This window comes from Spea bombifrons, chromosome 9 (genome assembly GCF_027358695.1).
Source record: "Spea bombifrons isolate aSpeBom1 chromosome 9, aSpeBom1.2.pri, whole genome shotgun sequence".
In the NCBI taxonomy this organism is placed as follows: Eukaryota; Metazoa; Chordata; class Amphibia; order Anura; family Pelobatidae; genus Spea; species Spea bombifrons.
The window spans coordinates 492,049-564,137 of record NC_071095.1 but is presented as its reverse complement, the minus strand read 5'-3'; the positions used below and the strand labels follow the sequence as shown (position 1 = coordinate 564,137).

At 39.7% G+C, this 72,089-nt stretch overlaps 1 protein-coding gene across 5 annotated transcripts; it reads right to left on the bottom strand.

The window, feature by feature from the left end:
• Window positions 1–30,457: 30,457 nt before the first annotated feature.
• On the bottom strand, window positions 30,458–69,736 carry NIN (ninein). Of its 5 annotated transcripts, XM_053475718.1 has the most exons (29): window positions 69,554–69,736; window positions 64,817–64,898; window positions 60,537–60,706; window positions 55,794–55,833; window positions 53,782–53,972; window positions 52,832–52,978; window positions 52,216–52,383; window positions 51,600–51,736; window positions 50,620–50,760; window positions 49,937–50,111; window positions 49,407–49,517; window positions 48,853–48,942; window positions 48,623–48,761; window positions 47,761–47,882; window positions 46,533–47,056; window positions 43,602–45,599; window positions 42,390–42,515; window positions 41,856–41,925; window positions 40,714–40,929; window positions 40,503–40,601; window positions 40,063–40,185; window positions 39,203–39,316; window positions 38,536–38,682; window positions 38,093–38,272; window positions 37,855–38,004; window positions 37,366–37,461; window positions 35,172–35,348; window positions 31,189–31,302; window positions 30,458–30,733 (listed from the first exon to the last, which is right to left on the bottom strand). In XM_053475718.1, exons 1-29 carry the CDS (start codon window positions 69,725–69,727, stop codon window positions 30,515–30,517), a joined length of 6,240 nt encoding a protein of 2,079 aa, XP_053331693.1. In that variant the 5' UTR covers window positions 69,728–69,736; the 3' UTR covers window positions 30,458–30,514. The 5 variants fall into 5 exon arrangements, with proteins under 5 accessions (XP_053331693.1, XP_053331694.1, XP_053331697.1 ...); XM_053475719.1 differs by lacking the exon at window positions 40,063–40,185; XM_053475722.1 differs by lacking the exon at window positions 43,602–45,599.
• Window positions 69,737–72,089: the final 2,353 nt, after the last annotated feature.

Sequence of the window (72,089 nt, the reverse complement as noted above, 5' to 3'; positions counted from 1 at the left end):
GTTGTGTAAGGTCCCCACACTTGTGTGGGGACCCAATCAACACTGAATCCCCTTTCCTGAAGCTGCCTGTGGCAGCTGAAAACGCTATTGCAGGTTTCTCTGCAATCGCGGTTTCAACCTACAGGATCACTCCATGGGAGTGATCACAGGCTCGGGGGCGGGCTCGGAGTGGCTGTGCTGTCTGCCCAGACTCCTGGGCAGACAGCAACAGCAGCGCCCCCGCGTGGTGACACGGGGGCATTTTTTTGTGAATGTAAGAGGCTGACAAACTCCTAGGCGCCAGGACAAAATTCTGAGTCGCCATGGCGACCTGGCGCCTGGGATTTGTCGAGCCCTGATATATATATATATATATATATATATATATATATATATATATATGTTAGACCCTGTAGCCAATATATTTTATATTGAAAAAAATTGAACTCCAGGAAAGCATTTCTTTGGGCCCCGCTCCACAGCATGCAATCACTCCCTCTCCTACAACACACAAAAACGATATTTGCCACACTGACCAAAGATTAGGGGAAGGCTGTGAGTCAGTGCAGTCTAGGGCTGCAACTAACGATTATTTTCATAATCAATTAGCTGGCTAATTATTTTTTCAATTAATCGATTAATCAGATAAAAAATGAATGTAAATATTGAATTTATTTAAAATACCGTATTGGCTCGAATATAGGCCGCACTTTTTTCCCCCACTTTAAGTTTTTAAAGTGGGGGTGCGGCCTATATTCGGGCTCTAGCGCCCGACGCCCGGGACATGCAGTCCCGGGCGCCGGGCAGGCAGCGGGGTTAAGATACAGATCCCCCGCAGCGGTGCAGGGGACCTGCATCCTTATCCCCGATACGCTCAGACAGCCTCCCCTGCCAGCACTTCCCACGGGGGGGGGGTGCCGGCACGGGAGGTTATCTAAGCGTTTTACCTCTGCCCCCCCCTCCTCGACTTACCGGAGCAGACTCCCGGGTGTCTTGCGGGGCCGGCGGGAGACATTTACGCAATACGCTCATGCAACTTCCGGTACCGGAAGTTGCATACGCGTATTGCGTACATGTCCCTCGCCGGCCCCGCAAGACACCCGGGAGTCTGCTCCGGTAAGTCGAGGAGGGGGGGGCAGAGGAGGACAGCGGCAGCGGATCGCGGGGAGGGAGGACAGCGGCAGCGGATCGCGGGGAGGGAGGACAGCGGCAGCGGATCGCGGGGAGGGAGGACAGCGGCAGCGGATCGCGGGGAGGGAGGACAGCGGCAGCGGATCGCGGGGAGGGAGGACAGCGGCAGCGGATCTCGGGGAGGGAGGACAGCGGCAGCGGATCTCGGGGAGGGAGAACAGTGGCAGCGTATCTCGGGGAGGGAGGACAGAGTGGCAGCATGTTTTTTGGTGCTTTTTTAAAGAAAAAAAACTTTTTCTTTAAAAAAGCACCAAACTTTTAGGGTGCGGCCTATATACGGGGGCGGCCTATATCCGAGCCAATACGGTAATTTAAGAAACAAACAGGATGTTAAAAACAAACAGCAGAATATTTTTTTTTTTATAAAATGCATTTCTAGTTTTATTTCCCAACCTGCCCCCCCAGTTATACACATTTGAGCCCAGGCTTGCTACACTGCCTCCCAAATATGCCACATATCCCCAGATATGCCACACTGCCTCCCAGATATGCCACACTGCCTCCCAGTTATGCCACTCCACCCTCCCACATATGCCTTATACCCCCTGATATGCCACTCTGTCCTCCCCTGATATGCCACTGTGCCCCCTGACATGCCACACTGCCTCCCAGACATACCACACTACCCTCCCCACATACACCTTATACTCCCAGATATGCCACACACCCCCATATATGCCACTCCACACATATGCCTTATATCCCCTATATGTCTTATACCCCCTGATATGCCTTATACCCCAGTATTGCATTATACCCCCAGATATGTCACTCCGTCCTCCCAAGATAGTCACTCCTCCCCACATATGCCTTATATACCCTATATGCCGTATACCCCCTGATATGCCACTGAGCCCCCAGATATGCCTTATACCCCCAGATATGCCACTTGGGTCCTTCCCTAATATACCTTATACCCCCAGATATCCCATAGTCCCCTCATATCACACTGACACAATACTTTTATAAATACATACAGGATTAATCTTCACTGCCCCCAGGATTTAGATTCCCCTCAGTATGTCCCCCTTTACATCTAACTGCACCTTATGTTAACTTTAATAAATTAATTAAATTAACCCTAAAGACCCCATTAACCATAACTGTCCCTAAATTAACCCTAAAGACCCCACCACCCACAACTGCCCCTAAATTAACCCTAAGGATCCCATCAACCACAACTGCCTCTAAATTAACCCTAAACACCCCATTAACACCACAACTGCCCCTAAATTAACCCTAAACACCCCATCAACCACAACTGCCCCTAAATTAACCATAAAGACCCCATCAACCACAGCTGCTTCTAAATTAACCCTCAACACCCCATCAACCACAGCTGCCCCTTAATTAACCCTAAACACCCTATCAACCACAGCTGCCCTTAAATGAACCCTAAACACCCCATTAACCACAGCTGCCCTTAAATGAACCCTAAACACCCCATTAAACGTAGCTGCCCCTAAATTAACTCTAAACACCCCAATTAACCATAACTGCCCCTAAATTAACCCCCACCTCCCCTAACTTTCAGCAGCCCAAATATTAATTTTATACAGTTATGAGTGTCACAGGCATGTGGATGCTGTAAGAAAAGGGGTGCGGGGGGGGGACTGGAAGAAGGAAATGGGTGGGAAGTAGGAACTGCTGCTGTGAGTCACACTGAAACGGATTATAAAACGAGGGGTATTTTTCAGAGCGTTTGCTCTGAAAAAACCCTCATTTTATAATCGAGAAAAATTTATTCAGCTAATCAATTTTATCAATTAGTTGTTGCAGCCCTATTGCAGTCTACCCTCTTTCTAACCCTACTGTGACACTGAGAGGTCCTCTCCCCCATAATCATCCCCTTTGTCCCCTCATTCACATAGATAAAAAAAAAACACATGTAAACAGCACTTGCATGTGTAGTTCAACATAAAAACTCTGTATTTGCAGGTATACAAAAATAACATGGAAACATAGCATTGCAGGTATAGATCAACAGAATAAAAAAACCTAGCATTGTAGGTAAAGAGCAACTGGAAATCACATGTAAACTCAGCACTGAGAGTATAGATCAAATAAACAACACCTGGAAACAGCACTGCACGTATTGATCAACTGAATAAAATATACAAACCCTGTATTTGCAGGTATACATAAATAATGTATGAAAACATAGCATAGCAGATATGGACCAACAGAATAATACAAAAACACAGCTTTGCAGGTATAGATTAATTGGAATTCACATAAAATCTCAACATTAAAAGGTATAGATAAAACCCCCTAATTTACAGGCATAGATCACAGGTTGCACACCCCAAACTCCAGCCCTGGCATCCACATTGCCAACAAAGAACCTGACCAGCAACCAAATTACACACATAGGACTTGTCATCTTTGTCTCCAAACAGCCCACCATGAGTCAAGTTGCCCCCAAACAGCCCATTAACACCCTGCCAGTGCCATCTTGATACCCAAGGCTTAAACACCTTGCTTGTGCCATATTTGCCTTTGCGCATATCAGTTATGGATCTATGATACACACAAACACTTTGTCAGGCCCCCAGCCCCTCATCATACCCCTTAACGGGGTCTACGGCTGGACGCCGTGCTCCGTTGCGGGGCGGACTGCGTCCCCGTCCTCCTACCGTGTCTCCCGTGCCGCCAACCACGCGGCGGATCACTCGGCCATTACGGCCGCCACGCCGTTGCGGCCGCGCACGAGGACTGCAAGGCGCGCTCCCGCACTATCCCGTCCTCATGCGCCATCTGCTGTCTGCCTCACGGTAGTGCATGGCAGACAAAAGTAACCTTACTTAACCCCATGGTGGGAATTACTTATGCTCACAGGTGTAGGTGGTAACACCTGTGAGTCAGTGGGAGGAACCTGGCCTGTAGGATATAAAAACCCAGCTCCCCCTCCAGTCTGAGCTTAGTTATTGAGCTTCTAGTGCCTTGTGTTCTGCTCTGTGCGATTCCCCATTTATCCTGTCTTTTTGTGTTTGACCTCCTGGTATTCGACTTCGGCTTGTTTCTCGTTATTGCTCCTTCGCTGCCTGCCCTGACCCGGATTTATCACTCGGACTTTGTATTTGGCTTATTCCTTCCATCTGGTGCTACCCTGCTCTACACTCCCTACCTTTACAGCAAGCACCTCGACACACTTACAGTCACTCGCTTCCAATAATTCACACTTTCATTAACTCAATTCATTCACACAATCATTTATTCTCTCACTCTTTCACACAAAATATTTACACATTTTCATGAATACATTTTCACAGATTCATGAATTCTCTCACTCATTCACACAATTCATACACACATTAATGTATTCATTGTCTCACTCATTTTCATTATTTGAATATAGTTTAATTTAATATATATTAGTACCCTCAATTCTCACTATCTACCCCTCCCCCTTCTCACTATCAACCCCCTTCTCACTATCTTCCATCTCCCCCTTCTCACTATCTACCCTCTCCCCCCTTTGTAGTTCATTTACCTTACAGGAGTCCTGCGGTGGGAGCGCAAAGCTTCTGTCCTGCTGCTTTGCTACGGTGCGTGCTGCTTCACCGCTGAGCACTGGTATATGACCTCAAATGCCCGCACCTCGACCAAGACACTGAAGACAGAGGCCTCGCAGAGGAGTGAGGGGCATTGAGGGTTTGCTGAAAACCTATTTCTAAGCGACCGTTTGGCACCCCTCTCCTCTTTGTCAATCAGTGCTTTCTCAGGTGGCTGGACAAAAAAAAGCATGGCGTTTCAATTGGGGGCAGAAATAGAAGAAGGCTCCAGGCACGCAGGGGTTCCATCAGACAGATTTATTGTAGGAAACAGACAACAACGTTTCGACCTCACAATGAGGTCTTTATCAAGTTAACCACACAAGTAAAAAGTAAAGGTTTAAATAGCACATATCAATAAATGAATAGCCAATCAAAAGACCAATCTAATCTGGCACCATGTGTAGTATAATTAATAATCATGTATTAACATAAGTAAATATTCAAAAGTATACATCACATAATAAATGATACTTATAGATGTTAAAAGAGACCAGTGACAAATAAAGAAATATATTAAGATCCATATACATTAAATAACCAAAAAAGATATATTAAGAAAATACCCATAAAGTGTGTGCAATCAGTGTTAGTAATGGACACTTACAGAGATTTAACTAGTGCAGTTCCATGTAAACACAATCAGTGTTCATACTCCAAAAAAAATGTGAATTAAATCAAACCAAAACATCAAATCAACAAAAGCAAAAATGTTGATTAAAATAAGAAAAAAGGGCAAGCATTTGTCAGCACTAAAGCGTGGTAACGCTCTGCGCATGCGCAAGCTTACTCCATGCATGCGTTAGAGCATTCTCTTTGATAAAATAGTGCAGGTGTATTCATAAAGTGCAATAACATTACCAAGTGCATGTATCATCAGATCGCCATCTGTTCTCATAAAGACCAGACAAATGTTAAAAACGATCTATTGTGAAAAAATAGTTAGTTATGTGACACATATTGTGAATAAAACAATAAAAATATAAAAATCACTGGTTCTTATAATATAGATAAAAAAAAAAAAACTAAAGTTTCAAATTATTGATATGGTGCCAGAATCTATCAGAAGGGGAGATAGGGTGAAAAAATTATTATATAGGGAGGCGTTTTGGATTAAAGAATTGGATACCATCTTTCCTAGGGGTCTTAATTATGAATTTGACTTGATGCCTCTTATTTGATTTTATTTAAAATTTATGTTTTTTCTTTAGTCTTCATTTTTTATGATCAATTTCTATTTTCTTTTTCTTTTTTAGATTCAACTTCTCTACTCTCTGCTCTACATGTGCTGATGTCGTTTTATATTAGTTTCAGACCCTCATAATTCACATGATCTCATTGATAATTTAATAGCACTGTGTCACTTTAAAGGATTCTGTGTAAAATAAAAATGTTCTCCTTTTTTAAAATACATCACTGAATGTGCTACACTTTGTTGCTGACCTCTATTAATAATGCACTTTATTAACTTTTTTAGAATTGGTTACATTTATATCTACTTTGCACTTTATTTGATCGTGTCACATTATAATATACCATTGTATATTAATCTAATTTATGGTGATTTGGCCATTTCTTGGTTTTTGTAAATATTCAAGTTTTTTTTTTTTTATCTATATTATAAGAACCAGTGATTTTTATATTTTTATTGTTTTATTCACAATATGTGTCACATAACTAACTATTTTTTCACAATAGATCGTTTTTAACATTTGTCTGGTCTTTATGAGAACAGATGGCGATCTGATGATACATGCACTTGGTAATGTTATTGCACTTTATGAATACACCTGCACTATTTTATCAAAGAGAATGCTCTAACGCATGCATGGAGTAAGCTTGCGCATGCGCAGAGCGTTACCACGCTTTAGTGCTGACAAATGCTTGCCCTTTTTTCTTATTTTAATCAACATTTTTGCTTTTGTTGATTTGATGTTTTGGTTTGATTTAATTCACATTTTTTTTGGAGTATGAACACTGATTGTGTTTACATGGAACTGCACTAGTTAAATCTCTGTAAGTGTCCATTACTAACACTGATTGCACACACTTTATGGGTATTTTCTTAATATATCTTTTTTGGTTATTTAATGTATATGGATCTTAATATATTTCTTTATTTGTCACTGGTCTCTTTTAACATCTATAAGTATCATTTATTATGTGATGTATACTTTTGAATATTTACTTATGTTAATACATGATTATTAATTATACTACACATGGTGCCAGATTAGATTGGTCTTTTGATTGGCTATTCATTTATTGATATGTGCTATTTAAACCTTTACTTTTTACTTGTGTGGTTAACTTGATAAAGACCTCATTGTGAGGTCGAAACATTGTTGTCTGTTTCCTACAATAAATCTGTCTGATGGAACCCCTGCGTGCCTGGAGCCTTCTTCTATTTTTGATTTACTGGGGAGCTGGCCCTTCCTGGCACAGCTAAGCACCTGAGTTCCTGTGGGGAGTGAGTGCAGATTCCTAATTCTGGTGACTTGCTCAATTGGGGGCAGAGGCACACAGAGGGGCACAGCATACTGTAGGGGGGGCATGGCCCCCTCTGCTCTCCACTGCCTACACGACTGGGAGGTACATGCTCTTCTTCTTTCCACTTGTCCAACCACATGCCTCCAGGCCTATCCGTCTTTCCCCCTGCCTTCAGGCCTTCAAATAATCCCCCAAGACCCACTGTGCCGTGTTGTAAGAACCCTTAGTGTGGCTGGTCCATCCCTAACAATAGCACTTTTACCTTTTACCTATTGTGTAATATACACTAACTCCCTCTAGATTGTAAGCTCGTTTGAGCAGGGTATTCCTCACCTGTTGTTTCTTTAAGTCAAATCGTTATGTTATATACTACTGGTTATGTCCTGTCTACCCACTGTACAGTGCTACGGAATTTTATGGAGCTATATAAAACAACAAATAATAATAATTAATGCTTTCACTAAAAAATTAATTCTGCTTGGTAGAATGAACCTCTTAATGCCCAAAGGGAAGGGCAATTCTTCCAGCCATGGTTCCCTCAAAAAGTTTCCTCCAAATCGGGGTTTTTTCCTTTCCTGAGTGTTGGAGAATGACTCTTCGTGAGTCCAGAGGTAGCCCCTTCGCTGACCTGATTTAAGGCCAGTTAAATAGAATGTATTCAATTATTTTTCAAACTCCTTATTTGCTTTGAATTGTAATATTAATTTTCCAATGAACGTAGGAGAAACAAACTAATTAACCTTTAAAGGGTCATTTGTATTGCCACAGCTTTATTAGAATTACATAAACATTCCCCAGGCCAGCGGTACAACAAATAACCCAAACAACCTGCCAGCTGTTGAGCACTAAACCCAACTGGTGCGGGGAACTCTGATCTCTGACAGTCGGGGAAGGTCTACGCGACGGACGCAGACAACCCCCGCTGCTAGCCACACCTCCTTCCGGCTGCAGCGGACGTTGTCTACGCGGATCGTGTAGACGTCAACCCGCTGCCCCCGCAATACAGCAGGAAGCACCGGTAAGTGTGTGTATGATGGAGGGGGGGTGAGACAGGAGGATCCAGGTCCCCTGCAGCGGTGCGGGGGATCTGGATCTTAGTCTCCTAATCAGACCTCTATTTCATTTGCTCTGAAAAAAACCTCGTCTTATAATCGAGCAAATACGGTATTCAGAAATTTGGAAGACTAGATGGTTAGAATAGTTCATAAAAAGGCAAACTGAGGTAAGGAATATTCCATTGGGCAAATCAATATAAACTTGGGCACCCAATAGAGATCAACCAAAGTGAAGGATATACAGCCCGTATCTATCGACGATCAACACTCCAGCCATCATATACACATTAATGCATATGATAGCTATGTGGTCCCTGTAGATTTTCATAATCCCCCCCCCCTTGGAAATCCATAGTGAGATCCCATACCTCCCAACATTTCAAAATGTGAAAGAGGGACCCTTTTTTTTTTGTTTGTTTTTAATCGCTCTCGCGGAACTCACCAATACAAGCAATTGCACTTTACAATGTCACGCTCGCATTGCCGCTTGAAACACGCTTCATTTTTGTCAGCACAGACATGCACATTAAAAATAACCAACACATTAAAGTTAACCAAACCAATTTACAAAAAAAACCCATAAAAAACAATATTTAAATTAATCTCATACAAAAGCAAAGGCAGATATCAGCCTTAACACTGGTACTAATCCATGCTACTCACGCTGAAAATATTTCTCGGCAACACGCATTATCATATATCAGAGCCCCAGCCAGGTAATATCAGACAGTAACATGCATTTTCTATATCAGAGCCCTAGCCAGGTAATATCAGACAGTAACATGCATTATCATATATCAGAGCCCTAGCCAGGTAATATCAGACAGTAACATGCATTATCATATATCAGAGCCCTAGCCAGGTAATATCACACAGTAACATGCATTATCATATATCAGAGCCCCAGCCAGGTAGTATCGCACAGTAACATGCATTATCTATATCAGAGCCCTAGCCAGGTAATATCACACAGTAACATGCATTATCTATATCAGATAACAAGCAGCCAGGCAATGCCCCAGCCAGCACCCATGTAGCACACCCATGTTAATGTTAGCCTCCCTCCCATGATATTAATCCCTTTAATATTGATTTATCATGTAATGGCCCCAGCTGCCCTCTTGTGTATTGGTGACACCACAACCTTGTGTATTGCCCCCAGTCGGGTCTGTATTTTGTTTTCATGCCCCCTGTCAGTCCTCCTTTATGTGATATCCCTTACCTCCTTGTGTGTTGCCCAAAGCCAGCCCCCCATTGTGCATTTATACCACCAGCCAGCCCCTTTTAGTATAGATGTAAGTGATGCCCCTAGCCAGCCCCCCTTGTGTATTAATGCCCCCACAACCTTGTGTCCCTTGCCTACCCCACTGTGTATGTATGCCCCCAGCCAGCAGCCGCTTTAATCTTAATTTATATAATGCCCCAGCCTTTTCCCTATTGTGTATTATCCCCATCACTTTGAGTACGCATGCCAGCCAGCTACCTTTCTTCTGACTTTCCAGCCTGCTCCACGGGACTGACTGCCACACTCTGTGAGCCCGCCCCCTCCAGCATTGCACCGCCTCTTCAAGGGGGCGGAGCCAAGAGTCTCACTGAAGCAGAAGCAGTACGGTACACACAAGCCGGCTAGTGATGGGAAGTTCAGATCATTAAAGTGAATCGGATCATTTCGATTCGTTCACTGAAATGATCCGATTCATGATCCGAATCTTCGGATCACTCAGTGTGACTCACAGGAGTTGCTGTTTCCCAGTACCTCCGTGCAGGCACACTAGGGATTGGCCCCGCCCCTTTCATTAGTCAATTTTGTAAGTCTTTGTAAGATCCTAATCTTTGAACGACTCTCTGTCTTCATTGGGATTCGAATCATTCAGAGAATATCACCATACTTTTATAAATAAATACATTAATAATCACTGCCCCCAGGATTTACATTCCCCTTTACCTCCAACTGCACCTTAAGTTAACTTAAATTAATTAAATTAACCCTCAGCATTAAATTAACCCATAACACCCCATCAACCATGACTGCCCCTAAAATTAACCCTAAACACCCCATTAAGCTTAACTGCCGCTAAATTAACCCTAAACACCCCGTTAAGCATAACTGCCCCTAAATTAACCCTAAACACCCCATCAACCATAACTGCCCCTAAATTAACCCGTAACACCCCATTGATGCCCCCAACTGCCCTCTGCAGCATCCTGAATTCTCTCTTAAGTCTTCTTGTCAGTCAAAGTAGGATTCTGATGTTTGCTGTCAGTATGGGCATAAAAGAGAAACCACTATGAACAGTACCAGGTCTTATAAAGATCTAATCAGAAATGCATTGGTAAATGACATGGTAATTATGGTATATTTTGCAAGCAGAAGCCACACTGTCTTTGTTTCTCCCATTACTATATATATATACACTGAACCAGACATTGATGGTGGGACTGGAAGTTAGGCTTGGGCACTGGCCAAGTCTTCGTGTTCGTCTTCAGGAAAAAAACCTGAATATTCCACGTATCTTCGTGTACGTCTTTTATATTGTTTTTTTCTCTTCATTTTCTGTCGGTTTTCTAGCAGGAATTAATACAGGGCTAACACTGTAACAGTTAGCAGCAGTTTTGGCCCCAGGATTTTAAAGATCCATAAGAGCTACTCTATTGGTGGTCGGCAGGAGCTCCTCTGGCTTCAGCCAATGAAAGGGTAGCTGCCTTTCATTGGTTGCTGCCATAGGAGCTCCCTGCCGGCCACCAATAGAGTAGATCTTATGGACCTTTGAGAGAATGAGTGAGCGTGAATTAATTTTTTTTGGCACACACACACACTTACTCATAATCACTAACGCACATGTACATATTTATTCTAACACATATTCCTTTTCACACTCTCACGGAAGCCTCCGTGCCATGGGCTGCTTAGCAGGGCCTCCTCCCTACAGACTATGGGCCCTGCTAAGGCGTGCCGCATTAACTCAATCATAAGAGACCTCTATGACCAGTATTTGCACCTGGATCTGATATCCAGCAGGTTTGCTGGAGCCAGCCATATTTACCATCCAGGGTTTCTGTTTTACCTCACTACGAGTCATGTCTTGTTATTGAGGTAAGCCTCGGTGCTGCCCTTATCAGGGCGGTAGATCGCTTTATTGCTCAACTTCTGTATACTACAGTGCCGCCGAGGTTCCTGCGGTTCCTGCTATGAACACTTTTCAGGACAATAGCCCCACTGTGTAGCTCAGCTTCGGCTAGCCACAGTGGTAAGGCAGCCCCTTCTTTCTGGAACGCTGGTTTTGCCTGGCACTGAAGGGGTTAATTGTTGGTGTCCCATCAGGAGGAAGCGACGTTTGGCGGGAGTACCCAGTCGGGGTACAGTTCGTTCCCGTCACACACACCACTTACACAGACTCCCTCTTACTCACACATACACGCTTACACATACATGCGTCCCTTCTACGTATCCTTCCTGCTTTTGATCCAAAAGGAGGCAAAAACATTTTTTTGCCACTTAGAAGGGAAAAATCCTATTTGACTCCAAATGCCCACACACAATTATACATACACATCCAAGCTCATACACCCTTATACATAGACATTCATGTTCACATACTTATTAAATAATAGTTAATTGATAAAATCCCATATCATAAAGAAAGTGTTATGAAGACAATATGGCTAGCAAACATATAGATTTATGGATGTACACCTTTCTTGCTCCTGAGCATAAACAGGGTTTTATTTCTTTGTCGATGTATAGATAATTTACTTGGTCTGATAGGATGGTATATAGATCAACAGATGACCTGCTTTTTGCTCTGGCAAGGCCAGTATGGCTGGAATGTTAATATAGCATATTCCATGAATAATTTTGAAATTTTTCTAAAGAGTATACACAGTATACTTTGTGTTTATCTCTTGAGAAAGCTGTACAGTATGGTTATATATAGAGCATCCATTGAACACTGAAACATAATATATTTATAATGATAATAATAGTAATAATTAAAGACACTTTGCACATTTAAATGTTTATTATGTAACCATCTAGTGGTAACTTCCACAGTTACATTGAAGAGACACTTATTTTCTCTACTGTGACATCACCATGGACCTCAATACTTCTGATGTTATGAAGAGGGTGCAGACGGGCATTATACTTCACTAAAAATTTTCCATTCCAAAATACATTGAAATAATCTTCCTCGCACTGAAACTCCACCTAAATAAAACAAGAATAAATATTTGGTAGGTTTTACATTTTTTTGCTCTAAAGACAATGAAAGCATATAGTGCTTTCAGAAGATTTCAGATAGTTTTCCCTCAGCGGGACTGATATAAATGAACACAGCAATCGTGACAGAATGTGTACAGCCAGGCAATCAGAAAAAGGATTTAGACAGTAACAACTCAGTAACAACTCAGTTTACAGTACATTACCCTGCTACACCAAGAGTCTATCAATATATAATTTAGGACTCATATTTCCAAAGGGCCCTCTACACCCGCTCTGGACATAAACACATTTACAGTAGACTCGCGCAATCGTTTTCATACGAATGTGTTTTTGTGCCGAATTTTACTGTTTCATCCATTCATCAGAATAGAATCATGAACAAACGCAACATTGGTCGAAAGTAACAAAAAACAAATGTGCGCAATATGAAAATCTTTGGTCATTCGTTGTTTATGCCATTTTAATTACACTAAGAGGAGGGGAATCTTGCCATATTAATTCAATTTCTTGTACGGGTTTATTTCTTGTTTCCATGGCAACAATGTTGGATGAATTTCATCCGAACAGAAGACACTGACAAATTTGTCAAATATGAAGAATTTTTTTCCCACGAAAAAGGAACACGAAAATGAACACAAACTTTCCGCCAACACCCAAGTCTAATTCACAGCACTGTGTGCTATTTTTTATCCAACTGGATAGAGTAGGCCTACTATACACTGCTCTACCTTCTGCAGGTGCAGATGTTTTATTTAATTTAATTTTCTGAATATGAACACAGAATTTGACAGAAGATAAGAACAACTTGGCCCATCTAATCTGCCCATATTTTCCTTCTGTAAAGGCTCAAAGCTTAATCAGTCCTTAGTCTTCAGAAAATATATCCTATGCATGTTAACGTTCCCTTCATTAATTGAGCAGTTTATACTGCTACCAAAACCTTATTAATGTGTTGGGGGAGGTGCAACACATTAATAAGGTTTTGGTAGCAGTATAAACTGCTTTGTGTGCCCACTATGTAGGAGGTGAGAGTAGGTTCTCACCCTATTGAGAGTGTGCCTTGACGTGGCGGGTGAGCTTAATTATGCTTTGGCCAATTCATATAACCAAAACCTCTCATTTATATTATGTTTATATATTTGTTGCCAACTTTATTAGGGTAAGAAGCGCAGACAGTTTTTGTTTTTTGGATACATTGTACAGCCAATACACTGTTTCTTGCAGCATGCTTACACCTGTTTGGTAGGCCTCGTATTAAACATTTGTATTATTTGAGCCTGAGACTAGCTTAGCGCGCCGACATTTTTCCTTTTCAAAGAAGATAAAAAACAAGGTGTGTGAAGAGACAAAGGAAGAAGGAGTGATACATTGACAGGTAGCAATCCCGAACAGGAATACATGCAAACCAACAATAGTTAGATAATTTTAAAGAAAAGGTATATTTTCAGATAATGTAAAAAAATGGAAGTATGGCAAACATGTATTACCTTAAATCTTTCTCCTGGTTTCAGCGGTTGCCACTTAATAGTCTGATGATTTTTATCCCAGTAGCCATCTCTCATTGTGTTTAACACTATCTTTTTTTCTATAAATCGTGGGTTGAAGTGGAAATAACAACTTCTTGTGTTCTGAACAAAATTTATGTCAAATCTGTTAAATGAAGAAAGCATTTTTATATGTGTAAATAATTCACAGTAGGACTAATCATATAAAAATAAGTAGAATGATGGGTAAACACATATAGTGAATGTCAGAAGCAAGATCAGAAATGATGAATTATGTCTTTTTAAAAATGTATTAATCACCTCTTGGGTTTTGGCTTTACTGTTCCGGATACCACTACTCTTGTGTGCGGACTAAATCCTGACTTAAGCACGCGCTCATATGGGGTATCCTGTCAAAATAATAATATCATAATAAAAAACATAACAATATTTAAACATAAGTCAAATGCGCCACTCAACATTTTTCATGTACAAAGCATGTCAGGTGCCATAAAATAACTAAATCAAGCAGCAGAATGAAAAAAAGGTCAGTTTATACTTTCTAGAACTGTTTAGAAATTATTTGGCATATCATTGCTTTTTTTCTTGTGTGAATAAAACCTGTTTCCCAGTGTACACCTAACCTTGTCTCCTCAGGGACTGATTTTTTTAAATATATTTTTAAAGATTTATGGCTTGTCTTTTAGCCAGTGCTAACATTGGCATGTTTGGAACAGATATGTATATAATCGCACTTGAATGATTAGGACCAATTGTAGGGATTCTCGTGTCCTAGGCAAAAAAGGTCTCCGGTGAAACCTTGCTTACTCCAGTAGAAGAGGAGATGCAATCGTGGGTCTGCCAACTCAGCTCCCTAAGCAGTCATCCTGACCTCCTATACAGTGTACCTGTCCCTTGTGCGATTTATACTACATATAGTGTTTTAAACAAAATAATAATATTGTACATAATTTGGAGCCCATACATAATTTGAAGTGTGTAGAGCAGTTCTTCCCCCTGGACTTCTGTGTTCTCTTTCTTATTGTTAAACTCAGCTTGATTACAATGTATTAACATGTTTGGTGATTCCAATGCATCCCCATTCTGTGCCAGCTCTCCCTTCTTTCCCAGGCACGCACGATAACAACTGGCTTATTATGACAATAAATAAACTTACATGTTCTTCACTTGCCACTATCCTAAAACAATGAAATAAACAAATGCATTATTACATTAGAATGTTATACAATTATAGTTAATAATGTTAAGATTTAACATTGACATTGATAACAGATAGGAACTAGTCAGCCTTTCTTGTGTATATACACTCACTATCCTCTCCCTCTCATAGCCAACTTCCTCCATTAGCTCATCTTCCTCACAACCTTCCCTCTCCCTCAGCCTTCCCTCTCCCACAGGCCCAATTTTGCATCTGCTTTCCCTCTCATAGTCATCATTCTCCTATTGCTTTTGCTCTCAGAGTCCTCATTCTACCTATATCTCTCCCTCTGAGAGAGTCTTGCAAAGTACTCTCTTTATGCAGCTCACACTGTCTGTGTTACTCTGTTTCTACCGCAGGGTTGTGTAACGTGTGCACCCTGTCGGGTACCCCAGTTACCAAGGCCTTGGGCGACCTACCTGTTTTGCCCAATGCAGAAGATGGCTCTTCACTAGCTATAACTATTTACAACCACTTAAAAATTGTTTAAAGCAGCAGACAAAATTATCTCATTGATCTGCTATTTCCCACTTCCCAAGAAATAACTTGTACATCTATAAAATAATGTGGTTGTGTAGAACAATAAAATACAGTTTAGGATCACTATTATCAGGTTCAGACTTTACGTCTGGGTGACCAGATATCCCCAATGGCAGGAGTCATTGAAGTGCCAGGGTCACCTCATTACCCCAAGTACAGCTCTGGCTGTCCATATAATGAATATAAACATAACAAATTAATTTATAGACATTGACAGTGAACAGAGATCCTCTGAATTTTCATTACAGAAGTCATGAGACCCAAAATGTCTCTCAATGTCTACTTCAATTGCTGGGTAGATTCCTGCTCTCGGCATTAGCCTTTTGAAGAGCACACTATTGTGAACATAGCAGATTTACTACGGATGTTCTATGCAGTTCTCGTAGGGACCAATGTTTTAGGATGGCCCAGATTGTCTTCTTGAGCAAATGCAAAGAAAAAAGCTCTATGTTTTAATGAGCATTACTGTATTTTGGACCTCACATACAATGATGAAAACAATATGAGAAAATCCTATAATAAAGGGTATAATTACTTATACTCACTGTGTACAGAGGAAAAGCGCAAATACTGCAGCTAATATCATGACTGGAGCTGAATCACCAAATAGATAAACAGCTTTGGACATAAAATGAGAGAGAAATACATGATTAGTTGCAGGTGGAAAACTGAATGCTTCTGATGTTTTATATTTTTTATTCTATTGGATGTTGTATTTAAAAGCAATGTAGCTTTGTGTGAGGAAGGGCTAGGTGTGCATGGAGGGGGGGCTAGCCCTGACAGCTATAAATTGGCTGGAAGTAAGGGCGGCAGTGCATGGGAGTGAGCATGGCTAAATACTACTTTGTGCCAGAAGAAAGAGTAAAGTGACCTGGAAACTCAAAAAAAGTTAGTTCCCAGGCAGAGGCAGACTGACCCATCTGGCACCCCTGCTCCATTGAGATGCATGCCACCTACTAATGCTGAGCACTGGGATATGATGGCGCTCAGCTTCAAAGACATGCCCGCCCCGCCACCCTTATTCATCTGGGAACGGAAAGGCAGACAAAGAAGAACAGGAGGACAAGGAAGAACAGGAAGAGGAGCTGCAGCAAATAAGAAAGGGACACTTGAAAGGTAAGGAGACATTGTGAGAGTGGTAGAAAGCATGAGTAGGTTTGTGAGTGTGATAGTAGTTATGGTGTGCTACCATCAGTGCCTGGCTCAGAATAAGTGATGGGAGATAAGCAGGGGCGTAACTAGAAGCCTCAGGGCCCCGGTGCGAGACTAGGTTAAGGGCCCCCCGTCCCACCCCGATCTACCCCCTTCTCACACTATCTACCCTCTCCCTACCCCCCCATTCTCACTATCTACCCCCTCTCCCTCCCTTCTCAGGCTATCTACCACCTCCCCCTTCTCACTATCTACCCTCTCCCTAACCGTCATATGCCGGCGCCCAGCGTGAAGCACCGGCATCCGAGACAGACGCCTCACGCTCCCACCACTGCAGTCGGGGCAGCGCTGAGGCAGGCGGCGGCAGAGGAGACAGAAGGGCGCCGAGCGGTTGCTGAAAACAACTGCTCGGCACCCCTTGGGCTCCCCTGACTGGCAGAACTCCAGGGCCCGGTCGCAGTATTCGCAACTTTTTCAGCAAGTTGAGCTCAAGTAGCTTGTCTGTTTGTTTTGACCACACAGGCCAGCCTTTGCTGAGATTATCATTGTTATTCACTTCACCTGTCAGTGTTATGGCTGATCGGTGCAGTTTAATTTGGGGTTTTCTGCAATAATTTCAGCCCACCAGCAGCAGGACCTTAAACCACTATTCTGCAGAAAGCAACAGCTCAGAAGAGTATTACGGCATGTGCTCCCAGAAATATATTTAAAAAATATATACTCCCTTTTTAACAGTATTAAGGCAAAACATTATAAGGAAGACCACAAGCAATTTTACTCCACTCGCTTTAGCCTTTGTTCCCTCTTATTCAGTACTATATTGCGTGTATATCAACTATTAAGAGGATCTCTTACCTGTTCTGAGGAAGATTTTCTGCTTATTGCAAATATGAGATGAGTGAAGTTAATTTATATGCTACAAACATTTTAATTTCTTATTTATTCTCAAACACATGCTCTAGACACACGGATGGGAAGATGGCTGGATGCCATCATCAGAACAGGTGATGATTAGGTCATAATCATTCTTTTCATCTCACCCTTTGTCTGCTGGTACACTGCCCTTACATACACATATACACGTACACTGCTCTTACACACATATATACACATACACTGCCGACGCCCGGAAGAGGCTTTCAATCCCGCTCGTAGCCACTCAGCGGCTTTTTTGAATGTTGGTCTGCCGGCTGGCCCACCGGGAAATTTCCAGGTATCTCGGTGGGCCAGTCCGGCCCTGGCATCACCCTTCCTCTGCCCCTGCAAAGCGGAACAGAGAAAGGGAAAAGCGGGACAGCGGGACAGAGACCCAGTTGGGGGGCATGTATTTGCATGCTCCTAATTCAGTGACACGTAAAAGTTGCTACTGCAGGGGATACAGATTACTGCAGTAAAACTGTAGTGGTTTCATGCAAGATGACCACCGGTGACAGGGTTTGGTAGACTCTAGAGCAGTGGTTCTCAACTCATGGGTCGCGACCCAAAAGCGGGTCGCGACCCTGTCTTCAGTGGGTCGCGGAGGGTCAGGACCGGACTGGAGGCATACCGGGAAAATTTCACTTTCCTGGGGCAGGCTGTCAGGACTGCGGCCGCAACAATCAGGGCCATCATGCAGCCTCCGGTCCAGCATATACTTTAGTATCACTCCCCGACCATAAAGCAAGTTGCTTGATTGCTTTGCGGTCACTGTCTGCTCCTAGTGGGAGCTGAATAAAGTTTTTCTCTGCTTGCTCCTCCCCTCTTCCTGCTGCAGCCCGCAGACAGCCTTTCAACTCCCTCATCTTTTCTGAGGTAAGTATATATTTTTATCACAGTCACTGCCCCCAACACAGTCCCTGTCCCCTACTCCCCACCACAGCCCCCAACACAGTCCCTGTCCCCTACTCCCCACCACAGCCCCCATGCCCTCAGCCCGTTACCCCCACACAGCCCTAGTTACCCCCACACCACAATCCCTGTCCCCCCACCACAGCCCCTATGCACCATCTCAGCCCCAGTTACCCAGACACCACAACCCCTGTCCCCCACCACAGCCCCTCACCCCCCATCCCTGCCCCCTTTCTCCCCACCACAACCTCTATCACAGCCCCAGTTACCCCACCACAGCCCCTTTCCCCCCACTGCAGCCCTTATGTACCATCTCAGCAGAAAGCATCCCATTAGTTTTCCCATTAGTTCTACCTCATATGTTTCAATGATTGTTTGTTTATTTATTTATTGGGTTTTTGCCTCAATGGCACTTTGATTTCACTAGCACTGTGATTATTGCACAATTAATTTTCACTAGCAAAGTATCCGTTTGTTTACTGTTTAAAAAGTGCTTATATATATATATGTGGAATACTGCACAAGTTGTTTTATGGAATCAAATATAATGTTTTGGAAATTAAATTATTTTTTGTCGCGACTTAATGACCAAAGACAAATGTGGGTCCTGTGGGTTGAGAACCACTGCTCTAGAGGAACGTAAAAGAGGAAGCTTCTGTGTTTTTTATTTTATTCATTATAACTTAAAGGGACGCTGTAGTGATCATGTGCACTTTAAAGATTTCATAGCAATGTGGTCTCTTTGAATTTTTGTGATATCTCTCTTGTCAAAAACAAACTCTAAACTGGAAAGCGTAATAAAAAGCCTTTATTCCCTTTTTATTAAAAAAGTATTCAAATTAGCAACTAGATGACCATAAAGATTTGGAACCACAATCTATCCAGGGGCAGAGGCCTACCATGTCAATGTCTGGCTTAGTAAATAGTGATAGGAGTTCAGCGGATGTTATTTTTTGGGATTTCTAGTTTTAACCTGTTGACATTATTTTTTGTAGGTGTGTTTACATTTTAAAGTGTGGTGGTGTGCCAAATACAGCATCCAGCTTTTACATCTAAACTGGTTAGATAAGTTGTAGACGGAGCAAAATGGTAATTTGTTAACTAGGGGGTATAAAGTCTTTCCCATAAATATACCGTACTTGCCGGCGTATAACACGCACCGGCGTATAACACGCACCCTCCCCAGGACCGGAAGTGAGGGAGACGTCGCTGCAAATCGTGCAGCTCTAGGATTTATCGGCGTATAACACGCAGGTAGGGTTTCAGCTTCGTATTTAGGTTTAAAAAGTGCGTGTTATACGCCGATAAATACGGTACTTGCTTGTGCGCATTGACAATGACGGTGCATCGGGGAGGGTGATCTGTATTTTTGTGAATTTTTGGCAAGGAATAAACAGTAGATAGGGTGGGAGTATGTGAAAACAAACACTTAAGCTCATCAGGATTGATTATTGACTTGCTGTCCTAGTATGGGTACTATGTTCCTGTTAAAATACAATACAAAAATTCATTTGGGGAAAAAAAATATAGGGTCAATAAAGTGACCCTAGTGACAAATCTTTGGGCACTTCAAATGCCCTGCAAAAATACCTAGTCATTGTGAGTTACAGAACAGTGCCACATTTTTAAAAACTAAAAAAATAGAAAAAAGTACTTTTCAAGCATTAAAAAGGCCTCTTCCAGTAGAACTTAAAAAGCTGCTCACTACTCTCTCTTCCATAACACATATATGTGGGATGTTGTTGAACATGAATTAGATTCACCGGTGGCAGATAAAATAATAAATTCAATTAAATTAGAGACATAGTTGGAGGTGGGACAGGTGTGATTAGCGATACCCCAGCCAGCACACAGCTTTAGTGCATCACAAGGAGGTCATGGAGGAGCAGTGATCATGTGTAATGCAAAACTTTCATAGCTTGAACATTACATTTATATGCTGCTTTCCCGACAGGTGCATAATCGAATTGTGCCCCAGGATGACCGTACCCACAACTCTAACACATTGAAACACTGAGAGAGATTGACAACCTTGAGAGGAGTCTGTTGCTCACTGAGCAAAGTTTAGATGGGGCCCCTAGCAATGAGGGAGGAGATCAGTCAGAAGGGAGTCAGGCACATAGCTGGGTGACAGTAAGACGTGGTTGCAGTGGGGAAGGGAAGAGGAAGAGGCAAGCCAGCCCAGAGTCTCTCCCTCCCAACAAATTTGCCCTTTTAAGTGAGCATGTTGGGGAGGCAGACTCAGAGGTAGGCTTTGCGGAAAAAGCTGTTCTCCCTAACAGCCGGGAGAGCAGCTCATCCAATGTGCAGGGGATCCGAAAGGAAGGAAAGCCCAGGCAGGTTGTGGTGGTAGGGGATTCAATAATCAGGAAAACAGACAGGGTAATCTGTAGCTCTGATCGCAGCAACCGAATGGTTTGCTGTCTCCCGGGTGCCCGGGTTCGGCATGTTGCGGACAGAGTGGATAGATTATTGGGAGGGGCTGGTGAGGATCCAGCTGTCTTGGTGCACATTGGCACCAATGACATAGTAAGAGGAAGATGGAGTGTCCTAAAAGATAATTTTAGGGACTTGGGTAGTAAGATTAAGAAAAGGACCTCCAAGGTAGTATTCTCAGAGATACTACCTGTGCCATGCGCTACACCAGAAAGGCAGCGGGAGATTAGACAGCTAAATGCATGGCTGAAGTCTTGGTGTAAGAAGGAGGGCTTTGGGTTCTTAGAGCACTGGGCTGATTTTGCTTTGGGGTACAATCTCTATAGTCGTGATGGATTGCACCTAAATGCAAGAGGGTCCAATGTGCTTGGGGAGAGAATGGTTAGACGGTTGGAGGAGATTTTAAACTAGGAATGGGGGGGAGGGAATAAATACCGGGTTAGACAGTATAGAAAGGGAAGGCGATTTACTTAGTAACCAGGTGGGTGGATCTGGGGGCTTGGTCTATAAAGATAATAGGGAGAAGCATATATTTTGCCCCCCAAAGCAAGGACAGAAAGTGATTGCAGCATCGGTGTTAAATGACAAGCTAAAGGTCATATCTACAAATGCTCGCAGTTTAGGGAATAAGATCCATGAACTTGTAACAGTTGTGGCAACTGAGAATGTTGATATAGTGGCTGTTACTGAGACATGGTATAATGAGAAAAATGACTGGGACATATCAATACCGGGGTACTCTTTATATAGGAAAGATAGAAAGGGCAGGAAAGGGGGAGGGGTGGCCCTATATGTGAAAAATAACATAAAATCTAACTTAATACAAGTTGGTGAAGAGAACTTAGAGTCGGTTTGGGTTACAGTACAATTTGGCAAAAGTAAAGTAACTCGCATAGGTGTGATTTATAGACCCCCAGGACAAGTAGAAGAACTCGATAATCTACTAATGGAGGAAATAGCTAAAATGACAGTGAAGGGGGATGTTATAATCATGGGTGACTTTAATCTCCCTGATGTGAACTGGAAAACGAAAGTAGCTGGTTGTACCAGGAGTGCGGATATTCTAAACTCCTTATTGGGATTATCTTTAAAACAGGTGGTTGAGGAACCAACTCGTAAGGAGGCCACATTGGATTTAGTGTTCACAAATGGAGATTTGTTAACAGATATTTCTGTAGGTGAAAGTTTGGGATCTAGTGATCATCAGTCTGTGTGGTTTAATATACGAACAGTGACTGAGTCACACCACACAAACACAAAAGTTTTAGATTTTAGAAAAGCTGACTTTTCTAAAATGAGAAAATGTATAGAGGAGTCATTATCAGACTGGCACAATTTAAATGGTGTTCAGGAGAAATGGGATTTTGTAAAAGCTGTTTTATCGAAGATAACAGAAAATTGTATTAGGTTGGTCAGTAAGAGTAAAAAATTAAGGAAACCGCTGTGGTACTCTGCAGAAGTGGCCAAAATCGTGAAAGACAAGAAGTTAGCCTTTAGAAGATACAAAAATACCCAAAGTGAGGAAGATAGACAGATCTATAAAATTAGGCAGAAAGAGGCAAAGAAAGTTATAAAAACTGCCAAATCACAGGCAGAAGAGCGAATTGCCCTATCAGTAAAAAATGGAGATAAAACATTTTTTAGATATATAAATGAGAAAAGGAAAGTTAAACAAGGATTAGTTAGACTAAAAACAAAAGGCATATATGTAGAAGAGGATAAAGGTTTAGCTGACTGCCTCAATGAATATTTCTGTTCAGTTTTTACAGATGAGAATGATGGAATGGGACCTCAGTTGGGAAAAAAGACTGAATCATTTGAAATATGTGAGTTTATCGAGGCGGAGGTTTTACTTCAGTTGTCTAAGGTAAAGACAAATAAGTCGATGGGGCCTGATGGGATACACCCCAAGTTATTAAAAGAGCTTGGGGGTGTACTAGCAAAACCGTTAACTGATATATTTAACGAATCATTGGTAACGGGAGTTGTCCCTGGGGATTGGAAAGTAGCGAATGTTGTGCCTATACACAAAAAAGGCAGTAGGGAGGAGTCGGGCAACTACAGGCCAGTTAGTCTTACATCTGTAGTGGGGAAATTAATGGAAACAATGTTAAAGGAAAGGATTGTTGAACATCTGAAGTCACATGGCTTTCAAGATCAAAAACAACATGGGTTTTCCTCAGGAAGATCTTGCCAAACAAATCTTATTGATTATTTTGATTGGGTGACTAAAGTAATTGATCAAGGTGGTGCAGTAGACATTGCGTATCTGGATTTCAGTAAGGCCTTTGACACTGTCCCACATAGAAGACTTATAAATAAACTGCAATCTCTGGGTTTAGATCCCAATGTTGTTGAATGGATTAAGGAGTGGCTGAGTGACAGAAAACAGAGGGTTGTAGTCAATGGCGTATATTCAGAACAAGGTCTTGTTACCAGTGGGATACCTCAGGGATCTGTACTTGGACCCATTCTCTTTAATATTTTCATTAGTGATATTGCAGATGGTGTAGATGGAAAGGTATGTTTATTTGCTGACGACACAAAAATTTGCAACAGGGTTGATGTTCCTGGAGGAAGAAGCCAAATGGCAAACGATCTAGGTAAGCTGGAAAAATGTTCAGAGCTGTGGCAATTGGCATTTAACGTGGATAAATGCAAAGTAATGCACCTGGGGCATAAAAACCCAAGGGCAGAGTATAGACTATTTGGTACTGTCCTAACCTCAACGTGTGAGGAAAGGGATTTAGGGGTAATTATTTCTGAGGATTTAAAGGTAGGTAGACAATGCAGTAGAGCAGCAGGTAATGCTAGCAGAATGCTTGGTTGTATAGGGAGAGGTATTAGCAGTAGGAAGAGGGAAGTGCTCATGCCGTTGTACAGATCACTGGTGAGACCTCACTTGGAGTATTGTGTACAGTACTGGAGACCATATCTCCAGAAGGATATAGATTTGTTAGAGAAAGTGCAGAGAAGGGCTACTAAAATGGTTTATGGATTACAAAATAAACCTTACCAGGACAGGTTAAAGGATCTTAACCTATATAGCCTGGAAAAAAGACGGGCCAGGGGGGATATGATAGAAACATTTAAATACTTAAAGGGAATCAACAAAGTAAAGGAAGAAAGTTTATTTAAAAGAAGAAATAAAACCGCAACAAGAGGACACAAGCATAAACTAGAGGGGCAAAGGTTTAATGGTAACATCAGAAAATATTACTTTATGGAAAGGGTAGTGGACACATGGAATAGCCTCCCAGTGGAAGTGGTAGATGTTAATACAGTAAAGTCATTTAAGCAAGCATGGGATAGGCATAATGCCAAGCTAGATATAGGATAAGGGCAAGTACTAAAGGAGAGTACTCAGAGGTTGGGCAGACTGGATGGGCCTTCTGGCTCTTATCTGCCGTCACTTTCTATGTTTCTAAACTTACCCCAAAGAAGACACCCACACCTTTATTAAGTGCAAATATAATTTCCACAGCTTTATTAACATTTACAATATTTAAAGGTCATTGTCAAAACAGACCATCACAGTTAAATATAGATAATATATGTCCCCTTCATTAACAACGTCAATGAGCCCCCATTATAAACATATTAACCGTATAACATTGGCACCATCACATACCAGGTGCCTCCACATTAACCCATTGACCACAGTAGGGACATACCAAAATACCCCTACACCACACTGTTTAACAAAATAATAAAAAAACATGTAGAGGCATACCCAGATACCCCTACACCACCAAATTAAAGATGCAGGGGCATACCGAGACACCCCTACACCACTCTAGGTTCTCAGCCACAGGCCAGCTCGAAACCTACCAAACTAACTTGAACCAAGTCAAATTAGTAAAACCAAACCAAAAACCCACTGTACCAAAACAATTATCCCAAACTATCCCTGCCGCTGTGAAATAACGTGGTAGACACCTCCGCAACCCACCCAAGATTTGGAAAAACGGTTAAGTGAGCCTTTACAAAAGGGCTCTCACTTATAGAATTAGAAGAGATAGGTCGGGCTTCCTTTTGCAAGGACAACGCCCGTGGAAACAGAGCAACACTTCCAGCACTAGCTCTGGAAAGGGGAATAACCCTTAATTAACACAGAATACAAATAAATATCATGAACCCTGAATATCAAAGACAAGGTCCCGAATGCTAGTGTAGGTATATACAGATGAAAAGGAAGAAATAATAATGAATATATACCAGGGTGCACAAACACTAAAATAGTGGTCTAAATACCTTAGCAAAAAATGGGTATAAGTGATATAATTCTAAATAGAGGTTGATGGCTTTAATAGTGCGTATGACAAATTAATAAGAGTATCCATGATTTAAGGAATTAAAGGAAGGAAACTTGTCTGAATTATTGATACGGGACAAGCCCTACTAATCAGAGTAGATGTTTCCTTAAGCAAAATAATTCTTAACTCAAGCGTGAAATATAGGGTCAATCCTGATAGTATCTTAAAACAGCATTGCTAGGAGTAGTAGTGCTGGTAAGGACTATGCAACATTGTGCTGGAGGTAACAGCCTTTCAAATATACACCTAGTTGCAGCAGTCTGGCTACTAACACTACTCAATATTAGCTAAGGTGAAATAAAAAAAAGAAAAATAATTGTTAAAACTAACTCCTTGGCACAACATGGCCAGTGCAGTTAAGTACTAAATTATGATCCAAACGTGAGTGTGCCCACCCCCAATAAACCCGCCGTGCTATGGTGTGCACCTTCATCACTGGACTAAACGAGAATGAGAGCCAGAGGAGAATATAAAGGTAAATGCCTTATGAAGGTAGCTGTCCATAAATCAGTCTCATCCAATGGTATACCTCGCTCTAGTTAAGTATGATTGCCTGCTCCTTCACCTAATTACCGGGTCCCAAATGGCCTGTACTGGCTTAATAGTCGCTATGGATCCCTATAGGATCCCAAAAGTATCAAAGTGCGCAACGGTGCCAATGTTACGCAATGGTCAAAGCATAAATTACCAGGATATAAATCAGCAAAGGCTTATTTTATTAGGCATATCGATACAATGTCCAGAATTACACCTACAGGCAACTTGACTGAGCGTGCCATCGTGTAATCTGGTGACATAAAGTCAGAATAAGTAACAATGTTTATTGAAGTGTTGCTTAGATCCTTAATAGCGATATTTTACTTTAGTAAACCAGTTAATTCAATATATGTAAGATAAGGGACAATGTAGGGTTAATAAGTACCTTAAACTTAAACGGGTGCTCAATACCAGGAATCCCTTAGAACTGTCTGGGTTTTCATAAACCTATATGACCTTTAATTGCTGAATTAATGGTTAAATAAAAAGTGTTAAAATGCCCCAATTAAAACACTTCGAGATGTCATCTTTCAAAAAATATATACTTTTGTTGAGCGTTTTTTCTTTTTCTGGACGCTATTGGGGCGCAACTCCCAGGATACCACATTTAAAAAAAAATCTTGTTTAGAAACAGCGATGTGCATCATTCATATTTAACCCTGTAAATGCCAAAATAAATGACAATACCAGGCATATGCGGTGTTTCCAAAAACAGGACAAATACCCAAATACACTTTTGGAGTTTTTTTTTTTTCATTTGCACTGGTTATATTAAGTTTTTATAGGTGAAACTTATTTTCTTAAATATTTCCTTTTTTTCCTAATTTCTCCCACATTTTTAGATATTTTTCATACTTAATGATGGTATATATTTATATATATAATATATATATTATTTCAGAAGAAAGCCCTACTTGTGCTGAAAAAAAACTATATATGAATTGTGTGGGTGCACTAATTGAGAAGAGAGAATCTACAGTTGAAAAAAGACGGCTCCGGTCTTTTAGCGCAACCTGAGTAACAAAAACCCGGTCCTGAAGGGGTTAATCTACGCCTGAAACCTACTTCTGCCAAAACTGGGACAGCGCCCAATAATAATCGAGACTGTCCCATATAATGGGACAGTTGGAAGGTGTGACCTAGTATTTGCTTGCAAATGGCAAGGATAGATTTAGGCACACAGGGCATGCGAGTAAGTCTCATCGCCATCAGCCGTGTAGAAGTTAGATTGGGTAAAACTAAGTAACGTGCTTTGTTTTCTTTCTGTTTTTTCCCGCTGTTTCGAAAGATAGGAGATCCCTGCTCATAGAAGCTTCTCAACGAGAAGCACAGGGGCAAGGAAACAAGGTTGGGGACATACACTGCCCGTGTCATTTCAGTAGAATGTGCTTTAACGCATTTACTTAGCTACTATTTCTGCTGGCTTTATAATTTACATTTATTGGGGTCCTCTGAGTGGTCAAACTAGTACCCTCTAACACTATACAATGTTACAAAACAAACCAAGGAGGCAAGTGTGCCATTAAAGCTAATGTTGTGTATGGCGCCATTTGCTCTGGTTGTGTCTTATATCTTCTTGACGCCATAATAGCCGGATTGCTTTACAATGGAAAGATATTGCTTTGTACTAAAAGATATCTTCTTTCAGTTTTTCTATTTATAATGTTGCCCATCGTGAGTTTTTTCTGTATTCCTTTGCCACTTACTGTTCCTCACACTCTCACAGTAGGTACGTAAAGTGTAATACAAAGAAAATGTGAGTTGATCAACAAGAACACTTCATAGTCTGCGTAACATTGTGTCACTGCTTGAGAGCATCTCAAATTTTTGCTCTTTTGTGCCATTACAGAGAAAAAAACCTCCATCTAGATTTGAGTCCGGTCCCAGCCAAAAGGGCATCCCAGAACCACAATGAGAGCCAAATTTCCTCTCCAGATGTACGTTTCGGTGGGTACTTGCAGTATATGAACCTATAAAACGCAGGGTTTAGAAAATCATTATTATGCTTTAAAGATGGCCTTGTTTTATGAAAAAGGGTAAACATTTATCTTTCAGAAAACCAAACGGAATGTAATTAAAACTCATTATAATGTAGTTTTATGTCTGTTTATTTTGTCAGATGCCCTAAGAGAAGTTAATATTTGAGACCATATAATAAACTTACATGAAAATGTTTTTTGTTTTTCACTTCAAGTTTAAAGAATATTTTGATCATTTCTAGCAGTATTTTAAGGGGAATAATAGCAAAGTAAGTGACATATTAGCTGGAATCTTCTGTTTCTCAGTGTCTTGGGTATGAACTAAAAAGTCAAATGGTCAGAGGAGTTAAGGTTTTCACGCTACCCCCTCCATCCTTTCAGAGCAGGACCAGCTTGAGGGGGAGAGGAGCAGGATGCAGCCCATGCCATATTAACCCTCGTCACTCCAATGGGCAAAGGGGTGCATAGGATGGAATCTTTCCCTCTCATATGAACTTTTATGACACATTTATATATTTTAATGACCCTTAACTCCTCTGACTTTTTAGTTCATACCCAAGACACTGAGAAACAGAAGATTCCAGCTAATATGTCACTTACTTTGCTATTATTCCCCTCAAAGTACGCTTTAAACTTGAAGTGAAAAACAAACAAAAAACATTTTCATGTAAGTTTATTATATGGTCTCAAATATTAACTTCTCTTAGGGCATCTGACAAAATAAACAGACATAAAACTACATTATAATGAGTTTTAATTACATTCCGTTTGGTTTTCTGAAAGATAAATGTTTACCCTTTTTCATAAAACAAGGCCATCTTTAAAGCATAATAATGATTTTCTAAACCCTGCGTTTTATAGGTTCATATACTGCAAGTACCCACCGAAACGTACATCTGGAGAGGAAATTTGGCTATCATTGTGGTTCTGGGATGCCCTTTTGGCTGGGACCGGACTCAAATCTAGATGGAGATTTTTTTCTCTGTAATGGCACAAAAGAGCAAAAATTTGAGATGCTCTCAAGCAGTGACACAATGTTACGCAGACTATGAAGTGTTCTTGTTGATCAACTCACAGGTTGTAAACATTTGCATATGTTTAGTTATTACTGCGTTGTCGATTAGCTATAGTTGCCTGTCCTCCCCTGTAAGCAGATAGTAGTATAGAGTATGTGGGATAAGAAGCTGAAGAATACTGTGAGAAAGTCATGGTTCGTAACAAAGCATGGTACCCAGAACACGTCTCTCATTGGTGCATCATGTGGTGTATTGCTGCCACCTGCTGGCAATATGTGGATCAACATTGAAAATTTCCAAATTTGAATTGAAGCTGTAATTACACTGCAAGTGAGATGGGTGCTGTTATACTTTATACGAGACTCAAAATACTATTGATGTGTGATCATATATATATATTTGTATATTTGTATGGGAAGAGGGGACCCAGTTAGAAATAAAAACAGATTTCAGGCACATAACTTACAGACTGCCAAAATATTTATTTGAGTGCAATACATTTTAACATCACTATCACCTGGCAGTGTGGAAGTCTTAATATCAATGGTAAAGGCAGTGAAGGAAACAATTCGTATTTCAAATAAATAAATGCAAAGAAATATAATTCTATAATCCATCCATTTCTAGGCAGTGCTTTATATCGACCATTGTACAGACCTATTTTACCAGAAAACATTGCAAATTAATAACACAAAACATTCAGGTTCCAGGTACATTGGCAAGACATCCTTCTAGCACTGTTAAAAGGTTAATAAAGGATCTTTGGGTTCAATAAGTCTACTTCTATTTATATTTGTATCAAAATTATGAAGTGGATTGGTTTCACCAATGTAAACGCATTTATACAAGACATTTCTCAATAACATATTGAAAAAATGTAAAAAGTGGATCTCCCACAAAATAGTCGCCTTTCCACAAGTTTTCTTCCCCATATGAAAATTAGTTTTCATGACAGTTACTGGGATCTTAGAATACCCAATATGCTTTTATATCATGAAGTCAGGTTGCTAATGTGTGTTGCTTGAAAACTCTTATAAAAGATCATTCTATTAAACAAGCAAAGTACGGTAATAGTAACTGCCATTTTTAGGAATCTTCCTAGCAAATCTAGACGTCAGCATACCTATATTTCTGTATGCTGCTATTATTATTATACGGTGGTCTGTATCAAATGTCATTGCGTTTTCGAGTCATGAATACTTTTTCTCCATGAGTGGGGGTTGGATCAAAAGCAGGAAGGATAGGTAGAAGAGTTAAACCTGATGGTGTTTTTGCAACCTAAATTGCTATGCTACTATGTTGCTAATGGTAATTTATGAAATGTTTAATTAAAAGTGTGCCATGAAACATCTCTGTAAACAATTAGGCAAAATGGCAGTGACAAGTTAATGAACGGCTCTATTAATAATGCATATTAAGTGGCTCAGTTCTGTAATTGCACTTTCGCGATATGCTGAGTACACGTTCTTCTCCGGAAAAGGTGTTCTACAGGACCGAAGAACACCCATGGGTTTCAGCTAGGAAAACCTTCTTTGCGGAGAGAGACCTGGGGTCACGGCACATGGAGCCAGCTCCTTGACAATTTTGCTGAGTCCCGAGATCTTTTCCTCCAGCAGGTAGTTCTTTTTTTCAGTAGTCTGCTGTCGCTGTTCACTCATCTCTAGAGCTTTCAGCAACCGTGAATTCTCCACGTACAAATCCTTAATCTTGGCATCAGCTTTGGTGTTCTTGGTTAACTACAAGAAGATGGATTACGTTATACAAAGAAACTCAAATCTGTATGTTGGAAGCATGTTTAACGAATACTTTCTTAAATGCAAAGATCTTTTCAAGGTCTCTATCAGTATAGATGTCTAAACTCTTTGTCTTCTTTTTGTGCTAGCCATTTTGCTGGCAAATACATTGTTACGTTTAACATACTTGAAAGGTCCCTGCATTTTTCTATCCTCGCACAGAGGCAGGTGGCATAGAGCCAAAGACTACAAATATGGCTGCCTGGTGGACTGCCAACATCCATTAAAACTGGTTAAGACAAGATAGCGAAAAGAAAGACCGGGTCTAACCTCTGCCGAAGCAAAATCCCATCCTTCACACACAAGCAGAAAAGAGGACCAAAGCCTGCACTATTTATAATAATAGAGTATTTTGGCTCCTCGTTAATGATCGCACATGCGCAGATAACGCAGCATACCTGTTCTTTCAGTTGGTTCACTTTTTCCTGCAGCAGCATTTTCACGATTCGGAGTTTTTGCTCCACTTCAATCATGCGTTTCTCCATCTTCATTAACATCTGCTCCGTATCGCCCTACGTAAAACACGCTCGTTAGAGTTAACAGGCTCAAAGTCAAAGTTTTCTTTTAAGTGTCAAGATAGCAATTACATGAGATTATAAATTATATTGAGTACTGTAAACAAATATAATGCAAGGCATGCCCCACTGTAAATACGGGATTGAGTGGAAAAGAGAAACGTGTAACAAAGTGGATATTGGTGTATTGGTCCCAGATAAGAGAGTCTGTTGACACGCGTGATACCGTCATGTGGGCAGCATTTATAGCGTAAGCTTTAGCATCACTAAAGCAGTAAAGACATCAAGGTATCATAAAAGCTTATGCGACGCTATATGTTGTGTGATTGTTAGCCCACAAAAAGGTATTAAAATAATCGCATTATCAAAAAAGTTAGAAGAAGAAGTGAATGACATAATCAGTAGATAATAGGAGTAGCTTCTAGTGAAATAGTTATGTTGAAAAGAGCAGAAAAGTGCATAGTGTCCAGCTATTTACAGTAGGCTGCTTTAAGGAACTGTCCAGAGCCAAAGGCAGTTGTGAATAATGACCTTTTAATATAGTTAAATAAAGTAATCAGAAGTTTGTATGTGTAACTTAAATAGTTAAAACTGGCCCCTTTTAGGGCAAAAATGTTCAATTACCTTTGTGAATGGTGACATAATTTTCCAGCTCCATAAGGTCTTTTTGAGAATTGATTCCAAAAAAATGAAATGCATATTCTGAGGGACATCTGGAATTCCAAATACTTGTAAAATGTTTTATTTCTTCTTCTAAAGAGTCAATATCTCAGTACTTCGACAGTACTTCGCTCATAGATATCGCACATGGTAACAAACTTGGTCCATAAATTGTTTGTATCTTTTTTAAGGAGTATTTATACATTGCCATTTAAAATGTAATGGACAATCATATCTATTGCAAAACATAAACTATGATTATGTGTGTGTAATTTCACCAACCCAGTTTTGAAATGTGTACAAATTTCTGTTCAAAGAATAAAAATATGCTTGATACATGTCGCAATAGGCCCATATATATGTACGTATATTACTTTTACTATTTTGGTAATTCAAAAAAAATGGCTTTTTACTGACCTAATAAATATTGGCTTAGTTATTTCTTGTAACATCCTGGGTTTGCTTTTTTGGCCACCTTTCTTATTAATCATCCACACTGGTGTTTGTATGGGTTTTAGTGTTTTAAGGAGCGCAAATCCGCGTAAGATTTCCTGTCTTATAGTAGTTCAAAAAATACCCTTCCATTTCTATTTCTTCCTTTTCTGTCCGCTTATACTAAAGTAGCTTATAGTAGCGCATGTCAACTCTCATACATGTGAACTTGCAAGTTGTCCCAACGTGCTCTACAGCATTAGAATAATAAACAGGAATGAGTGTTTGTCTTTAATTCTGTTTACAAAAAAACCCAAATATTTTATAATTATTATTTGTATAGCGCCCAAAAAAACTAATCAAATAATTGCCTCTGCTGAACTGTAAATCACATAACTAGCTGTAAGTATGTAGCAATGGGGGGCTTAATTCTTAACAAACCAGTCTCTTCCACTTACAGGTCTTCTAGATATATAGCTTATCGGTAAGGGGTATGTGTTATGTCCACCTTAAAGAGTAAATTGGGCCATGGGAAACTGAAGCGATTCTGAGCGTGTTCTTTAGAGCACTAAGGCTGTCGTCAGCAGTAATTGTTCTAGGCTTAATACTTTTAACTGTAAAAAATATTCAATATATATAATACCATCTGTGTATTCTTTTCAAGCTGGATTTTACATGTGAGCAAGATTTAATTAAATAGAATTTACAAAAATAGATATAGCATATGATTAATGGGCTTTTTCCTTCTCTTTTTTACATTTTCTCTTTCGTTTCAGATAACTATAAATATTACGTAAAACATTTCACACGGAAGAAAGAATAATTCAGGGATGGTCCTGGTGCCAGGTTTTCCAGGGCGACACCTTGTAAAATTTGACTTTTTTGCTATCCCATTCATAATGCAAAAAAATAATATAGAACATACACACAAAGACATCCATTCCCGTACATACAAACACTACGTGAGGTTAAATGTTAGTTAATGAAACAAAAATAAATGTTATCATTAAAAGAATTTTATTTACCAACCCCATCAAGTTCTGTTCAAAAGTATCTTACAAGCATAGACAAATTCAAAATCAAAACTGCTTTGTATAAAACAATCTTTTGTTAAAAAAGTTACAGCATTAAAAAAGGAACAAAAATATTTGATGAGAAATGCATCAACTTTGTTTTTAATAAATAGCATAAATACTTCTTTTTTTAACAAAAGATATTTTGTTTTTTAAATAACATATTTTACACAAAATGATTTCTACACCAATAATTACACGTGGAAGTAATACTGCAAAGTTTAGGATTAAAAAGCAAAGCGTTTGAGATTTCTCAGCTCATGCCAGTAGAGTTTGTTAGAGGAGGTTAGTTTTTAGGCTTTCAATAGAAGTCGCTTTTCAGAGGCGGCCGATCCGTCTGTAGGAGTCTGCATGCAGCGTTCGTTGCTCCGGAAGCAAGGCCTATGGGGAAAAACGCAGTCGGAAACGATTCACCCCGGTGTTACACTGCTTGTAACGTGGAAAAAATACAAACACATTCCCTCCCGTCACCGGAAACACAACCGCAGGAAAACCGGTAGCGTGTTTCACGTCTGGTGCTGGTGAAGGGTTTGACGTGCAAATACTAGACACAAATTCGAAGCTTACCGGAGATGTCAGCTTATATTTTATTATAATTATCACATAAGGGGCAGAACATTTATTGAAGACGGGGAGGATTAGGGATAGGTATGGAAGTGGACCAGTCAGCTATGTGTACAAATTAGATTTCAACAGCGACAAAGTCAGTGTTTAACCTTAATATCATATAAAAAGGCTGGGAGTCCTTGCTATTGTAAAGGTTTTGAGGACTGCCTTGCAGCCATTTTTTTCAACGAGATACCCTGTATTCTAGATAAATATGGCTATTGCACCTCTTACCCGAGTTTTGTCTAAAGGCTGTCTTGTACAGCAGGCAATTAATTTCAAGAGATCCATGTATAAAGTCTTCTGGCTTGTCTGGTGTCTGTAGATGAGTGTTTAATAATGCTTCTACTACCCCCTTCAATTTAGTGGAAGGGTTTTCCCATCACCTTTACCCACCATAACATATGTAAAGATAAATCTGGTAATCAGTATGGAGAAGAAACATACATGAAACATTGAGACACATCAGTTCAAAGCTAGAAACCAGATTGGTCGCTGACCGAAATATCGCCGAATGACGAGTAATTAACGGCAGCTCTTTTACGCATGATTTCATGTAAGGGGAATTTAATTGTAAGAATGAAAATGTTTATGTCAGTTGTGCAAATAATAAGGCTCTGAGTCTGTGAAAGCTGACACCTCCAGTTTCTCAAATATGTTACCAGTACGGACAGATAAAGCATGCGGTTAATGCATGGAAAGCACAATTATTTCACAAAGACATGCAAAGCTATTAAAACACAGTAATAGGTTTTTTTGCATGACATTAGGAATCATTCCACTCTGTATGAACATAATAGTGAATGTTACATTTGACACATACATTAACACTGGGTAATGTATAGATCAAAAGGGCTGATGCTAACATTTAACCGTGCCAATCAGCCACCAACGCTGCTTGTGAGCGGCTAGTGTGGCTTATGGAAATCGGTTCTTGATCACTCAAAGTCTAGCTGAAATAAAGCATTCAGTTTAAATTGTCTGGGGTTAGGAAGCTAAATTTAGTGAAAGTCATGTAAACTGAACTGGCATAACCAGATCAATTTCTGGCTGTGGAAATGGCTAAGACATGTATCTTCTGCATGAAGTGCTTACCTGTGGCTGGTGGACTGTTTCAGAGCTCCGGCTTGTTGCCTGCTGTTGCTGGCTTCTCCGATCTGCCTGCTGTAACTGTTGCTGGAGATATAAGTACTGGTCCTTGGGGTCGGCGGCACAGGCTTGCTGGTGGAGCGGAGAGTGGTTAACCATCACACTGGAAGCAGAGTGCAGGGTCTGCAGAATATGATCATTTATTTAGAAAATGACATGCTACTATAATCATATACTATTCAAAGAAAACATTTGCTTTCCAGGCCTACTTCTTCCACATACAATTTAGGAAAAATGGACTGGACCAGATAGTCCTTTTATCAAAGGTATATAACTGCCGGTGCCGTCATATCGAGTATTGGCTGTTAATAACCTACACGCCCTGGCATTACTTAGAACAGAAAAATATTGGTAGGACAGCTCTGATGACCTGGCTAATGGCCCACTGCGTGCAATCCTGGCATGTTTATATGGGTGGACACATGTGCTGTCACGCACCATCCCATGTTGTGCACTACTCTTTGGAAGATACATGGGATCTGCTTAGAAGAGAAGGTATCCCTCAAAATTGTTTATATAAAAGAAAAGAAATCAATAAGTAAAATATTTACTAATGACACTATGATAGAAAAAATTTATGCAGAGCACAATGCGTGATGGGTAAGCCCAAACTACAAACACAGGCATGCAGCATTCTATGAACGGAACCACTGCACAACTTGAGTATACTTCTCAAAGACACAATGTGGAGGCAATGCGCAGAGCAGTCTATAAACTAAATGCAAACATTATCAAACTTTTCTGAGGTTGTTCAGCATATATTCTGTAGGAACAATCTATGGATGGGCCATACCTTATGGAAGGTTCTTTTTTTTTTTTTTGACATATTTTATTATTAAATACAAATACTATTAAAGAGAAGCTATGTTTACAGCAAGATACCCTATTGCCAGTGGCAAAGAAAGCTTACGTACTTATCCTTTTTCCGCCACAATACCAAAAAACTTTCAGAATACTTAAGTGCACATAAAAAAACTATTTCTTTAAAAAGGGGGAAAATACTGCCTCATTAAACACATATATATATATATATATATATATATATATATATATATATATATATATATATATATATATATATAATACTAGACTATGACTAGACTATTGATGGGATGGACACAGCATGGTCTTGAAATAAAAACATGCATTAGAGATACCAGATAAAAAAGTATATGATGAAACACAACAGTTTCAGGCAGGCAATGATACAACAGAGCATCAATCTACCTTTAGCATCTATCTCAGAATCAGTGCTGCCCCCATCTCTGATAAGCCCCATCCCTGAGGTCTACATATAACACAGAGGAGGAAAAATCGGCAAAAACATGTTAAAGGAGAAAAGTTGAAACAATATCAGAAAGATAAAGAATGCTGCTAAATATACTGATACTGGGGTGTGAGGCTGGATGAACTGGCGCATGTCCCAGCTGAGCGCTTGGCTTGATAGGGGGAGAAGGGCTTGAGCTATACACAATGGGGTACTGACTGACTTCTACCTCTAGTGGGGGGTCTTTTCGCTGGCGTCTCAAAGACACATAAAGACTTGTGTCTTCTCAGGGTGATTTGGCTCAGCTTTTACGCCAGCTCTAGGAGTTGAACAAGGTCTGGCTTGACTCGTGCCACTCACTAAGACGATGTGCGTCTACTGCACTCATTCCCAGGAGAATCACAAGTGCATTTAGTTTATGCAAGAAAGCCCACACACTACACACTTTGCGATTAAGTTACGGTAATTCTGTAAGTGAGCTGCATATAAACAGTTGGCCAGTTAAACTGGTTTCCATTTGGACATCGAAGTTTTGTGGCATGAGTGGTCAAATGATTTGTCTTAGTTGGCAAGCCAACCGATTTTCTGCATGTGCCCTAAACACGTTATACTGCTAGGGGTCTGTGTAGAATAATGGTTGATATAGGGACTGGTTTCTGAAAAGATTGTGAAATCATTTAACCTCTTAACATTCATTCACTGAGCGTACATTATTTGGAAGTATAACAAGAGAAGAAAATACAACTATGTCCTATAACATATGCTTACTGCTGGGTTTTTGGGAGGGGGGGGTGTTGCATTTTAGGTTTGCCTAATATCTTTTATATTTCTAAAAGATACAAAGCCAAATAATGATCCAGTGCAGTCACCTACATCAATCAGATGCTCGTCATATTTCCCGGAATTACTTCTTAAGCCTTCATTTTCCATCTTCATGCTTTCCCGGTTAAGCGAGCTCATTTGGCTGATCTGATAATTAAAAGTAACAGTTAATGATTTTTACATTATTAAGACTCTTTTTCACTTTTCAGGAATAGAACAGAATGTGAAGGATCAGATTACACCGGAGACATTTGGCTCCCATGAGACTTGTATGCTTGAAACCTGCTCAGTAAATACTAGGCAATTCAATTCATACAGAAAACCAAATGAGCATGACGTCAACTAGCTTCGTATGATGTGGCTTGCGCAGCCCCCCAAACTGTTCATCAAACTAAACAGACTTGCATTTGATTAGCACATGAAACCTCTTATTTCATCGGCTTATGGTAATTGTAATTATATAGCCAAACAATCTTATCAACACAAAGGTTTTGAATTAACATTCATTGCTTCAAGCTAAATTTGTCAGAGCCAACAAACCTTTCTGTTGGCCAGCATAAGTTCCTTCTGTAGATGATCACACTCTTGTCTTAGACTTGATTTTTCCCGCTCCAGTATCTTGACCATACTAGACTGGCTGTGTTGTTTCTGCTGCTTCAAAGAAAGCAATGTTGATTCCATTTGCCGAATCTAGATCCATCACAAAGAAATTATAGACACGCTTTCTGAATTGTATCTCACAAAAACTGAATTTCACAGCTGTACTTGTAGAACTCACCTTTTCTCTGGACAGGGCTAATTCAGACTTTGTATTGTGAACCTCCTTCTGAAGCCTTTCATTCTCTTGCCTCAAAATGTGCTGTTCTTGTTCCATCAGCTGTTCTAGGTCGTCCCAGTAGCGTTTTTTCTGATTGTTTTGTAAGCCTGAAGACTGCACAGTCATTTCTAGGACCTGGTTCTACAAGAAACAAAAATAAACTGATTAGCGATTACAATATTGAGTTTGGAAGTGTGACTGTTGCTTTAATTCAGATCTGCGGAAACATGTTCAGTGATGTCGTATTTGGTAAGATTGCCAGTTCCAATTTAAGATCAAACCTTTGTGCGTTCATTTCAATGTTGCATCTTAACTTGCTGTCCATTCACTTTTGACACACTGGATTATAACTCTTTGAAAAGAATAATAAGCACGACCTTATATTAAACGTAGAATGGAATCACCTTGGCGTTGGCGTTTTGCAGCTGTTTGTGCAATGACATCACTTCCTGTTTTAGAGCTTCTTTCTCTTGCTGGGCAACCCGCAGATCAGACTTGATCCGGGACATCTGAATGTTCACGTTTTGCAGGCTTTCCTCCAGACTCTGGACCTGTAACATAATGGATTTGCTGAGACTGCATATGTTCTGAATCATGAAATGGTCAAACACATTAAATATTTACAGAAGTTACAACCCCCTTCTTTTGTTGTCTGTGATTATATCACTACCCTAGACCTGATATAAACACCCCGGGTTGTGGACAAGAGACCTCAGTTCTGGTGAAGTGGCAAGCTATGCTTCTTCTGGCACAGAAATTTACCAGTCTTTCCCAGTCCCAGTGAAGCGCTGTGATATGATGTATTACGCTGACATTGACAAAACTTATGGAGGTATGTGCCCCTTCTTCCCCACGTCTATCCTCCATTTTAGGTATATGTGGCAGTCAAGGGGCAGATCTTCTGCTGACCTCTGTTTGCCACCCCACACATCAGCACTGCTCAAAACGTTGGTGGACCAAAGGAATCTGAGGTAAGTGGGGACTCCAGTTATCATTGTCCATTGAGCCAAGCTACCCTCGAGGTCCAGTTAGGATACACAAATAAACTGTGACATAATACAGTCCCAGTACCTTTTCATGCGAGACGGAGAGTTGTCCTTTCAGTCCCTGAGTCTGCTGTTCCCAGGACTTCTCTTCCTGCTTTAAACTTGCAATCTGACCCTCTAGATAACTGACTTTAGCAGACTGGAAAATGGCACATACGAAAAAACCCATTTAATTCACATGAAAACTTAAGGGCTTAAAAACATTTCTCCTAACCCCTTCCTCCACTCCTTCCTGTTAGAAGTAACGCTCCCCTGTATTGCATGAAGGGCATTATTAATGTGCGTTGAAATATATCCGTGTTAACAAACTGAATTTTATTGCTTGTCGAAGCCATCTACTAAATGACTTGCTTTTTGGAACAAGATTAATTAGCTACAGACTGTAAATGGATGGAAATCAATGATATAGTAAAAGGTATAAACCAAAATATTACAAGGTGCTCTTCCACTTAGTGTACTAACAAAATAAACCTTAGCAGATCTGTCATCTTATTCTTCCCTCTGAAGATTTAAATCATGTAAACACAGAAACTGAACAGGCTTATTGAAAGCTTCATTGGCAACAACCTATAACCGCCTGATTTGTAGAACATGACAAATAATTGCATGCTTTGGACATCAAGTGTACCAGTAATGATGTTTCTAAAACTACATTTAGTTACATTGCTAAATTCAGCAGAGTAAGGACGAATCAGCCGCTTGAAGATGTCCAGTTACTTTATGCATTACAGCAGTATTTCCCAATATAGTCTTTAAGCTTCCCGAAGACTGCAGAGTCAGCACTCATGGAGCTTTGGAAAGAGACTCTGATTGACCTGCGATTGCTGAATTACCACTTCATAAGCATGTGCTCTCTTTAAAAGTAAGGACAATAAAGGGTTTTACCTTTTCTACGCATCTGTTCAGTTCATCGTTAAGAGTTTCTTTCTCCTTTGTCAGTTTTTCATTTTTATTCAACAACGCGGAAATCTCATTCTTGAGCTCGGCCATTTCCGAGCATTTTGACAGCTGCAAAGAATAAAGATTTATTTTCTAAGAATGGCGAGCAATGTTTTCCTTTCTGTAATGCCCCTCTATAGTTATATATATATATATATATATTTATTTATTATTTACTAACACTATAACTCATACTACTGACAGACTGTTCTGGACAATAAGGCTACAATGCAGTGCAACAGAGGTAGTTTCAGTCTTGAGATGAGACCATTATGATCTGAGCGGTATTTACCATTCTGCTCCAAAAAGGTCAAAGATTGCTCTGAAGACTTTGTTAGTTAAACTTTGCTCTTGAGAAAAACAAATCTGCGATTTCTATCCAATACCTGTTTGGTTTCAATTTCTTGCTTTAGAAGTGTGTTTTCTTGTTCCAAGAAACGGCTGTGCACCTTAACGGTAGATAATTCCTTTTCTGCATCCGATACCTGTGAAAAGAATTTTATACTAGAAACAACTTTCAAAAAGGTACATGGGCAGCAGATGATCACAGACCAAAAGATTTCAAACTGAATCAATATCTTTCATTTGTAGACATACCTTCGACCTATAAACTTCAATCTCGTCTTTCAATCTGCATCGCTCTTTCTGCCACTCTTCCAAGCCCTTTGCAGATTCCTTCCGGTCCTTCTGCTTCAGGAAGGTCACCAGCCTGCGGTTCATGTCCTGAATGTCCACTTGGTTTTTCGTGTTCTTTAGATACAATTCAGCATTTTCAGAGTCTAACTGCTGGTTCCTTGCTTTCAACTCTGACACCTATTAACAAAATGGTATTTAAAATAAATAATCATAAAAAGCAATGAACTGTATTCTTTAATGATACAGCACATCACAGAAGGTTTTAAACATAAAATAAAACTCACAAAGCATCAGTTTAAACTCATGAGATACGTAGAATGCTAATCGGGCCCTAGTCTGATTTCGCTGAGAGTTATACAATTATACGTTTGCGTCTTCACTCGTGTGTTCTGGTAGAAGACACAAGGACTCCAACACCTAAGATATGTAGATGTGAATGCTCATAATTCCAAAAGGAACGATATCAATGTTTATATCACTATTATACTCTAGATATATGGAATGGGCTGCTGCAATAGCCCTTAGCAGGTAAGTCAAAAATAATGAATGAAGCAAGATTTTAGAGGGGCAACTAATTATTTCTGGTAAAGCCAACACTCAGGGAGATCGGCAGTTTTCATGACATTTGTAAGGATTTAAGTTTTAGACTGTCTTGCTTGATGGCTGCTTGGTTATGTGCAGACAGTCTGTTACCTGTCATGCAGTTTTATGGGGGGGGGACAAAAAAAATTGCCTTGCATGATACTCCTGTCTCCTGTACTTTGTGTGCCCCCCCCCCTTCCTGAACTCTTAATTATGATTCCTGGACATGATACCATCCAGAGCATTCCGGTCCCAGGCTGAATTGTGCTGTGACTGTCTACGGGTGAATAAAAGCATAACTGTGGAAAGCTAATGTAGTAATTGAGGCACATCGAGCTGTTAATGGCTTGCTAATGCAAGGTATGTTTAGACATATGTAAATATATCCATGTATGTTTATATACATAAAATGTTGCCCCAGGGCCCCACCTGTCCTTGATCGGCCCCTGCTGGCAAAGAGAAATTAGGCCTGTAGTCCACCATAAACCTATATGATAAGATAACATGATGTAAAGACACACCTGTTTGGTTAAGTTTTCCACAGTCTTATGGACAGCAGTTTTCTCATTCTGAGCAGTCTCCAAGTTAACCCTGCAGGCAGAAACCACAACAACATATAAGAGGATAGCATCGCCTTTTCTTGTTCATAACTTTTCTTTTTGTTAGAAATTATCTAAGAATAGTATATGAAAACGTATATATTTGAAATAAACAATTGCCCTGATTTTGAGAATTACATTGAGATGGTATGTCCACATTGAGCACTATAAATATGTTCTTAAATATTTTGTAATGTTTGTAATGTTGTTTTATATTATATTTATATCATGCCAATACTACATCTGGCATTGTCATCGTTTTATTCTGGGGCTCTGCATGCCTATTCCTTGCCCCTATTGCTAATTTGCTCCTTTTAATGAATGGATTTAATTATGCTAAAAGCCATCGGGGCACCACATCCTCTTAAAACAAATAAATTAATCCCACGATGTATATGGAAATGAGACTAGGTCGCTGCAAAAGGAAGAACTGCAATCACATTATACGGTATTTACCACATTTCTTCATAAGCTTCCTGGAGCTCTGTTACTTTTTGGTTATGGGTCTCGCATTCTTCTTCCAAGGCTGTTATTTCAGTTTTTAACGCAGCATTTGCTTCTTGCAATTTCTTATTCTCGCATCTTAAAAGGGGGAAAACATTATGTTACTATGACAAGAACTGTGAATCTTGTCCCTTGAAACACATTAAGAGTTGTATCAATGTTTAGAGGTTCGATATTACGTTCTAGATCCATACCTAGTCATTGAATTCTGCACTGGAGATCAGTTTATTTGTGCATGTTGATATCACAGATGGGCTGGTGATATCAAATTCAAATACTATGTTCTTGGCAATATGCTTCCTTGAAATTCTACCATCCCTTTATGTTTATTTTTCTGTATACCACAAGCCCCATTTTTTATGAACAGCTCACTAAAAAAGCTATCCATCCCATCTATATGTATATAAGGACCGTTTAAAGTAAAATGCAATTCTTTGGTAGTAAACTACACTAATTTACCATAACACAAATAATCTGCATTGATTTTGTAGGGGAAGTTCCTCTTAAGAAAAAGTAGAAAGCAACTTTTTTTCTATTTATCAAAAGTTCTCCTTCATGGCTTTTCAGCTTCCAATTTTAACATCAGATTGCGAGGCCCAAAATTCCTTGAAACACGTTTGCATAAATGGACACGGACTACACACTTAACACCAATACCCTCTGCTTCTATTAGAGACGTATCAGTGTTCATTTTAATTAAAAATCATGTCTCTAGGAGCTGCACAACTGCACACCGTCTAGAAGTCTCACATTAGCCTAGGGGCATTGATGGCAGACTATGAGACATTGCAGCCCGTGGATTAGACTATTACTAAGAAGACATCTAGAAAAAGCAGTGTAAGATGTTGGACAAAAAATGTTAGACAAGAAAGAAGCGTTAGCATTAATCAGAACAAACAAGGCATGTACAATATTTTCCATGTCTTAGTAGTTTATTCCTAGAATTAAATGTTCCCGTAAACCAAGAGAAAAATAGAGCCTCTGTAGAAAGCTGAAGGTTTGGTTAATTGAGATTATTAATCAGATAAACATAAATTTTAGTCACACTGAGCCGCTCCTTGGAGTTGCAGTTGAGTGTTAGTTCTAGAAGTGTTGAAAACAGTAGTAAAGTAGATAGATTCTTGGTAGGTTTGAAGCCAACATAAGATTGCACATGGTTGTTACCTCAGGAGATCAACTTTCCTCTGCATTTCAAAGCACTTGTTCTGGAGTGCAGGCACAACGTCATGCTGCTTTTCAGAATTATTCCTATTTCGCGGACTCAATTCACAAGTTCTTGCTTTCAATGCACAATCCTCTACCAACACGTTGTGGGGACTGGTAGAAAGGTTATTCGCTTCTTCTAGGTTGTCTTCTAATTTCCTAATCTTTTTGCGTATCGGAACAGAATGTTTCAGTGGTTCTTGTTTTTGTTTCGACATATGGTGTTCACTGTATCTTTTATCATCTACCTCATTTGTCCTGGGTTCAGAATATTCCAGTTCACATAGCTGAAGGTTGGCTTGGTGTTTCTGAGATGTTGGCGATTGGGTTTCAACATGTTCAGCACCGTGCCCTAAGCGGTTTACGTCACTTTTTGAGTCAGCTGTTTGAATTTCTTTATCTGCAAACACTAACTTTATTAATGGTTTCCTTTCCAACTTGTGTAACTTCTCCTGTAGTTGAGTAACTTGCATGTTGAGTTCCTTATTTTCCTTCTTGGTGTCCTCATACATATTTTCAAGCTTCAGTGACGCTTCTGCCATTTCTTCCATATTTTGTATCTCTTTTTGCAGCCACAAGACATCAGCGGAAAGGGCTCTATTGTTTTCCATAGCTTCCTTATTTTTAAACTCCATCGATTTCATATTTTCCTTAAGCTGTATATTTTCCTTTTTGGCAACAGCCAACAGCATTTTTAACCCAGGAATCGTGATAGGAGCTTCTTCAAGCTCAGGTAGTTCGAAATCCTCAGAGTTTATGATTTCTTTTACAAGGCTGTATTCCAAAGTACAATGGTTTAAATTTTCCTGAAGTAGCAGGACTTGGGTTCTGAGATGACCATTCTCTATTTTAGTGTCCTTGTAGCATTTCTCAAGATCTCTTAACACCTCTGTTGTATGTTCAAGCTCCTCCATTTTGTACTGAAGTCTTCGATTCACATCTTGTAAGGCTTCCACATAATGGTGAGCGATATCACTGTGAACTTGGCCATGACCTTCTCCGTCCGCCAGAACTTCCAAGGCTACTTTTCCCTCTGCTTCAATTACGATGCGGTTATTCTCTAGTACACCCAGTTTCTCCTGTAATCTAGAGATTTCGGAATTCAATCTGACATTTTCTTTGACAGTTTTCTCATGTGTATTTTGTAGGTTCCTCAGCACAATTCTTTCTTCTTCAAGGAGGACTGAGGTGTTTTGGAGCTGAGACGCAACAACTTTTAAGTCTGAATTTTCATTTCCTAAGAACTTATATTTCTCCTGCATTTTTGACAAGTGAGTGATTTCCTTTTGCAGTTCACAAATAGTATTTTGGAGTGTGGATATTTCACTTAGCATGTCCCCTTTCTTATTTTTTGCAAGAACACAAGCATCTTCATACAGTGCTTCTACCTTTCGGAGTCTGGAATTCCACTGTTCTTTCTCTGTCGCATGTTCTTGTTTTAGTTTTTCAATTGAGTTTTGTAGCAGTTGAACCTTTCCCTCTGTTTGGCTCAACTGTTCATCTCTCTCTGTCAACTCCTCCTTCAAATCATTTTCCAGCTGGATGATTTTAGAGGATAGTGCTTCCTTAGCCCTTTCTGAAGACAACTTTAGTTGTTCCAACTCTCTCTGCACTTGATCTTTTTCAGCAATTACTTTATTTATGTTTTCCTTGTAGGCCTTCTCCAAAAGTTCCTTCTCCTGTGAAAGCGCAGCACACGCATTAACCTTTTCATTTTCTAATGTTTCCTGTAGTCTTCTGCACGCCTTTGTACTCTCTTGAATGATTTTTTCCTTTTCTAGTTCCCACTTGGCTTTCTCTTTTGTGTGCTGATCTTCAACCTCTTTGAAGTCACTTTTGAACCTATTTTCAAGATTTACTAAGGCTTCTCCATGATTCCTTGTAGACTGTTCAAATTCCTCAGCAAATCTATCTTCCAATTCAGATATTCTTCTATTATACTCAGTTTCCATTTTTCCCCTAAATATGGCCAACATAGAATAATACTGAAATCATATTGCAAAGAATTTTTATGCGTTTTATTTGTAATAGTTAACCAGAAACTTTAATTATTAGATATTTAAACTGAATGGAGCACATTCAATGTTCCTTTTGAAAAGAAGTCTACTTCCTGAAATCCACACCACCTGCAGGGTTTTGGGGATACCATTTTTAAAATTTACAAACTCTACAGCAAGCTGGGTTTCTAACACCATTGTGTGGTACACAGACAATAGCTTCAGGCACAAAATAACGTTTATAATTGTATCCCCTTAAAACAGACAGAGGAGAAATCACTCCTACCAGAACTGCAAAGCAGATTTTTGCATGAAAACACAACAGTAAACATTCAAATGAGATTTAGGTTTAGAGTAGGCGAGCTGCAACCTATGCTATATGTTCCAGGTTTAAAAAAAAAAAAAAAAAAAAAAAAAAAAGGAGACGTTATAGTTAAGCGATTTACATGAATATATACCTACATACGCTCATATAAATAACTATATAATTCCTTGCAACAGGAAACCATTCTGTATGGAAAACTCAAAATACACAATTTGTATGTGATATTATAAATTCTGCACACACACATACATACATATGCTTTACCATTAATATATTTTTAACATGTAATAGCCTTTACTTTTTCAGGGTTCTTGTAACTTGCACACAACTTGTTTTAGAGGCCTGATTAGCAAAAGCCATCACAGGCTCTCTTCAAATCTAAATGACATTGGCAAAATGTTTTAGACAACGTTACACTTAATTAAAAACAGGTCATAACTCAAAAAACACAAACTGAAAAGAAAATTGTAGGGATGTAACGCACATCTCTGTCCATGTACACACGGGTAGAAAAGTATAGAGAAAAAAGGAGGCATTTTGACAAAATACCCACCCACTTGAATCACTCACCTGTCTTCTTGGAGGTTACGTTGATGTTGTTCCAACAGTTTTACGGTGAGCTCATTAAGTGCAATGTCATGTCTTTCTTGCAGTTTTACTATTTGTTCATTATAGCTGTGCTCCAAATGTTCCTTCTCTTCCTCTAACATTCTGACCCTCTCAACCAATTTTGTTTCCAAGTCCCTTTCAGCTTCCTCTGCTTTTCGGATCAATTCCTCTTTTTCTATCTGGAAGGTACGTTTGGTCTCCTCAAGCTGAAGCTGAATGGCAGCTTGCTGGTCTATCAGTTGGGCTCTTTGTTTGTTAAATTCTGCTTCCATGTTGTGGATCTGGAGCTTGTGTTCAGATTCTGCTACCTGATGAGCTTCCTTCAGGGTAACAATTTCAGCATCAAGTTCCACCTGCCTCTTTTCAAGGAGATGTATTTGCGCTTCGGTTTTCTCAGCCTCCTCTTTGGATTTTTGCTGGACAATTTCCTTTTCCCTCTCATATAAACATTTTAGTTCTTTCACCTGTTCTTCATAACGGGTTACCTGAAGTAAACAATGTTTTAAGTTTTTTTTAAGAGATAATTGCTTACACAAAATAACCTTCAAAACGATTATTTCAAGGTAATGTGTTATGAGGCAAAACAAACACCCCCCAAAAAAGAGTCATGATCTAGAAAGAACGTTGGGAGTAATCAGCAATCTATTCTAGCAAATGTTTTTAACTTTTTGGATTTTAATTTTTAATTGTTTTAGCTTTGGTTTTAAATACATATTTCACAAGCTATTGCAATGATAATGAGGTACTTTAAGATATAGGTAATTTGAGATTAATCAAAAGAATATAAACAGACTTAGTTTTGATAATATATTTGAATAACAGTAGACATCTTGTGTCTCCCAACTGTTTCTATTGTTAAATGTAAAAGTGTGTGTGTGTGTGTTTATGTGTATATATATATATATATATATATATATATATATATATTTAAAATACTTGTTTAATATTAGTGCAGCTATCAGAAAAGAGGAAACAGTATTTTAAATGCTTTAACAAAGTTATACATGGGTGGTTAAGTTTTTAATAATGTGGCATAGTCAAAAGGTTGATGATATTTTGCTCTCAAAAAGTTTCCATCGTTTTAGTTTCTTTAGAAGAACCAAAACACACACACAGCTAAAAAAAAATAATCAACATTCTCTTTAACTACCCGTGAAAACGGTCATCATTTTGAACAAGCAGTACATACATTGGACTCTAATTCCACTCTGAGATGCTCGACTTCCCTTTGATGTTGCTCCCTCATCTGCTCAATAGCCATTTCTGCTTCGATGCTCATGTTTAATGGTGGGCAGTCATCAGAGCCAATACCTGAAAATAGATTCCACATAAATTCTGACCCGATAAAAGTACTATCCACCCTCAGTTAAGTATCTCAGGACCAAGGCAATGTAAGGATATAGTGAGAGCATACACCTTGTATTCCCAAAGACTAGTTTACTCGGATCTTTGTTTTCAACAAAACTATGAAGCCCGGTCAATCTCGTACGCTACTGCAGTGATGGCGAACCTATGGCATGCGTGCCACAATCAGCCCGCCAAGGCCTCTGCTATGGCATCCAGGCCCAAAATAAAGGTCTGCAGTGGAGAACTGAAACAAAGGTCTGCAGGGACAGACCTCATGCTCCCACCACATGAATTAAGAGATGGGGAGAAAGACGAGAGATATTTAAAAAAAATTAGAGATAAAGAGAAATATATAGGAGGAGATAGTGTTGGGACTTTGAGGTGTGCAACTTGGTTTAATGCAGAGAATTGGGCACACGGTCCCAAAAAGCATTCGCCATCACTGCTCTACTGCTCCGTGATGTGAAGACGTGAAATCAATATCAGTCCAGAAATACTTAAATAAATGGTTAGAATGATTATGTATAGACTATAGGTCTATTAAGGTGGAATGATAACTTTAGAAATATATATGACATATATGACAACTCTTACTGGTAAAAACAAACAAAACATACTTGACACAACTAAACACTTTCAAGCACAAAAGCTCCAGAAGGCTACATATGGAATGTGGTTTTGCCCTCAAAGCTTTTTATTTTTACCTTGGTCAGATTCCATGACATTTTTACTGTCCATTTCAAAAGACAAGGAATTCTTTAATGACGACCTGAAGCTTCTGACACCTTGCAATCTGTACTCCTCAAGCTCCAGCTGAAGTTCATCAATCTGATCTTGCAGCTCCTGAGCATATTCAAAGACAAGATCAGAAGCCATAAATAGTCCAGCCCTTCAAGAATTATAAAGGATGCCATCCTTTCCTTAATCCGCTTACCCTGCGCTGCCGTTCATACTCGTTTCTCATCTGGGCCAACTTCTCTTCTTGGCGGAAAAACTCTATGCAGGTGGGATCCAGGTCACCAAACTGCAACATCAAGCACATGGACAAAAAGTGATGAACTGTCAGGAACTGATCTTCCACCAAACTGCTGACTAGTTTATTTTTTGTAAAGGACACAGAAAGACATCTGGGCATCACTAAACCGCGTACCACCTTAATGTATGTTCCGTGTCTAAATCTGCTTATATAAACATACTTGCATGGAACACAAGATAAGAAAGCTGGACAAAATTGAGCGGTCATCATTACGTACAGCAAGGATTTTGTATCTTCAGGTACAATCACATGGTCCTGTGGGAATTAAAAAACTGAACTCTATCAGGCAGTGCATAAAAGTGTCGAGTGCTGGTATTAACACTGCGATTTAAAGAGTTCATACGTTAGGAGATAACTTCCTTTAGAAACAGCTGGGAAGGGATCATGAGCGTTGTAGTTCGACAACAGGTGGAGAGCTATATGCTGCATGCTATGTTTTTGGTGTCACTCACCTTTTCTCTAAGTACGTTATCCAGACTTCTTTGTAGCTTGTTTGCCAGAGTCTCATATTCAACCAGCTTCTCCGATGTCTCCAACAACTCATTCTCTAAACGGGTGCTTTCCTAAGAAAAGGAATATAAACAAAGTTTACACCAAAAGGTTTGAAAGGAAAACGGTGAACAGAATCACCATCCAAAGACACTGACATGACGTCTGCTGTTCTGTTGGGCATGGATTCCCTGTTTCATCTACCGACAACCCAGGCCAGGGCAAGTAATGCCTCAGACATTAAATTATTCATTATATAGGGCCAGTTCAGTCTTCCTTGCTGGAGAAACTTGCCAGTGTTGACCCTTCATTATGAGTAGTGAGGCCATGGAGTTGATACCACACCTGTCCCACAATCTATCCTGCCAACAGTGAATAAACGCCTCTGTTTAGCCTGTATAGTTAACTCATTGGTGATTAATATATTTAGTGATATATGAACAAAGGTGAAATTTTACTTGCTGTGAAAAAATCTCTAAATGAATGTTCATACTTTTAGAGACAATGTAAGGCGATCCCTGAGGTTATTTTCTTCTGTTTTCACTTTTTCCAGCTCGTGTTCCAGTTCCATTCTTTGGCGACTGGTCTGCTGTAAGATCAGCTCCCTCTCCCTTCGCAGTTCAGATCTCAGCGCCGTGGTTTTTTCTTTATATTCCTCATCAAGTTTACTATTTAGAGTAAAATAGTCATCACATATTTTGCTTGGGCAGTGATAAAACTGGAATCTATTGGCAGTCCAATACAAAACTACATATTTTATTATTCCCTGTGGATATGATGAGATATGATGATGTATTTTGCAAATGCCTCTGTATTGATTTGTTTCTGCCCAAAAAGTTCTAGTCCCACATAAGCAAAATATGAAGGAAATGTGCTGACAAGTAAAGTAAATACATGCAGCAGTCAATTTGTTCTTCAAATGCTTTATAGACATAACGGCATAAATCTTTTCTGCAGCTACAGCAATACAGCCTTTCAACCTATTAGTATACTACGATGTGGCTTACACATCATGCTTTTATATGTAAATGCCTCCACACACCAATAAATACAGTGTGCAAATGTGACTTCTATAAAGGAAATCTTTCTAAGCCTTCTATAGAGTGAATCTGTGACAAAGTCCACCCAGAAAAGCAGAGAACACAATAAGATTGCTTTGGAGAATACTTGACCCACCGAAGGTTGTATTCATTGCGACGCTCGATGGCAGCATGATGGTCATCCACCTCTGAAGCCATCATGTTCTTGAACCTTTCATTTCTTTCCAAATCCGATCTAAGTTTTTCTTTCTCTCTGGCAGCTTGATCAGCTCGTTCTCTATGGGGAATTGAAAAGAATTATATATCAAACTGCAGTACTGCATACATGCTGTGATCAGACGTACATCAGCTTCCGTTCCAGGAAAAGTTGGTGTAAGCAAAAAGTATTAGAGTCTCAGAACGCTACATGACACTAAATTATGTAAAACTGGAGTTACGTTTACCACCTATTCTCCAGTTCTCTCAAACTTCTAATGACATTCATCATACATATCAATTTTAATCAATTGTATTAACACCATAAAGAAATGCAGTCCACAGAAGTGTACAATAATGTTATTGAAAGCATACTGCTTTACATAAGACACAGACAAAGCAGAGGTGGTTTCGGTTCTGTGTTTTGGGAATTGTTAGTCTGTTGTACTCCCGTAGGGTAAAGCAGATCACGGATACAAAATTCGCCAATATAACCGAAGACTGAGGAGCAGACAAAACATGGTGCGAACCTTAGAATACAAAAAATGTTTTATATTCCACTTTGTTTTAATTTCTTAACGTTTTTTGTTTTGTTTTGTTTACACCGTTGCCTGGTTTACGGATTTACCTCTTTTTGAAAATCTCTAGATCCGAATCTTGGGTTCCACCACGCAATTGTCTCACTATGACTACTGTATGCGATGTATTGTACCTTTATCATACACCAGCGTACACAGAACCTTACTTTGGTCATTCTTTTGCCTTCAATGCTGTACGAATTGTGTGGTGCTTTGGCTAAACATCTTCTCTATGTTATATGCCACAATGCAATGTATTTCTCATGATGCATGACAATTTGCTACAATTTCGGATCTTAATAAAATTTTATTTACAAAAAAAAAAGAGGAGGAGAGAACTTACAACAAGTATCTGATCTCTGAGCGGAAGCTGGTCAAGGCTGCCTGGTACACTTCATTTTTGGTCATCAAAAGCTCATTTTCAAGAGTCATTGTGAGCTCTGTGAGGTTTATTTTCCCTTCCAAATTGAAATCCAATGCCTGAAGAACAAGAACAAGAGTGATAGGTTAGTAAAGATCATTAATCACTCAGTTAGAGCATATTTTGAACCAGGACAACAAGTCCTTGGGAGGCAGATCCGGGGAATGACAGACTGGCAGACCCTGGCAAGATTTGTGGCCGATCATCTCAGGTGTATGGCCTCCCTAGTACATCAGCCAGCCCCATCATACTGCAGAGACAGGAGTTTTATTTTTTTCCTATGTAATATGGAGGTGGAGTGGTGGGATAAGACACTACGCAAAAAAAACATCAATAGCCATAAACTAAAACTAAGCCAGTAAAGAATGTTTAACAATTGAAAAACACACATAGAAATACCTAAAAGTAATGTGTTGTGTATTAATCAGCTGTTTACCCAATCACTCTATTCACATCGTGTACATTATGCAAAACAGAAGTAATCAGAAACTTGCACATTAAATTGTTTAGTGAGGCATTCAGGTATTTACTAAGTAACCTTAAGGATGGCTTGGCTGTTCTCCACGCCGTCTTCCTGCCATAGGTCTATCACATCTTCCACTGAACCATAGCCGGTACCATCATCAAGCTTCGAAAACAGACGGAACCCTACAGACCCAGTCATGGACGACGGAGTAATCGTTCGCCTTCCACTCTCGTCGTAGGGCTGAAATCCAGAAAGGAAGAAAGATGTCAAATTCTATCCATGAGCTGGAAGGCATGACGGCTTGTCTAATACTGAACACACTGGCAAGTTCTAAAAAATGTGTGAAGCTCAGGAAATACATGCGAAAGATATTTGTACTAGTTGTGTTATAATCAACAGAAAAGCTTGCAGAAGGTAAGTTGAAAATTACTACTAAACTTGGGATACTTAAGCTAAAACCAGCAAGTACAAACAAACAATTCATTTTGTTATTTTAGGGGGCATTAGTATAACTTAAATCAAAAGGATTCTTTATTTCTACCAAATTGGGAAACATTATTCCATGAAATTGGTTTAACAGTCATCTGCTCCATGACTTTACCTCTATCTGTGGCTATGATAGTCAATCAGTATCATTCTGTGGCCCAATTGTTGTGCTATGAAAGAAGCTGCTGCACTGGGTCTTTACCTGCATAGATAAATGTCTCTTTAGTTGTCGATATGGGGTAGAGGATGATGGGGTAAGAGGCTTGGTATTTTTACACACTTCATAGAAAAAGTCTTGAAGGCTCATTGTGTCATCTTGGCCCAGATTCTGAAAGGCATCTTCAAGGACCTGCGACGAAATTGTGAAATTGTTACTTCCCTCGACACAAGGACAGTCTTTTTTCACTAGAGGGCAGTATTGAGCAATATAAGGAAATACTGAAAGGAAGGAGGAAAACCAAAGTAGCCATTTGTGGAAACAATTAAGACCAACCAGCACTTTAAAAAAATACGAGAGCTGATTGGTCCCTTTAAATGTGTGCAGAATCCCCTTATAGTCATTGGCCGGCGTCCCCAACCCTGAACTACTTGACCTGCAGGAGATGAATGGAAACAGCACCACAGTGGTGTTGCACTGCAGCTTCTCCTAAAGGTGAGTCGCTACAGGTCGAAGAGCACGCATTAAAGTACTTATAAAGTAAGTGCGTTATTTCTTGGCGAGGCTGCATGGGACACTAGACTGTCCCTTTAAGTAGTAAATGTTACATGGGTTTTATGCCACACATCCCCAAAATAGCAGTGACTTTAGAAAGGAAAATTTCTAATGGAGTAGGTAATAATAAATGCGTTAAAATGACTTTCCGATAAAATAAAGATTATTATTAAAGATTATCCAAAATGGACGGTAAATATTTCACTTTGATAACCAAGACCTACAGCATCTTAAATCACAGAATTCCGATTAAAACGAGGAAAGTAACTAACGCTCTAGAAGATGAGTAACTGAACTGTAACAAGATTGTTACGGAATGAAGTAAGAACAGGTAGATGGGTATTGTAAGTGTTCCCAAACTGAGGAGTTTTTGCTAACAAATCGTGGGTCAGATGAGTTCTGGATGTGGACATTAAGATATTTTTGTTGGGACCCATTACCTCTTTGTCTACATTCTGGAGGCCATACTGTTCGCAGATAGAGATGAGTTTTTTGCGGTTCAAGTGACCGTCACGGGTAATCCCAAGGTCTTCACAGACCAACTGCAACTTTTCTTCCACCCAGTCTTGAGTTGAAGATAGGACATTCTGTGAAGCACTGAGGTCATCAGGATTCCAGAACCGTAACTGGCCTGATGCAAAAATAAATCAGAAAATAAGAACCATTAGGTCCAACGCACTCACATTCATACTAAATACATCAAACAAGGTTCAACAGTCGGAAAGGATGTATGGAGACATTGTGGGAGACGGTCTCTGTTATTTTTTCACTAAAACATACAGTAACAATTGAGCAAACTTATTGGAGAAGAAAATATCTATCCTAACCCATAAATAGAAAACCGATATCCCACAAGCATTTCAGAATGACAGTTGGTTCCAGACAACAGCTTTTATATTAGTTAATCCGCTTAGTATATTAATGTTACAAACTGTCCCGTGAAGCATTAGGACTGAGCCATGCTTCCACCGTGTCCTCCTAACAGGTGCATTTTATGGATATTGGCCCCGTGCCTTGATTTCTTCTATAGCTACACAATGGCGCACACATTAGTAGAGCATTTAACCAGTTTGTCACTCAACAGGATGCATGAATGGCCTCCACGGGGGTGAGAAGGCAGCCTGTACCCTCGCCGGAGTGTACGACAGCACCTGTGACCCGATCAGCTCCAGCCTGTACGTGATCATAGACAGCAAAGCTTTCATTAGCCTACAGAAGCTGGGCACACGTGAACCTGACAAATTAAGGTTACAGGGAGCGCTTAATCTGTCTGGCTTTTACAAGGCAGGCACTGTCTGGTATTTTGTAGACTTTACATTTTTAAATATTGGCTGTAAAAAATGTTTGTATCCTTCAATCTAGAGCTGAAACAGTAGCCTTGACACCTGATTCTTGAAAACTTATAAACGCACTGCACAAGAATATATTCGACATAGCTTACGCTTATAAGATACAGAAACACAGAATGATGAGAAGAACCATTTGGCCCAGCTTGTATGGCAGTTTTTCCTGCTGTAAAGACTGGATCAGTCCTTGGTCTAATCATTGATTCAGGATAGCCATAAGCTTTTGCAATACATGTTTAAATTCCCTCAGTGTGTTACCCTCTACCACTTCTACTAGGAGGCTGTTCCACTTATCTACCACCAAAGTAAAACATTACATGTAAAACTTAAGTAGTGTCATTTAACAAAGTCTAGAATAGAACATTTCTAAGACAAATGATGGGGAATCTCCGTCCTCCTTCATCTTTTGCAATATCTGATATTAGAGTCACTCACTAGTGGAAACTTTGAAACCACAGTATATGATTCCAAACGCTCCAGCCTTCCTTGCCTGCAGCCGCCTTTTAGATAATGCAATTTAGAGACAGAAGGTGTGATTTCAGAGTAGATCCCCTTAATCTTCCTTACAACAAACCGGGCCGAGCCGCTGCAATACCAGGTGCAGGAGGTAGATTGTGGGCATTGATAAATTAGAGTCAAAATGCTGTTGGCATATCTGGCCTGAAACGATTTAACCTGCCAACAATCATCTGGGTATGATAAATAAGGAGTTTGAAGATACGGGTCATATTTAAATTATACGATGCTGTCCTAACTATCATAATGTCTAACCTCTTCTTCTTGTGTAGTAAAAGTAAAGGTATTACCGCACAATATAATAATTAATTTAAAACATTGTGATGTTCTACATGAGCAGAGCCGGGTATGCCGGCTAATATCATATAACAATTTTCTATGAATCAAACAAATCTTCTTGGAGATTCACAAATACTTCTGTGTCGCTTAGGGGACTTTGTTCTTTTAACACATTACATTTAATGGAGTCAATGCAGGTTTCCTAGCACAGTGAAAACCTTTAAACAGAAAGGGTTAATAATAATATAAGTGAAATATGATAATAATGGCATTAAACGTTACATTTTTTTGTATAACAGTGATTTATATACCTTCGGCTTCATACTCTTCTCCTTCTTCGTTCTTCCACAGCTGCAAGGGAAAAATATATTATAGGTTTATTCTTTGAATGATATCTCTCTGAATCGTGGGGTTTTTTTTGCGTGATTCGGACATTGCGGGGACACCTGTTCATTTTCCGCAGCGTGATCTTAGTCGTTATCGCATCAGCTGTAAGCACTTCTTGGCCTCTCGACATCAATGTCTCTATTATTCATTTGAACTGCTATTGCTATTTTAATAACAGAACGGAAAGCTTGACAGAAGCCCTTTTATCCTAGAGAAGTTAAAAGACGGTCATAGGTCAGAACAGTTCCAAAATGGCCTCCAAAGTTTGTCAAGCACACAAAAGACAACTTTAACTTGTTGCTATGCAACATGTATGTTGGTGTTGTCCACAGCTATTGTCATACAGATTTGCCCCATGTTGGATTGGCGGGTCACACCTATTACAAGCCTATAAAGCGGGACTGCTATTGTTAACATTCTCACATGCTTCCTAGGGCTTAAAAACAGATGGCCAGGAGTGGCCCACGCTGGCCCCGGCATCTGCAACCCATGCAGCTCACTCATTGAGGCCACTTTCCATAAGAACCTAGAAACCTCCCGTATTCGGCCATCTGCTGCTGGAGACAGACTTTTGTTCCCACGCAGAATACAGGACTAATTTAATGAACAACGGAGCCATCGGGGGCTAGAAGTCTATTCATTCGATTTTCGACCAAGTTTCCACCAAGAAAAGGATGTAACAAGTTCTACAATTTAAAAGTGTAACAAGTTAAACAATGAAAGTTTAACAATAGTTACTACAGAGCCTGCGGTGCTAAATGCGTTTTGCGTGTGGCCAATGCATATTCAAGCAATCCCCTCTTCAAAGTTTCCATTATACGTGGCAATATACGGCCATAGAGGCGGAAGTTTTGTTTTATGTTTTCTACGCTACATTATGAGCTATATAAAATATTTTTAAAAGGCAGAGCGCTTACTTTTCCCATCCTCCTCTGTGGGTACGCATGCATTATGCATTATTATTATTTTAATAAATAACATTGCCCTTCTCCGTGATCTGACGGGCAAAAGCATATGGGGGATTCTGTGAAATGCCCCGTATTATACATATGCTAAAGCGAATATTTCAAGGGACCAAGCAGCCATCATATGCACTAAAGTGCATTTAACAGCTGGGGCATCCCCTTAAAAAGTAAGAACATCTACGTATTATGAAATACCTGGTACTTAGAGGTCCCTTTAACAAAAAGACCATTGTGATGTTTGGTAGCAGCTGGTTTTCTTTCTTTATGAGTGGACGTCAGATTAGGAAAGCTCAGTGTATTAGCCAACTAAATCACTAATCAAACATGTGGCTAATTTCTAGTCCATAAAGGATATAAGAGGTGCCCTAATATAAGACAGAAGCAGGAACCGCTAGAATATATATATATATATATTATCAAGGGGACAATGGAAGTCATCAAACTGTGAAAAGCCTAACCACGGTCTCTGTCATCTGGCTACAGACGCTTTAGAAAATATATGTTAAATATTAAACCTGAACTTCAACTCAAATTAAATCTGAGGGCCAGTGGGCAAACATATCATTCCACTTCATACACCTATTGTTACCACGATATAATTAATGCTGGATTCCGCTGATTCATTTGAATATTTCCCCACCCTTATTAAATCATCCAGAGCCTGCGCACATTATGCAGGAATCTGATACTTTACACCCATGGGGGGTAACTAGAAGCTTATATAGCTATTTAGCGGATATACACAGCATCTGTTAGTAGATCCTCCCAGCAAAATTCATATTCTATTGTGGTTTATTTGGGGATAAAAAGTACAAAATCATTAATTTTAAGCTGTTTTTCAAAGAATAATCATAATGTAAAACCAAATGCCTAACTGTAGTGATGATAGATAGATAGCTAGATAGATAGATAGCTAGATAGATAGATAGATAGATAGATAGATAGAATATATTCCTTGTCTTGAGGGGATAACTCTTTAACTAATTGAACTAACTAATCATAGAACACCCCTAGAAGCCACAGGTGACTATATGTCCCGTTTGATATGTCCTCCTGGTGTACTCTATCAATAGAAGGAAAGGTAAGGAAATCTGGATCGTAGTCTTACTGCGTAATCATTAACACAAGCAGCATTCTGAATGCACCGTTACAGGGCCCTGAAATATTAATGAGGACAAACAAGGGGCATCTGGGATGATGCCAGTATTGTTTGAAGAACAAAACCCAGAACACTATAAATCTTTTAGCCTTCCAACATAAAAAGGCAGAGAAACTAAAAAATAAGTCATATACAAATCATCCATTATAACCAGTAAAAAAACAGCACTTGCTTACTTCTCAAACTATGAATTTATGAATTCTGCAATAGATCCCTAGCTGATCAGACTATTATATCAGATGCTATGGTGTTAAAAAAATGCACCCGAATTATAGCTTTCCAAATAACCCCAAAAACAGCACAGCTCAAACCCCGTTAGATGCATAGAAGGGTTGGACTTCCATGAAAGTGTTCTGATCCAGAATTTGAAAGGAGGTCCATTAACAACATTCGGCAATCCATTGCCCTGCTCTAGATAATGTTCTAGTATCTATAATTTTAGATAAAAATACCTTCTTTTTGGGCAGAGGAATTTTTCATATGGCAATTAGGGCTCTGCAAATTTTAGACTAAAGTCCAACTTCAAATCAGGGAACATTTTCTAGAAACAAATCCAAAATTACAGCCAACCAGCCAACATCCCTCCCATCCAAGAAAGACCACTCACCGATTCCCCTAGGACTCCTCTAATATCGATACTTAAAACACAAACATTTTCTAAGTAGAGCATCACGTAAATTACATTTTAAATTGCCTTAGTACGGATAGATTTGCATACGGTAATAAGGTTTTCTAAAATGAATTACAGCTGGGTCTCCAAAACAAATTCCAAACAGATAGATTTGGCTACCATTTTCATTCCAATTAGGTGATTACAGCTCCTTAATTACCAGACCCTCTTTACACCTTGAAAAACGTATGATTAGGATTTGATGGATGCAAGACTCACGCATTCAATTTTCTCAGAAAAGTTAAAATAACGATGAATCAGGAACATAATTAACATCGGTGTTCGTTATCCGTAGAGGCAGAAATCTCAGATACCGAAACATCAATGAGGAACATTAACTTACACATGTCAAAATGTAATTTAGTATTGGGGGGGCGAAGATTATTAAATGTCTTGCACTTAATTTGAGAGTTGTCTGGTGCTTGCAACCCGCCTGGAGATAACGTAGCTACGATCAGTGCCATGAACTGCAATCGGGGAACTGGGAGAACTGGAAGCCAGAACATAATTAAACATGCGGCAAGAAACAGCTGTGCCAGCCGATCGGCACCTTGAGAGACAGCCTTATACATAAGCCTCCGCTTCTCAACTCAACCGTGTCTCTGGGAAACTCAGCTAATCAATATGCCATTTATATTCTCCGTTTATTCACCTGTGTTTTGCACTTGCTTGGTAATCCTGCGGTATTAAAAACGGCATTAAATAGAATTTTTCATAAAAATGCCATTATGTTAAAATTGTCTTTTGAGTCTTGGGTGTAAAACGTTATTTAAAAAAAAATGTAGGAAAAAATATTGCTTACTTCTTAATTACATCCTCCACTGAAGATTTAATTGCATCGATACCAAGAGACTGAGTTTGCCAGCACAGTCCTGACAACCGACTGAGACAGACGCTGCCACTTGTGTTATTTCATGTTCTAGAAATCAGAAGTTAGGCCAACGGATTGGGCAAAACATCCCACATATAGGTCTAAAAGGGGTCAAAATTTGGAGCTGACCAGTTAATCCATACCATGTACATTTAGAAGCGTTGCCATAATAAATATAGGAAGCATTGAATAGAGGAGGAGAATGGGCATCACATGTTTAATTCAATCTTGGAGATTTTACTAGAATCTTTTTCATCACCCAACTGTCTGCGGAGAAGCAGCATGAAAACGTTAAGGGCTGATAACCCCGAAAGCATAATATGGCTAATGAAAATGGGCATTATTGAAGAGGCACCGGCAGCTATAATGATAGGAATCCTCAGACCTATGAGAAAGGCAAAGACGATACGAAAAGGGAAAGTCCAAGGCTGAACCTGGCCCGAGGCTCAATACTACAGAGGTTTCTCACTCTGCTCTTTGAACCATGAAATGGATGAATGAAACAGTTACGAGCTATACGAGCAGCGGTGTGGTGGAGAGGCAGACAGAATTGGCAGGAGGTAACCCCCAGTGATGCTGGATACACTGCCTTGTGTATTATGTGTCAAGGTGCATTTACTCATATGATAACGTGACTCTGTATTGTGCTGCTCAACCTAATACAGATATCATATACACTTAATGTGCAGCATATGCACGGTACAATTATTTCCTCCTCTGCAATGTAATAGAAACATGGGAACATTATATATCACATATATACACACACAGCACAAAAGGGATATCCATTTATTAAACACATTACAGAAACATAGTATTTTTCTTTGAGCTGATCCCATGTGTCTTTTAGAAGACTGATCCTGGCAGATGATCTATGGTATAGGGTATATTCTAATGCAAATTCATTTTTTTTCAAGGTAATTATAATAGCCGGCGAGGTTGCAGCACAAGTCTACAATCAAGAAACATCCCCCGTTCAGCCGCTAATTTCATTCATCTTACCTCTTCACAATTTCTGGAGCTGACCTGGGAAGATCGTGTGCCATCATCCTCAGCTTCAATTACAGTCTCTTCATCAAACTCTTCAAGGGAGTCCTGCAGCTCTGGCACAGATCTCCTGCCGTACCGCTTGCCATCTTTGATGTACTTAGGCTGGGCTTCAGAAGAGCAATCTAAAAGAAACCAAATTAAGCCTTCGCTTCAGATTTCAAATACATAAAGCAGCTTCCACTACACGCGCAACAAATCCTTTATTTCCACTACAGGGACATATCTCAAAGAAGATCTGCGTTTTGGTCTACAAATATGACAACAGACCTTCATCAATGTATACAAATGCCCACATAAACATATTTCGAGAACAAAATAACAATGTTTGCCTACTAAATCAGTTTGTATCAAGAGTAACTTTTTTGAATGTCTGACTAGCACCCGTGAGTGAAAAAAAACACGAAACTATATTTCCTTTTTTCCAATAAAAGTCATTCTGATTAAACCGTTGAACTGCAATAGGTGTGAAATCATAGTTTATTACTCAATTATTGCATTTGCAGCTTGATGTTCCCTACCGTCCCTCTACCAAATCTATCACAAGTAAATAAATATATATATAAATTTAAATATTAAAATATATATATATATATACACACACACACACACACACACAACAGATATAGGATTATTTGATTAATCAAGACCCAAATACCTATGTTTTTTTTATCTATTTACTGTTCCATTGCAATATATGGGAGGTTTGTTACTCACTTCTCTGTGCTAGATTTATCACCATCATTAAATCCTGCCCACTATGTGTTAATTCCGATATTGTTGGGGCTATGAAAATATGTTGTCAGTCAGAAACAAACAATGAAATGTGAAACAATAAGGAAACAAAGAACGAACATCTGCATGTGATTTGCAAATGCCAAATGATTGTCTTCAGCCATCATATCAATAAGAAGTCAGACCTCTTGAGCCTCCCACTTCAAAAACTACGATCAAACGCTCCTGCAGGGATGTATTCCTTTAAAAGGGGAGCTGTGAGCTTGGAGATAATCACCAAGGGGATACGCCAAATAAATTATTTAATATGCAGCGCTAAGAACTAGTTTACGTGCCTGCAATACACTCAACTTGGAAATTTGACAGCAGCAGGGAGCTAGGTATGTCTCGGCGTGGAACAAAGCAGGACTCGTTATTTAAATTCATAACCCTGCTTGTACATTAAAGGGAACATACACTTAAAAGCACATTGTCAGTACATAACAATTCAAGTGTGACATTTGCAAATGATCTGTATTGTAAAAAAAATATATATTTTCACCTTGAAAGAAGACATTTCAAATGACATTGCATGATAAGAAATCTAATTTTCGATGTTAAAAGTTTAAAAAGCAAAGTCCTTTGAGCGTCTGTACGAGCTCCCCATCTGTATGAAACACTCGTAGGACTTTCCACACTAAAAAGGATAAACATACCGGTCCCTTAAATTCTGCGTAATATGTATTCCCCTTTGAGATTATACTGTAGGTTTTAGATCGCTCCTATATGTTTACAATTTATAAGAACTTCTGGGAACTTCTGATGGGTAATGATTGGCGGTAGATAAAGTCCAGGTGGACAAAATCAGAAAAGCAGACAAAGGTTATATACTAATAGCCCATCACATCCTAATTTCCATGCCCCGTTACAATGGAAGGGATATGTCATTTTGTAACAGTTCCTGCCACCCAGGTGACTGTTTTTGGCTTCCGCGGGTCCTCTCATCCCCAAATTATAGCTTTCAATGTGCGTAATGTGACGTCTACTGATACAGGGTATTTGAGCTGCCCCTCAATGAAACAGCAGCTGAGTCAGTCTCTAATTTGTTATGATGGAAACATGCAGGCTGCTAATAAATTATACCCTATCATTTCCAAACCCCATCCCCCATTGTGGATTTCATGGTTACCGACAGGTCAAGTGCAGGAGCCTTTAGCCTTTTGTAGTTCTCAATTAATCTGTGCTTTCATTTGTCAGTAAGCAGCAAATTTAATAACGGACTCGGAGGCCTGATATACGTTCCGCACGCAGAAAGAATATTTATTTAGACAGAGAAATGTCACGTCGCAGATTATTCCAGTCCCGACTCCTACAGCGGTATACTAATCGTGTTTTCGTTCCTTCCAACTTAATTATATAAACACAATCTCTTATTTTGTGTTGTCGTATCAGGGTTAAGTTGCTGTTTGCCCTGAGGTCTTTGTGATAATAGCTTTCCAGAGGTTCTGCATGGCTGTGAAGCAATTTCGGGGGCAACAGGCTTATGCACAGTCAGCTAAAACTATAGAAGTAGAATCCAAGAAGTACGTTGGAGTTGATGGTCAGATTTTAATGGATTGTCACTAAAGGGTCATGGGAAATAAAGAAAAAATATTAATGAAACATCCGGACTATTCTTCTTACCAACTTAAATGTGGCTGTTCCACCGAACACTTTTTTTTTTTTTAAACTAAACCCAAGAAATGAGAGCACAGTTTTGCACTTTTTTGTAAGGGATACTACCGTAATAAATAAACCATTTTTATCCATTTTCATTATGAGGAACGAGGACAAAAACGAGATTTATTGCACAGGGGTCCACTGCTGGTTATAGTGAATGGACCATTACACCACAAGAAATGCCAATTATTAGAGGAACCATTAAGAGCACTTAATTGTGAAGCACTGATTAGTCTGATAAATGCGATTCAGGGAGGCTCAAAGCATTGGATTAATGGGGCCTCCTTTTGTATGATCTCAGAGCTCTTCAATCAGCCGCACAAAGTCTAATCCTGAGCGACCTGTGTCTGACGGCCTCTCTTCAAGACTGATGAGTCCTGCTCTACTCTTTTCAGGAAGACAAAACGTGGTGGAGCCCGTTAGATGTAAAAAGCACCACAATTATAGCTTTGGACAATACATCACTTCAATTACAACCCACTGATACACAAAAGGCATATGAAATAATAACACTTCGAATTTCACTGCTAAAAAGAGAACCGAGCTTAATGTCCTACAGCGAGCGGACATTACAAGGCTGGGCTCAGTTTTACCAGATTTAGAAAATAAAGATATTAAAGACTCCGCACTGATCATGTATTTTAGTAAGGGTGTGGGAGTTGGGACCTTATTGCTTACAGATACCTACATAAGGTACGTAGAAGACAATTAATGTACTTTTAATGTACTAGATGCGTGTTATGCTGTGTCTACACATAATATTGTGGCTTCCAGGACTATGGCAAACTTATACCTAGCGAACATTCCGAGGTCCTAGGAAAGTGGGGCATCAGGAGAGGTAAAAGGTACGGCACAAAAGGGATTCCAAAAGGTGAACACATGGGAGGAGGCCGGTACACCCATTACAGGGACAATGCTTAAAGCAGCCAGTCATTGGCAAGAAGGTATTCCCTTACAAACCATGCCCACGGGGGTCTCAGACAACCCCTCCTGAGCCCTTGGCGAGATTGACTGGGGGTCTATATATGATTTGGTAGGAGATGTGTCCAGTGGAACACATCTCCCGGGAGGCAAATTGTTGAGGGTGTCGAGAAAGGGGCAAATGTATAAAAAAAATAGCTTCATGTAATCTAAAACGGGTTGGCAGTACAGACTGAATGTTGTCCTATTTGTCTGTTGGTTTGCAACACTCAAAAGATTCAGTTAAGCTCTGAGAACAAAGCAGAAGCCGTTAAGAGGACGGTAAAGCGAGAGACACATTTTCCTCCCTATACATTGTAATGAAAGGGATGTTGTCGTTCTGTCACTAAGCAACAAATTGATGCCAAGCACAGATCGCACAATGTAAACAGTGAACGGCAAGACAAAGCAGCCGTCTATACAACCTGGAAATTCGAATAATGATCCAAGAAAACACAGAGATGCAACAAAGCATTGTCAGGCTGGAGCAGACGGGAAGTCCGACTCGCACCGACCGAGACACGTGGGCTACTTAAATACTGTGAGCGTGTCCCGTTCCACTAGTGATTGAGACCTGGCAGACGTATCATAACAATTACAGTGTTAAAAGTTACCCTCCACCCTAAGAAAAAAATCTTGTTATCTGGAATCCAGGATACAGCGATTTTTTTCCCTTAAATAAGCAAGTCTTATGATATGTAAATACGGTATGCGTTACATTATACAGGCCCTGAAGCCGTTAGCCTCACCGATGCCCGTAAAAAGAAATCGGGGCGCTACTGTCCCTTTAAGCATTTTCTTTTAATTGTTAAACTGTCAATTAACAGACAAGAATAAAATACCTGTTTCTTGGAAGTTTTCTTTGTTTGACAGTCTGCTGGACAACACATCAATTAGGGCCTCCTTAAATTGGTCAAAGTGGACCTATAAAATAATCGAGAGAGAAAAATAAATCAGGTTTTTGTTTTTCAATTTTGGCACTGAAAGCGTTATAAAAGAAAGGGGTGGTGTACATCATTTCATCCAAGGTACAGTTTATATTTTCCTATAACTAAACCACAAGGAGTAACAAGTTGTAACCACCAGGGAGAAGGAGATTACCGGTATATATGGGTAAACAAAGAGAATTATTACAGACAAGTTTATACATCTATTCATCCTGCTCCAGGCTTATCCACAAAGGTGTGTCTGTAATCCAAATCAATGGCTTCCAGCAAGTAACTACCACCGAGAACCAAAACAATTGTATTAAAGGCCAAAGCTTAACCAATGTATAATTGGAAAGAAGCAAACAGCTGCATAGATAAAGTTTAGCACGGGTCTTTTAGACGTGGAACTTGGTGGTTTATAACACATCATTAGACCCTAATAAGTAAATGCACATATCCTCTCTTCTGGTACGTATGTGATATAATGGGATGTTAAACCGGTACCACTGGAGCAGCAATTCTGGTGGATTTTTAGGACTTCACTAATTGCCATGTGCTCACACTACTAATTTGGGTATCACTGGGCAATTAACTAGGTTTATTGCTGCAGTCCTTCAGTGGTGTTTGTCCACCAACATTCTAATCACAAACAACTAAAACAAGTTCACCAGTTATTCACATGTAAATTTCTTCAGGTTTTCTCTTTAATGTGCAGTTTAATGCATTTTTCCCATGCTCTGCCATTTTATAGATAAATCGCGCATTAGTACATCAAATGAAGCGAGCCTTCAAACAATCGTGTTAAACTTTGCCACATCGGGATTTTCAATGACCTCGACTATTTCAAGCAAGTAGTCATGTGACAATTAAAAAAAAAATCCTTTACTCTTGAACCCCAAGACACAAAACACAGAAGAGCTGGTTTTGTGTCCAGCTCTATTCTCATGTTAAATATACACAAGAGTGCATTTCTGTTCAGACCTTCCTATGCGTGCATGGGCTGCATTCTCTCAATTTCAAAACAGAGCACTTTCCTGCCACTGATTGGCTGCTTCAGGCAGCCAATCAGTGGCAACACATGTTGGACCACAGAGAAGGAAGGCAGCAAGGGATGCAACTTCTAGGTCAAAAAGTTCAGGGTATCCAGATTAAAAGTTAAGTTTCAATTGTTTAGTTTCTGTTTACTTTAGTTATCTATACAATTTGGGTTCCAATCTGGTGGGAAAGCCGTACTCATGGGCATTAGACTGTCCCTTTAAGCATCATTTCTATGAGTCAGGCAGATCTGGTTTGAGTGGGGATAATATTTCCTTTTTTAAAAACTAAATAATACCTTGCATTTTAATGTCTGACTAAATGTGTTGATTTAAAAAATTCAAACAAAAAAACTAACACACAAGCCCAAAGTAATCAAACCAAATATGCGATGAGAAAAAAAGTTGAAACTTAACATTCAACTTCAATTTTGGTTGCAGTCAAGGAAATGAGAACAAATGATTTATTTGCGGTATTTTGCATGGTTGACCCTCATTCACAAAGCGAGAATTAAAATAACATTTTAAAAATGACAGCATTTAACACTGAAATTAAAAACTAAAAACTCCTCTTTTTTAGAGCCAGGGTTTTGCATTTAGAAGGTACAGCTAAAGACCGCTGGAAATAAAGAGACAAACAATGGCGGATTGTGGGGTCATTATTCTCTGATAATCTGTATTCCATTGTAGTGCCAAACAGCTGCATGTCAGACAGATGGTGCAAGCGCTAGAATCATGAAGCAATTTTGCCGTGACTACATCACATACAACCCAGAGGGATTATACTACATGGCAAAGGCCCGATAAGAGGGACGCTTCCATAAATTAGCCATGCAATGTAATTTACTTAATGCAGGATGCAATTGTGCAGAGCGGAATAGCATTTTAACTGGAAATTAAGCAGTATTAACAACATGTTTGTGTGTATATCTTATTAGGACCGTTTAATGTGAGACACACAGTTAAATCAAGGAGGTCGACAATAGAGAATCAAGCGACTAAAATGGGGAGAATAAGTACAAATATCACAAGGAAATTGAAAAGGAATGACTCAGGGAGCTTTCGGAACTCATTTGTTAAAGCGGAATTGTCACAAAACTACCATTAACATAACAAATAATGTATTTTTTCCCCCTTGTTTTCCTTTGTCCAATTAAAGTTACAGTTAAAATACGGGGCTTTTCTTCGTAAAACGGTTATGGGAGGCAAATCTACTTATAATACATGTTCTGTCCTTAAGAACTCTCTTTGTTCACCCCGGTTTACCAATGCTTCCTGAAGCAATCAGAATCAGCAATTTACCAAAGAAGTAATCTGGCACACGGGGGCCAATACCCGGCCAGCGAAACACACTTACCTGATCTGCAGCTCAAGCCGCAAACCAGGTGCTGCAGCGTGTGGCCAGTGGCTGGATATGCCTCGCTGCATGCGATGTGAACATAAAAACATAGCTTGCAGCCTTGCAGATTCCGTCATGGACTGCACTATTCAGATGGCCCTTGGCCTTAAAGTACCAAGACCTCCCCGTCATCACACCCTGGATATAGCATAACAGGGAGGAATTAATATGTTGAGGTTAAGAACGTTAAGTTAAGGTTCCTCCCATGTTACACACATAAAGCAACTTTCTAATGCATGTATTGCTTTCAAATCTTGTAGCTCATGCTATTTTGTCCCCTTCAGCGCTGTCATGGTGACGCCTCTAGCAACAATCTCCCTGCTTCAGTTTGTGGTCATGGATTAATGATGTCACGAGTTAATCAACAACAAGGTAAAGCGTGCAACCAAAACCATGACTTCCGAGTCTACGTTTAGAGAAAATGTAATCATCAACTTTTTAGCAAGGGCTTTATGGCATGAATATAAATATGCTCAGGGTTGAGCAGCCCCTCCTGCCACGCAGGAGCCTCATTAATGGTGCCCAATTGCTCAATTGCTTGAGAGTCTCTTTTGGGTTAAAATGCAGGGAGTCTCACTGATTCATTAGGCAGGACTCGACAAGCTTGGGGTATTTTGACGTAGTGGCGGGCAAAGTGATATATGGCCTTATACTGTGACAGAATCCCCAATATGTATGCCTTAGATAGGAGTTTCGGTTTTTTAATGGTATTCGCATAATTCTTACTTCGTTTTGTGTACAAATATCCTTATAACAATAAAAAAGAAAAACGTAGTATAAAAAACTACTAGTATAAAGGGCCCCCTGGAATATGCTAGGGTTTAAAAGGTAAGGACAAAGGCACTCCTACCTATTTTCCTGCCTGGAGTCTAAGGACAGGCACTTCCTTCCTTCCCTCCCCTTGAAATTTATTGTGATGTGTATCATGGATGTCTTTTGCATGTGTTTGTTCTGCGGTTCTTATTTTCTAGTCACACCGGTGAAGATTTCCCCCCTTTTGGCCGGCATAGAAATGGTGGTATCTGGAAGCTGCGTCTGAATGGGCTTGGGGAGTTGGGTGCCATCAGTCACCCGCTGGGCCAGAACTCTTGATGTGAGGTGGTTTGGCCTAGCAGCTGGCGGGTTGTTATTGGTTACGTTACTGTTATGTTCAGAAAGCTGTGGCCAATGCCCTTACCCACACCAGTGATTCATGTCTTTATTTTAGGGTGGGTGGGTGAAGGTGTTGTATTGTTCCTTCTGGAGCATTTGGGCCTAAGCAGTCAAGCATACTTTACATGTAATGTTTATTGGGGATGTTCTATATGAAAAGTGAGCCTAGGTCAAAAGGCGTATTTTACAAACCACCTCAATAAACACATAGGGCAATTTGTTACTTATAATTTCCTTTACAAAACGCATACGTGTAGTGCAGTTTAATGGTTAACAGTACAATGACTAATATCCGCTAAGGATGACCGGGTACTCGCTCATCCCGCATCAAACGTTCTTTTATCCAGAAAGCTACAGAAAAGGGTAGTTTTAAAATATGTTTTTGGAATGTTTCTTTTAACACAGTTTTGCCATAGTTTTTTGTTACTAAAATGTTTTTGTACAATTTACCCCAGGATAACCCTATTAATTGCATACACTATTGAGTTAACTGTGCAGTAGATATATATATATATATATATATATATATACACACACACACCGGTATAAAAAATATTATATATATATATATATATATATATATATATATATATATATATATATATATATATATATATATATATATCTTAAACATACATAAACACACGCGCACACAAACAATACAAAATGTGAGCGGGTTAAAAAGTGGTACAGTTTAAACATGGCACCAACCTTTATAACGTTCCCTATTTAAAGCTATTTAAAGCGAGACTATGAAAATTAGCTTGGGGTCACAAGAGGAAAAATGTGCTCCAGCCCCTGGCACTCAAAAGGGTTAAAGGGAAGGAAATGGACAAACAGTATTACAGCAAAGCACTTTACAAATCTGTGGCCAGACTTTTTCCGCCCCATTTGTTTTAACATTTACAACAATATTGCCAAAAGAAACTAAAATACACGAATAAACGAATCACTGATATGGAGCAGAAAAAAAGAGTTATGACCCCGCTCTCCAGTGTGTGTGTCGGATTTCCCTTCCCCCACTAACGTCACTACCGATGAGGATCATGAGGTCTGATTTCTTACTCGGCCAAGGGGGTTGTCTTGAAAGAGTGCTTGTTGTAGAAAAGTAGCCACTTCCTCCAGCTGGAGCGTGTGACAGAGGTCCGTCAGCTCTTCCTGTCCCAGAGACCCGGTGCCCGTGGAATCAAAGCTGTCAAAGAGCTCCTTGAGTTGGGCTTCATACTGATCTTGCTCCATCCCATACCCGACTTCTCTGAAACAAAACAGTATAATCAGGACAGAAACCTTCTCTATACAGATACAGCCTGCGGTTTACATATAGAAAAAACATAAAATGATCCTTTTAATAATACGAGCAGAACAAACTGCACCATATTACATGCTATACATAAAATATGTACCGTATAATTTGTCGTTGCTATAGTGCGCAGCCTGCGCTATCATAATTATTTGGGATTACACCCATGGCCATTTATTATTCTTTATTTATTTTTTGTATTTATTTATTTTGACAAAAATGTATGTATGTATATCGAATTTGGCATAAAGAGCCAAACAACCTGAAATCACATTTACAAACAAAGACAATCAATTAAAGGGCCATACCACCCATCATTGGTACTGTAACGCATATAATCGCTGAGTGTCCCCTTTAAATTATCGTTTGGATAGCAAACGATGAATGACTAAGGGGGGCCGTAAGGCTACTTTTAATTCAGGAAACTTGATGCAATTACATAGGCAATGGGCTCAGGCCGAGTCATAGGTTTGGAGCTTGCGATTTTGTGCAACTTCTTCATAGAAAGTTAGATCCATGTGTCTTCTCGTGGTAAACCAACAGCTACAATGCTAAACAAATTTCCTCTGGGCCTCATTAGCTACAATTTACAAGACACAAACACTCACATATTGTAAATTATATATATATATATATATATATAAAAAGATATTTCCCAAAACATCGGGTTTTTTCACTAAAAGGATAGTTGCAGATTGCAGGAGAGTTGTGGTTTCAACCCTGCAGTATACGGGGCCAGCCAGGCTCTCCCTTCAGCAGAAGCTCAATAATGTTGGCCCTTGGTAATGTAAAGTCAAGTCACGTCAAGTAAAGGCTTTCCCTTTAGGGGGGTAGACCCCATTTGGATTTTCTACAGTATGTACTATATACCTTTTAAAACCCAAGCGTGCTCGACAGTATATAATAAGAGGGCGATATAGAACAAAAAAAACTTAAAGGGGCACATTTCAGTGTCCCTGGGGAGCCCCTGAACAATGAACACACATGAATGTACCTTGTTAGACCAAAAAAATACAATAAATGTAGTTAACTTATGTAGAAGCTGCAGCTCCACAAATTCCAGGAGCAGAACGCCCCCTCCATGGTCCGAAGTTTTACACCAATGAGTGGCTGCTTGACGCAGCTCCTTAGACCTCCTCATCACCAAAATGCTCACCAATCCAGCACTGGAACCGATTGGCAGTAAGTATATCACGGCAAATAACTGGGGTGGGGAAAGGGACATATGGATATGGGGGGGGTTCTGGAAATATTTCAAAGGGACACCAGGAAAATTTATGGAAACTTCTCATCTATCATATGCATTTAAGTGAATATGATGGCTTGAATGTCCCTTTAACCACAGCAGAGAATATCTGTACACGGGCCATTTATATTATGCACAAACTGACAAATAGCCAATACCCAATTATATTATGCACAGTATTATATACAGCGCAAGCGCACAATAAAATGCATTCACCAAGTCCCCTGCTGTTCATATTCATTTTTCTTGCAGGAAAATATTCTTAAGCTTCTATGGTTTAGATTGTTAGATCTGGTGGCATTTTACCGGCATTATAATACAAAGCAGAAATGTCACTTACACAGGAGCATTCATCCATAAAACACATTTCCCAGCAATGACAAAAATGTGTTTTTTTTCCCCATTATACAAATAATTGCCCAATCAGTCAGAGCCATGGGCTTGTTAGGAGAGGGAAACAAATTCATGCTGGCTACCATTTTTCACAGAGCTTCAGACATTATTTATACATCTTCATACAGAGGACTGTATGAAGATGTATAAATGATGAGGGTAGTCAGAATATTAAGTAAATAATAATAATGCTTTTTTTTACAGTCAGGCAAACTTTCAATTTGATAGAGATTTGGTGTTATTTTAAAGAACTCTTTGAAGCTGCTCCACCATTAACCAATAGCGGGACCGATTTATAGGCACAGAAGAATCAAAACAAATATTCGTCTTCATTTATTGAGTAACCTTCGCCTGCTTTAATGTTATTTTTTGTATGCTTCAAACTAGTGCTGTCCAACTTCATTGGTGTGGAGGGCCAGATTTTCGCGGACCATCAAGCCAGGGAGCTGGACCCATAATTACAAATACAAATACACACATGCGGTCACACTATCATCACAGCTCCATAACTTTACCTAGTCTGGAGCCTTTCCCTAATGCTGCTTACATACATCACGTTACATGACCCCACCACTGTCAGTAGGCTGGTCTGAGTTGGAAGAATTTTGGACCAGTTGGACAGCCCTTCTTTCAAGTAAACAGGGCACTGTAGGTGGCTTTGA

Excerpts from the sequence above, each read along its gene's own strand:
- NIN (XM_053475718.1), bottom strand. The coding sequence starts at position 69,727 with ATGGAGCAAGATCAGTATGAAGCCCAACTCAAGGAGCTCTTTGACAGC. Across the intron at positions 60,707-64,816 it reads AGAAAACTTCCAAGAAACAG|ATTGCTCTTCTGAAGCCCAG; the intron begins GTATTTTATTCT and ends GGTTTCTTTTAG. Across the intron at positions 38,683-39,202 it reads TCTCCGTCTCGCATGAAAAG|GTCCAGAGTCTGGAGGAAAG; the intron begins GTACTGGGACTG and ends ATTATGTTACAG.